The following is a 72,089-nucleotide window of genomic DNA, read 5'->3' as shown; positions in this document are numbered from 1 at the left end:
TTGTTTTTTTTGTTTTTTTTGTTCGTCATGGTTTATGTGAATATCCTGCATTTCCCAGAATGCATTTTGCCCAAATTTGCTCCATTCAGCTGTGGTGCCACAGGTGTTTTGGGAGGTTTTCTAATCAACTCACGCAGATGGAAACCTGAAACCCAACATTCCCTGTGGCTGCACGGCATCAAGGTGAACACTAAGTTCTCTACCATCACTTTCTCTTTGTGCAGTTGCTGAATGTTTTGTGGAAAATGTCTTTAAAGAAGCCCCAGATTTTTAATTTTGTGTGTAAAATGTAAAATGTCCCACTTCCTGTTTGACTTTTGAGAATGATGAAACACTTCACTCTCTCTACATTTGGCTGTTTGTGCAGAGATGTAAGATAAAAGCATCAGAGAACCACAAAACTGAGTCAGTGACATGTGGCAGTAACTAAATATTTGTGTCCACTGCTGTTTACATCGTATTTTTTAACACAATATAAATTGCTTGTGCTTTGACAAAACAATCTAAACTCAAGACCCACTTGCAAGCTTTTAAATCAATCAATCAATCAATCAATCAATCAATCAATCAATCAATCAATCAATCAATCAGAATACTTTATTGATGCCATGGTCGGAAGTTAAGTTACATTACAGTTGCTCCCTCAAGAATGGAAGTGTAACAGCAACAAATTATAATTATTGAAAACGCCAGAAAAAGCTAGTAAGTGGCCCTTGAGTTGAGCTAGTTTTGTCACCCTACTATTTCCAAGGTCAATGAATAATGAAAGTGTGATGTTTAATTGCCAGCGTCACTGGTCATGAACACCTTTCGTTCAGTTAGTTCTGAGTGTCCTTCAGCCCAATACCTGCCCAGTGCAGTGTAGAGAGGAACATCTGGGCTTGGTTGTGTAGCATCTGCCTGAAGACAGAGTTTTGTCAGGACAGTTCTCATTGCTCTCTGACACCGATCCAGATGTTGAACGTTTTGCAGCCAAAAAGATTGTTTCACAGCCTGGTTTTTAATGTAAACGTTTCACTGCATCGATGTTTTGTTTACCGAGATTAAGGTATTAGGTAATTGAAGCATTGCAGGCGTGGACTTGTTTCAAAGTTTGTGTGGTTGTGTTTGAACAAAGGCACTGAACTTTCCACCTGATATTTTTGACTTTGCAGCGTGAACTTGTTGGACAATTGGGATGTGCGTGAAAATGAGGCGTTAGACGCAGTTTTGCAGATGATGTTGAAACATGAAGCTGCAGCGATCAGTGTTTTCATATTAACATTCTGTCAAATGACTATGTGCAATGTGAAGTTGTTCATAGCAACAAATCCGCAGATATTCAGGTTCCCCTCTCAGCGGTTTTAGCGTCTTTCAGCTCATTGTTTCAGTTTTACAGCTCCACAGCACACAGCTGTTTTCAGCACAAAAAGAAACTGCTCTAAAAACCCACTGCACACTAGCTCCTCCACAACTTAGCGGAGCATTTAGCAGCTTTGTTGGGAGGCCAGAAACACAAATCCAACTGAATGCTATTGTTGTTTTGTGTTGACTGGATGTGAAAATCAGCAACTGTTTGCTCAAACATTCACCATATCAACTTTATGAGGTGATAATATGTCAGTGTTCAACTTACATCTTGTTATGCTGACTCCATGTGGCTGAAGAAACAAATTAGAGATTATCTATCTTCATGTTTGGCAAAATAATATGTGAAATTTTATTTGATGACCTTTAGGTTTGATTCTCCCACTGCAGTTTAATATCAGTAAAATGAAGTAGTTGTTCTGGTTAAAATTAAATTCTCCACTGACATTAGCTTGACAACAGCCTCATAAAATCTGACTTTTTGGAGGGAATATCAGCCTCCACAACCTCCAAATGACAGTCTATCTCTGCATGTGGCTTTGTCAACAAAATTTACCAGAGAGAGAGCGTCTTCGTCCAAACACTGAGGAGCAGTAATTTTAACAGTGTTTGGCTTACTGTTGGCTGCTTACTGCTCGGCGAGGCAGCCAGCAGAGCAGGACTCCAGCGGGTCAGAAGCCTCAGAGCTGTGGAACAGATGCACACGATTAACTCGGGCTACTTCAGATTAGTCGCCTTTTGAAGTTCAAGTTCCTTTTTTGTGACATTTTCTTTTGGAGACCAGCGATGCCTTGTAACCCGAGACAGAGGGGAGGGTTGGGTGAGCTGAGAGGGAGGGGGAGGGAGAGGTGGTGCGGGGGTCTTTTTGGGTGGTCCACCCATGAAAGAGGAATGCTGAGAGTTTGCCTTTGAGCTCGTACAGATTGCTCTGTCACTGTATCTGATTTGGCCCCCAAAACCTAAACCTCACCACCTGCAAACATAAATGTTGGACCTTCAAGCTGTATTAAAATGCATCTTTGTATTAACCCGTTAATAATTCATAATTTCATATTGAGAATGGACCCGAGTCGGTCCTTGCTTTACAATCTTCTAACTTGTTTTAGTATTGTTTGCAAAAGAAAAAAAAAGGTCAAGGTGAAGATTCTGGGAAAAAATGAAAAATTTAATAGATTTTTTTTCTTTTTCTTTTAGAAAACTGACACATTTTTTTATGAGTAACTATTAAACGTTGATAATTTTAAAAAACAAAAGTGAAAGAATACAGTTTTAGGCCTTGGACTTGCTGTGAGGCCGTAACTGGTGTTTTTTAATCTAAAATCAGAGCCATGGATCAAGTTCAACTTAACTTCAAATATCTCTTTATTTGCATATTCAGTAATGGCATTTCCATTTTTGTCGAATATTACAATGCCAGATCAGAGTAAAGTGTTTTCACTTTGTCACCCAACCTGTGACCTTTTGCTCACACAATATCAACGCTATTGCACGGAAAAGGTTTTAAAGATATTGATGCAAAAAACATGAAAAATTTGACTAAACCTATGAAATGTACGTCTTGGTGGGCCTGAAATTCTACACCACTACATGCCTTTTACCCCCAAATGAATCACTTCACCTGCCACTGCTGTTACTGTAGCAGAGAAATCCACACATGCTGATGACAATCGCCCCTGAAATAAAGCATGATGACAGGTTTGAAGCTGGTCCAGCTTTTGTTCAGTATGTGAACTCATGCAGCAGTTAGGGTGTGATCACTGGGCTGGGTGGCTAAAAGAGCAGCCTTTAGTAATCTGTGTCACACACACACACACACACACACACACACACACACACACACACACACACACACACACACACACACACACACACACACACACACACAAGCGCTTAAAGCGGAGCTCCTCCTGTTTTACACATCAAAGTTTATAATTGGACCCCAGGAAGAATTGCCTCTGTTCTGATGAAGAAGCTAATGGGGGTGAAAGGAAAATCTTAGCTGAGGGGAGACTGAGTGATCGATTCACACAGATTAAACATACCTCTCTTTGAGCTCTGACATCTTTTTAATGATAACATTTGAGATCCTGTTATGTGAACTTATGTATCTTTAGTTTTTTGTGATCCATTCATTTCTAATTTCTTGTAGAATGACAACAGTAGAACATACTGTATCTTGCTGAGCTGCAATTAGTCTTTCAAGTGAGGCTTCTTCTCCTCGAGCTTGTTACATTCACCTTGCGTCCCAGATGTCAAAATAAGAGCCGCTGATCAGATAAATAGAACATAAAACAGCATGGCCGTGGGTGAAAAATACTGAGGAGTTTACCTAAATCAAGCAACGGCTTTAGGAACCTCAGGGCCGTCATAAAATCTTTATAACTACTATAAAATCTGAACATACATATATGTTAATGAGGTTTTTTTACAACCTCAGAACATAAAACCCTACTTAAGCCGTCACATCCTGCCAGTTCCTCCTGCAGCATTTATTTACACAGGCGAAGGTAAGAGCAGAGCCTGACAACAGGTTAGTGGTGTAACGCCTTGCTCAGTGACACTGAGGGAGAGACGAGCATGTTGTCCTTGGTTGTGATCTCCCGCAAATGTTAAAAAGCTTTGATTTAAGGTGAGAGACGTTCACTCACCACAAAACTATAAAGCTGTACACACAGGACATTTATCTGATGTACAGCTCCTGACTTCTGAGCAAAAACTTTTCCTAATGGTTCTGCTTCTCTATTGCTGCAGAGCCAGCGTTAGCATTAGCACCTGTTTTCAAGCAACAATCACCACCAACTGCTGCAGGCAAGAAACCACGTTCAGCGGCGGAGAAAACCTACAAATAGCTATTTTAAAGTTTTTTATTTCTACAAACTCTTTGAAATGACTTCTCCAGTTCATGCTGTTGTTAAATAATGCAGCTTCATGTAATTCCCACCCCCAAAATAATGCACACATAATCTACATTTTAGGGTTTGCACTCATTACATTTTTTACAAGTTTTAAAATCTTTTTTTCAAGAATAATAATAATTTATACTCTACCTGAAGTTTTGCCAGTTTCCGATCTGTCCCGGGGATAAACTGAGCGTAGGACAGTTTAATGATCGTAGGTAAAGTTGTAAGAATACATGTCTGCAAATAAACATGAAGGAAAAAGTCTGATCAGGAACGCTGTTTGGAACCAAAATTGCTTTGTGTTCTTAATTCACAAAGCAATGCTCACAGAAAAACAAATGCTCCATTTGGAGAAAGTCCCTGTTGACAGAGGTTGGGGACTCATTTGTGCTTTACATCAATCTGATATGCATTTATCAAATGGAAACCAAATGTGTATAAATGATGAATTACTTGGCTTCAGCCGCTAACATATGTGTCGCTGAATTGGATAAATGCGTTACTTCTCCTGCACTGTGCAACAAACTGCATGCAAGTTAAAAAGAAACAGTATTTAACACTAAACAGTCGTGTCTTTATCTGCATGGCACTGGATAAGCTTTATAAATTAAAGGGCAAAAAAGTGAGGGATAATGATGGAAAGCCGCATGAAAATAATAACACCAGTTCTCCATAAAACTTGATGGAAACATGACTGTGTCCATTCAAAGCAGCCAGAAGGAATGTTCTGATGGTGCCCACTACTTCTGAGGAGCTCTCTTTCAATAGCAGCAAATAGAAAAATTGTGAGGGGATTGTTTTTGCTTTACAGTAATGATTATGTGGTTTAGATGAGCTGAAATGGTATTAATCTGAATCAGTTTACTTATTTTAAACCAAATACAAACAGTTTTCCTTCAAAACAGAGATTTCCTCACTTAGAGAAGTGAAGACAAACTGGAGAAGCTTTAAGAAGACGCAGAATATCAGGAGTATTTTGTGTTTACCTAAATCTGCAGCTGCACTTGTGAGATTTCTTTACAGATTGCAGATCGCAGGCACTCTGACAGATTATGAGGCAAGTGTTCAAGATAGTTTAGATATTGTATGACATTTTCCTCGGTCGCTCCTACATCTGTTTCCAACCTGCTGCGGGGACCAGACAAAAAAAAAAATGGCCCTGCCAAGAGATGGAGTCAGTGAAATGTTTGAAAATCCATTGCCTCGCAACTCATCAGTAATGAAGTGTTTGAAACAGTGCGGGTTGAAGAGGAGGAGGGGAGGAATGAAGCGGTTTCAGGCTCTGTGACAAATCCTCTGCAGGTTTCTAATGGCTGGAAGAGTTACACAACACTTTGGTCTGGCCATTAATAAAGTGAAGTCTGAGGCTCCGAGACACTTTTCTTAATCAGTATCTTCTAACGTGACAGTCAGACTTTAATCAGTATTTCACTTTAGACGGTGACAGTTAGGGGATCACATCTGGACTCTCTGATGGGTGGACAGTGTTGGGTCACTCAAGATATATTGTAGTTGAAATGAAATCAAACTCTATTGTCCCTGACATATTTTCATTTCCAAAGAAAGCAAATGGTAGGGTTGACCAGAAGTTGGACAATGAGTTTATCTCACAGTTATGATGAAGTGTGCATTCTTGTGAGTGGCTGCCACTTTCTATCAGGGCATACTTTATATGGCTTCATATTTCATATTCATAAAATGTGCAACTAGTTTTTATATCTAAATCACGTGATGATAGGTTCTGTAGTAAAATAATCTAAGCTCAAGGGTCCACTAACTAGCTTTCTGAGCTTTCAACAGCATCTCACAGTTTTCATTAGGGAATCAAACTGGCTAACTCAATAACAGATGGTTGCATATGGAGAAAGATTGTAAGCCCTGTCTGTTCAAGGACTGACTCCCAGCTGATAACTTTGACCACTTCCCAGTTCTTGATCTGGTGTTTACAGCTGATGTGGGTTGTTTCCTTCGATCATTCAGTCTTTTGTTCACTGTTCTTGCTACTTCATGTTCCAGTTTGCTTTTCTGAGTTGTTTGTGTGTTTGGTGTGTACGCATATCTTAACATGGTGAATGGCTTGTGGTCAGTGCTGCCTCCTTGGGACTTGGAAACTCTGGCTAGATGTTCTGTCAGTCCGGTAAAGTTAACTTACTCGGTTAAGGCTAGGGAAAGATTGTGGTCATGGCCACAAGACACCAACATTGAGAGTTGGTGGGAGACATGATGGAAACCATCTAGCATGTCAGTCAGTGTTGCCAGTTTGGATGGTTTTCTGCGCACTTTGGGCAGGTAAAGGTTTTTAAAAGTCAGGCTAAATAGTAGTAGTTTAATTGAGATTAACAGGGCACTTAGTTCAACATCAGTTCAACAACTGTCTTTGAGTGAAACCTTTCCATGTTTAATGTAACATTATCTAAAGATTTTATTTTTTGACTACTATTATACATTTTTCATTATTAAAAACCATTGTGGTTTTCTCTTAGATTTAGTCATTCAGGCATCATTTGAAGTGACTGGTGGCAATTTTTGGCAGTTCTTTTTGTGGTGCTAACAATGTCAACCTTGCCAGTTATATCTTTGCTTCAGCAGTGATTACTGAAGTCATTATTTGCACAAGCCCGAGATGTTGCTTGTTAGAAAAATGTTTTAAAAAACAGATTGTGTTTCAACATTCAACCATGCTGTCGTTTTTACTGCCCCTCTTGTATCTGCTTTAGCTAACAGTTAAGTCATTTTAGCTAAGTCTTTGGCTAATTTGTCACGGTGGCTTAATATTTATAAAGTAGCTAAGTCATTAATGAAAGGTCATGAGTCTCTCATGTTACAATAAGCAATTAAGTTTGTGGTTATAAATGTCAGTATAGGTCAATAATAAAGGACTGTGGTTTCTCACTTTCTTAATTGCCATCAGGATCAATTAAAGCACTAGCTAGCACTAATTATGCTAAAAGGGAGATGAACACCAGCTAAAAGGATTTTTTTTTTTTACAATCTGGACACCCAAATGTTGGCATTTGGTGATCTGTAAACCATTATTAACCATTCGAAAGCCATTACTACCAATAAACCTAAAAACATGGGACTAAATGTGGTGCTAAATGTTTATGTTCTCAAGGGCAAATCAAAGCCATGTTCCCACAAATGCTCAAAGAAGCATAAAAAGCTATTTGATCGCGCTCACAAACAAGGCTCATGTTTAATGTCCTCTATGGACACCAACTGTTTCTGCTTCACATTCAGTGTTCAGTGCACAAAGTACCACATCCCCTACAGTAACATAAAAGAATGGGTATTATCTTTTCAATTTACCCAGCTCTTGATGTTACGCAAACAAGACGGAGTGGAGAGGGAAGAAATCCGGTTAGTTGGACACGATGGAATCTATTTCTTCAACCGAGAAGAGCAAGATCTGTCAGGTTTTAAGTCCTAATGTGCTGCAGCTGATCCCCCCAGCTTTCACGGCCTCATTCCATCTTTCAATCATAAGATTATAACAGATTCTTAATAGGATACAGACTCCACATTCCCTGAGTCCGTAAAGGCCTACGGGCATCCAAATCATATTGTTCACATTCAGCTTGAAACTGAAATGAAGATGACAAGAAGTCTGTGACACACACACATATTCACATCCACACACTGTTCTCATCAGGCCATGGCCGGGAGGAGTGTGAGGTGATGATCTGCACATTGTGCTCACAAGCTCTACTGGTAACTGTGAACCTTTAGGAGCGCAGAAGAGTTGGACAGGGACATTAGGTTGTAATCTTTGGTCGGAAATGTACCCCGAGGAAATCAAGTTAGATCTCTGGAAACTTCAGATGAGATTACTCACGAGGCTTTCCATCCAGTTTAGTCTTGAATTCTTTTAACAGCTATTGGTTACCTGAGAGAGACATTGTATATTATAAAAACTTTGAGAGTATTTTTACAAATCTTCTCATACAAAATTCCCTAATTGTGTTTCCCCAGGCAGTGTCTCCTTGCCTTCTTTGACCCATGGCAAAAGCAAAAGTCCTGGTAGTTGTATGACCTACACACAACTGGGACAGAGATATCAAATTGATTAGACTAGCTCAGACTGCTGAAGACTCATGTTAGCTTTGGCTTTGGTTTTGCACAAACAGGGACTGTGGATTTTTTACAGTGTGGTCATGGCAGATGGCGTCTCTTTATGGCCAGCGTGAAGAAGATGAATGATTGCAGTGACTTGGAGCATATGGTATGTGAGCATTGCATTAAGATAGACTCTAGAAAAAATTTAACCCATCCTTTAAACTGTCACTATATTTCAAACGAATAGCTTGTTGGATCATCAAACAGCTTCTGACAACCCCACCACCACCCACCCACCCCACCCTGAGAGGATTGTGCCTGAAATTTTTTTGATGTATGGGTTTGAACTTTGAACTTTCATTTCTATTCTTTATATAACTACTTCCATCACTTTTCAGGCAACCTATTGAAACACCGTGAATACCTTCAAGGAGAGACTTTCTACAGTCAGGTTTCCATCCAAACATCGTGTAAATTTTAATTGGATTTCTGGATAATCTGCAAAAAGAAAAAAATCTAATTACTGTTGTGTTTCCATCTGATAGCGTTGTGAATATTAGGAGTTGGGTGCGTCGAGATAACCTTTGCAGAAGAATAGGGCAACATTCAAACCTAAACAATGTAAAAAAAACATGAAGGAAATATGACATTTGTGTTTGTTTCATGTATTCCTTTGAGAAATGTTACTGTCTCCACATCGGGTAACACTTAAGCTATCGAATGCTTTGTCTGCCACGATTTTTCGTCTCTCCAGTGGCTTGATGGACAAATATGTCACATGCTTCACACGTGTCATGATTTGTTCTCAAAGTCCTTCCATTGCACAATTTGTTGCATTATTTTTTATCAGTACGCAAATCTTCCACCTCAGCTAAGCATAACAAACCTTTTAGTTTGATGCTGTTTTTGTTTTCATAACTCAAAAGCTATAAACCTACTCAGAGTATGTATAAAAAATAGTTGGGAGAAAGGTTTATGCAAGAACACCATCAAAGATATAGCTTGAATTTTCCAGAAGAAGATATTGATGATGTGATAATGCTTCGTCCCATCTCTGAGCCAAAGGAAAAAAAGCCTAGTTTTAGTTTCTAATCCTGTGTTGGGCAAACATGGGGGGCTCCATAGTGACCTACGAACGCAGCATTTAAAGATGTTTTCTGGGTCACTGAAGCAGAACCTGACACTCTCACTTACATCACACACACACACACACACACACACACACACACACACACCACACACACACACACACACACCTGAGGATAAAAAGAAGGGCAGCACAGATTGTGTATCGCTCCGAAACGCGAAGATTCCTACAAATGTGGCCTCACGCACTAGCACAGCAGAAAAATGAGAAAGGTTTCATGTTTTGTGGAGTTGAATTACACACGAATCCAAACAGGCTTTCATGCACATACACAGTGACTTATGGGAGAGTCAGACACTGCTGAGTGGTTGCATTGTTGATGACAAGGGCCCGTGAAGGAAGGACAGGCTTCCTGTCTGTGATCTTGTTGTCGTGGAGACAGCAAGCCCCAGTCAAATAGATTACCCGAGATCCTTTGATCTTTAAGAGGGAAACCAAAGAGGATCCTTAAATTGGCACCACTTTTCCACATAAAACGGGCCACTGGCATAGTTTGGGAGCTTTTCTGTCAACGACTTTGATCTGACTTGATGCTCGCAGGAAAAATCTGTATTTTAAAACTCTTAAACCAGCACTTTGTAGGTTTAGAAACACAATGATTTGTTTGAGGCTTTGTCCGCATGTACACAGGTATTTATTAAAACTGGGGGATTTCCTCCTTAGTTCTTAAAAAAAAAAAAATCCCGTCCACACGAGCACTGTGTCCACATGCAAACAAGAGCTGTCAAGAGCAGGCATGCATCCCTGACAAACAAAAATCCTCTCTCCATTGTTGGAGTGTTGGACGTAGCTGTAAACTCTGTAGCACATTCTGACGCCTCTGTTCCTCGATATAGTGGAAGAGTAACTCTTTCATTTATGTGTAAACATGGACAAGTCCTGTCCATGCAGGTCCTGTAAGCAAGGTTAAAACCAGCACTACTTCGGCCTCGTCCGCCATCGCACAAACTCGCCCCATGTAAAGGAAGGAGATAGCAGCGCACACTCTGACATAACAAGCCAAAAACTACAATCAACACTGAAAATAGGGTCTCTGAGCATCTTCACTTTTGCAATGGATCCATTTTCAGATCCCTCAAATGCAGTTTGCATGTGGACGGACGGGCCAAAATGCATAATAAACGCTGTGTTATAATAAATATCCATGTACATGAGGCAGGGAACATTTCTCCTGAGGGAGACGTCAGTGGACAGAGTCAGAGACTCTACTTTGACATTTTACTTACCTGGCCAGGCTGAAGATGCAGCTTGCTTGATGTCCAGGTCCGCACAACATATTGTTAACATTTGAAAGGTGTGTGATTCAGCTCCTTGGTGATCTACAACATTCTTTTCTGCAGAGGTGCAGAGATGCAGAGGCCTAATTCCAGCTTTAGTAAGGCTGGACTGCATTTTTCTTTTTCGTATTCTCATTGTCTATCACTATTATAGCCACATAAAGCTTAGCACCATCCACATGCTTTTGTGTGCATGTTTCATTTCCACAACAAAACTTTTTTTTAGAAATGGTGAAAGAGCTTCAAAGGAACATTTTTAAGCTTCTCTTAGTGGTAAAGGAAAGAAAGTGCAATATGGGCTGGCAGAGACAGATTTTTGGATGCACCTTGATGTTGTGGTCCCTGCGTCTCTGCTCTGCTGCTGTAGACAAAGTAGTCATGTCACGCTGCCGCTCACCATCACCCCCGCACCCCACCAGGAAGACAGAACCAAATAAAGAGGCATGTGAGGGAGGATGTAACAAACCGCAGTCCAAACATGGGCTCATGTTACATATCATCACTATAGCTGCTGATGCGGCTTTGCTCAGCTTCAGCTCAACCCGTTCACATTACCTGTACCTGCAGAGCAGCGCTGCTCCCATATTGTACTGCACAGTGTCATTCGTTCGTCTTACACACTCCGGTTAGACGACATCACATTGTCCTTGTACAAGTGAGTCCGCCTCTATTGTAAGTTTCAAGGATGTGAATTCACCAACACCACAGAGACAAACTCTGCTGCGTTTGATAATCTTTACGATCAAAATGACTCTGATCCTGCAGCTCGGTGGAAACCTCTTGAAATTCCCCAGCAGCAGCAGCAGCAGACTCAAAAACACTGTCACTCACAGAGCTGCTCTCGCTATTTGTCTTCATCTTTAATAAACAAAATCAGCTCCGTGTTGTTTTTGTTTGCCAGCTCCGATTGCCTCCCAATCAAAACACTTGGATGGTTCTATTGTATTTCCTATCATCTCGCGTCCAGTCCCCAGCCATTGTACCTCCCTGCTTTGGTTTTCTGCATAAACAGTTATCTGACATGCAAGACAAACAATTCATGTCATGTTTGCCTCACGGAGAGATGGAGAAACACAGGAAGAGAGAGAGGAAGCAAAGGGAGAGTATGATGATGGAAAGTGTTTTTTCTCTGCTATAATCATTCCTTCCTCTCCGAGCAGACAGAGATCGGGAAACATCATTATAAAGAGGTCAGATTAATCCATCTGTCTGTAGCTTTCATTTCTTGTCCTCTCAGCTTCATTATTGTCCCCGGTGACCGGCGACCCAAGGGAAGGTCTTAAATGTAAGTCTTTATGTTTTTGTGGTGGAAGCCGAAGACGGAGCTCCGTGGGCTTCCTGCCGAACTCTACCGTGTCACATGGGGGTCATAAATCAAAACTATTATGAGGTTTGTCTAATGGTACAGTACGGGCAGTCATGGAGAGTCATGGAGGAGGCAGATTTGATTGAGCTTGTGCTTGTGATGATGCTGGTGTGGTGGGTTGGTGGCCCCGTGGTCAGACAGACGGTCCTTCAAACACGGGAGCAGCGTTGAAAACCCACTGCGTCAGCAAAATACTCAGACTGCTCAAGTGTACTTATGGAAATGTCAGCATGGGAAAACGCACACTGGTGACGTCAATTTAAATTGTTTTGTAGTGTGTTTGTCTTGCTCTGGTAACTGGATAAATGATGGAGTTTTGATACTAGAATTATTCTCAATTATCTTCAATGAAAATTTGTAAACTCATGGGCTGAAACATAACTTGATCTCTATAGAGTCTCAGTTAGTGGTTTAATGGTTTATACAGCTTTATACTTCACTTTACCACATTTGTCAGAGCAATATTCTACTCTATATTTTATGCCACAAAATGTATTTGTATGCTATAGTCAATCAATCAATCAATCAATCAGACTTTTTATACTAACAAAGTGCTTTACAGAATAAAATCACTAAATAAACCAGAAATAAAAAGTAGAAATAGAATAAATATCAGTAAAACAGCCTAAAGTGTATAAATAAATACACAAATAAATGAATAAATAAAATTCAATTAAAAGCAGGACTAAAAACGTAGATCTTGCGTTTGCTTTTAAAAAATACCAACACTCTCTTCTGCCCTAACAGACTAAGATTTTACATATGTAATAGATTAAACTACTAACAGAAGTATATCAAATTAAATTACACTAACATTGAAATGCTGTTTACACAATAAGGTGCCAAGAATAACAATAAATTCACATTAAAATGTATCATGTATTATGAAATGAGCCTTTCTACATACATGTGTAGTTTTACTTGTAATGAAAGTATAGACAGTGCAGGCTTCAGAAAGTATTCACACCCTTTCACTTCTTGCACACGTTGATTTGTAGATTTAATTTTGCCGTTTTTGCCCATCAATCTACACTCAATAATCCATACCGATGAAGTGAAAACTAAGTTATTCAAAATCAAACAATGAAATCTCACATTTAGCTACAAAAGTATTCAGACCCTTACTTCAGTACTTTGTGGAAGCCCCATTGGCAGCAACTACAGCCTCAAACTCTCTAAGGCTCTCCAAGCTTTGCACACCTGGATTTGGGCAGTTTATCCCATTCTTCCTGCCAAATCCTCTCCAGCTCAAGGAAGCGTCTGTGAACTGACTCTTCAGGTCTCTCCACAGATGTTCTATAGGGTTTAAATCTGGGCTTTGGCCGGGCCACTCAAGGACAGTGAGAGGCTTTTCCTGGAGCCACTCCAGCTTGGTCTTGGCTGTGTGCTTCGGGGTCATTGTCGTGCTGAAAGGTGAACCGTTGCCTCAGTCTCAGGTCTCTTGCACTCTGGAGCAGGTTTTCTTCAAGGACCTCTCTGTATTTCGCTACTTTCATCCTTTCCTTCAACCCCTCCCTGTCCCTGCCACTGAGAAGCCCTTTTACTCAAAGTGGCTTCTGTCTACCACAGAGGCCTGATTGATGGAGAGCTGCTGAGATGCTCGTCCTTCCGGCAGTTTCTCCCATCCCCACGGAGGACTTCTGATGATCGGTTGGAGGGACTGTTGGGTTCTTCAAGGCTCTTCTTGCCCAGTTACTTAGTTTAGCCAAACAACCAACTCTAGGAACAATCCTGGTTCTAAGCTTCCCCCTTTTCAAAAATGATTGAGGCCACTGTGCTACCAGAAGCAGCAAATGGTTTCATACCATTGCTGTAATCCGTACCGCACCACAATGTCATCATGAAGGTCTATTGGCTTGGTTTTTGTCCTGACATCTGCTGTGAATTGTGGGACCTTATATCTGCAGGTGTGTACTTCTGTAAAAACTCCATTAAAGTATAAAGTAAATGTACTTTTACTTTACTCTAGTTTTTAATGACAGACTTGCACTTATAACTTTAATTTTACACCGTGCTATTTCTACTTTTGCTTAAGTGAAACATCAGAGGACTTCTTCCACCACTGACCTCAATATACTTCAACAGGCTGTCTGTGCAGTAAAGCCGCAACAAACAACAAAACACGCTTTTGTGTAGCAGTCGCAACTCGGTTTTTTTTTCTTGCTCATTTTTGACCAGAATAACTCACTTACTGTCTGGCTTTTACTGCAGCCACCACTCCCTCCACCTACACAGAAAAAATCCACAGCCGAAAGGAGCGAGTTCAGGCATGTTCTCCAATGTGTCGTCACAAGTCATTCTGGGAAATGTAGGAAACCGCTAACTGGGGTAAAATGCTAATGGGATTAATAGGGGGGAAAGTAAGTAAAATGCAACAATCACACATGAACTTGTGTGTACATGTGTCAGTGACAGTGTAATTGTCACAGTCACAGTCTTGTGATTCAGAGCTGGATCTGGACGTTACCTTCCTCATTAAATCACAATCCTGGATATTAAACACAACAGTTTTCCTCAATAAAAATGTTCATGTGTCTATGAGTCTGACTGAATATGACTCATGACTCCATGAATCTGATTCATTTGTTTTTGTGGTGAGAGATACTATCTGCTTTTTATTGTCGACTGTTAAGTCATATCCAGGCATTTCATGAAAAAAAACATACATCAGCAAGTCATGTCATCTACTGTCAGTATTAGTCCTTTTTGTTCTGACCACAGCGACATTAAACAGCCAATAAATACTACAATCAAGTTACATTTTATTAGCAGTAGTCATGTGTCTTAATAAGAGTGAGCCAGCCAGCTGCTGAATTGTCTTGGTGGAGAGATTTTGTGAACAAAAAACTGAACAGCCAAAAACACATATTCACATCACATCTTAATTTCTGCGACTTTTCATGACAAACGCCCAAAGTTCAACACAAGAACATCTTCTCCTTCGGCCAAAAACACAGCCCGGCTCTCTTAAAGCGATAGCTCTTTCCTCTTAAAGGGTAAATACAACAAATATTCTTTCTCTACAAAACCTTGTAATGAGACAAAGTTGAATTTATACGGAAAACTTGAATTCAACTGAACCCACTGACATTATAAATCTACAAGAAATGTAAAATAATAGTTTCAGTGCGCTACATGATGGTCAAAATGTTGTTTTAGAGAACGCCGAGTGAAAACGAAGAGATCAGATTGATAAATTTCCCTCCTGAGAATCATTTAATCATCTTATCTCTTTTGTCTTACAGGCTTTTCTGTTGTAATTGCTGCGCATGGGTGAAAATGTCTGGGCCTAAGTGAATCATGTGACATTACGCTCACAGCCTGGTGCTGTTCTTGGGGGCTTGAGCCCAAAATACTCTGTGGATGACTTGGATGTTTTCCCGCTTCAAAACCCCGACATGAGAGTCACCATTTTGCCTCAACATTTTCAGTTTGTCTCTGCTGAATGTTACGCCACCAAGACAGCTCTCTCTGTCGCTTTGGTGCGGGAAACTTTACAGTAAACTCGGCTGGCATGGAGGCAGCCCCCCCTCCTCTTGCCCTGCACCCATCTTTTCTCTCTCTCTCTCTCTCTTTTATATATATATATATATTATATATATATATATATATATATATGTGCCTCTCCACCACAAGCCAGTCCAAAGAGCATCTGGTTCCTCTTGGGCCTGCGGTCACAACACTGAGAGAGTGCCACATCAAAGCTCCTTCCATCCAGCCCGCAGAGAAGAGAGGAGAGCAAAGAGGGAGGAAGAAGAAGAGGAAGAAGAAGAAGGAGAAGAAGAAGAAGAAGAAGAAGAAGAAGAAGAGAGGAAATCTGGGACAAATTCTGTTTCACACACACACCACAAATCTGTCTTTGCTCATGGAAAAATTGCAGCCCATCAGCGGTGTTGTGTTGAGGATCCATCAATCTCTGTGCCCTGACCACTTCTCCTCCAACTGTCTGACTTTGGCTCCCACGCTCATCTTTTTTTTTTTTTACTGCTTGAGAGGCTTAAAGAAGTTTGTAAGTTGTATTGTATTAGTGTTGCATCATTTTTAGACAAGTATGTCAATGAAAACTGCGATGGCGAGACTTGAGATCAACCTCTGTGTTCAGCGTATTTACTCAGAAGTCCCAGAACAAACAGCCAAACTGTGAGAAGGATCAGCGGTGATCAAAAATGCTCTTGATGCCTTTCCTTTCTTCAGGCTGGGACATGCACACACACACACACACACACACACATACACCCACAAAGGAAGATCAAATGGTGAGGGGTTGCCATGATACGTTTTGAAATGTGACCTTCCAGTGATTTGCCCCGTCACTTAAAGGCACCAAAACACAAACATGAGTGTACCTGCCGCTTCCTGCCGCTCTTTGTGTCTGACAGCTGAGACCTCAAAGAACAATTTTTCACTCTGCACAGACATGCTTTGACAAGTGATGTGAGCGGTAATGAATTGCCGTTAAATTACATTTAGTCTGTGCTCCGAGGCGGTTATATTAGTAACAGATGAAGGTGATGTGGGCCAGGAGGGTGGGGAGTTGGTTAGCGAGGCCAGGCTGGTGGTGAAAAAGTCATCAGATCAAACCCACCAGAGCTGCTGCGTCTGTTAGTGAGGACACCTACATCTTTTCCGATCACCAACGCAGATCAGTGCCTTAACAAGGACTCGCCTTGTTGTGCACACGGCCAGAAAAGACAAATGGTGCCTCATCTTGAGCCCTTTTGATTACAGAGGAGACCTTTGTCTCTTGTGATTGACTTGGAATTCAGTCTCAAGAAGTCAGAACGAGTCTGAGTGAAAGAGACAAACTTGGTCAAGTGTGACATTTTGTCTCAACTATTTCTATTTTACTGGTAGCAGTGACGTTGGTTTTTGATATCGAGGTTCATGATCATTTGTGCAGGTTGTTTGGGGATTCATTTTGGAATAATGTGACATTATCTGTTACAGATCGCTCAGACAAACAGCTGTATAACAACTCAAAAAATACATTTTTAATTAATTCTTTATCTAAAGCACTTGATCTTTATCATGTTGGCCCTCTCTGCTAATGTTGGACTTCCTCTAACAGGTGTTTGTTCTCCTCATAATCTCACCCAACTAAGTGCTCTCTGGTTGTTGTATTGAGATGAGGTGTTTACAGCCTTCCCTTAACTCGCCTCATCTTTTTCTACATCAGTAAGATATTTCCTCCCAGAATGCTTTTCGACACCCCCCATAGATGAGGCCTGAACTTTTGTGGGTTTTATGTCAGGGTTTAAAGCACAATGCCTCTGTAACATAACATGATAAAAAAAAAAAAAAAAAAACAATAAAAGAAAAGATTGTTTTTTCTTGCAGCAGCAGTGCTGTGGTGTGAAATTAGTATGCCGGCCACACAGCATCAGTAACACAGTGACCTCATCGCTCTTAAAAGCCAATGAAGGGTCAAAATCCCTCCTGCCCCGGGCGAGCCAGAAGAACTGTGAGTGCAGAGGTCAGATCCACCTGTCACTCCTCAGACCGAGGGGATAAAGCTTAGAGGAACCGGAGCCACAGAGTCATGGGAAAACCTCCTGTTAATACCAAAATAAAAGCTCATGTTGCCTCAGAAAATGTGATGTAGTCACCACTGTAGGTTTGCTCTTATAAATAACAATATAAGCAGGTAAATCCTGCATAATAATTGGATATATTTAGGTTGAGTGGACACTGGTTCAAAGCCTTTTGGGAAAACACAGGCAAGAGAAGAACATGAGACACTATCATGCAGCAGCTACTTGTTAGATTCCTTAGAGCATGACATACAACATTTCTGTGGTTGCACCATCATTAAACCTTCAGATCGCCATGAGGCAACAACACCTGATACAGACAGTTTATATTTTCAGTAACACACCAATAACCAATGTTTTATTTGTTCTCTTAAAGTCTTAAAGTTCAGATCTGTAGTTTAATCACAGCAGTCTAACTGCATTATTTGATTATTCACTCTTAAAAAGTAATAAACTCTATCATGACTTAAAAAAAACAACTCAGTTTCAGTGAGATTATCCTCTGAATTCAAACAGATAATTGGCCAGAGTTCGTTTTGAAAGTTTGGTGAATATAAAATTGAAAGTTCACTCTTGACAAAACTCTGGACTAAAAGGAGTTAAATTTCAGCCTCGGCTGTTAAACTAACGCCGCCAAGTATTTCTTCTAATTGTTTATCTGAATATCTACAATTCAGTGACAGCCAGGCAACTCCCTCTGATGAGAAAGATTGCGTGATTCAATCAAAAGCTACTAAACGTTGATGTATTGTTTTGATAATACTGTGACCTTGTGTGTTTCTTGCATTTTCTTGCATCTGTTGTGCGTGTTACAAACTGCTTCCACGATCACAACATGCATCACTGCAACGTGCAAATGCAAAACTTTTACAAATGGCACTAGCTGTCGAAATAAGCATTTATTCATATGAAAAGCTCTTTTCATGACTTTCAACTTCCATCTCCCTAAAGCCAGGCCATAAGTAATAATGTCATCGACTTGTCTGGTTAAAAGCAAAGTCTAAAAAAAAAAAAAACTTCTATTAACTTAAAAGCAATGGCATGACTTTAAAAGGCGATGACTGATAGATGTTTGGCTCGTCCCAGAGCGTCACCAGAATCCTCAGTGAGACGCCTGATCTGCGAGGCCGCTCTGCAGTCATCTTCCTGCCACCTGTGAGCAGAGGGTCAGGAAGCGTTTCACAGCTTTACGGTTCCTCCTCCTCAGTCTCATGCCAGATCCTTTGGTGCATGCAGCTGCCTGTCACACCCAGGGGAAAACCACTTGGACAGAAATAAAATTCAATCCCTATATCTGAGTTTGTGGCAAACCTTCAATAGAACTGTTCATTATTGTTGGTTCTTGTTGTTAATGTTTTATTTACAAGTTGCCAGCTGGTGCAGTTCTGGCCTGCAAACATTATTATTTTGAACAATTGCCATTAATGTATTATTAAGTAGAACCAAAATGAAGCTGGGACAACTACTATCAAAACAGATGTTTTCAACTGTAGTAACAATGTGAACATTTTGTCCCAGTCCATCAAACCCTTGGACACAAAACCTATATTAAATCAGTGTGCTGGGACTTGAAGTAATCCAACACAGTCTTCATGCAAATTCCACCCCACCCCCCCACCCTCCCACCCCCCAGCAAATTCTGTTGGGAATCAAAAGAAAAATGTCTGTTATATCAAATGCTACCAAAAATATTGGAGAAAAATGAAAGAACCCCAACTTGGACAGTAATGCTGTGAGCAGCTAAAGGTCAATATCCAACCTTCCATTCATTAGTAAGATTCATGAAAAGATACTTTCAGAGCAAATAAGCTTGTTTCTTACAGAAAACTATATCTGCATAGAATAATCAGTGACTTCAGACTAAACTCTGCAAAGATAACCTACTCAATCAGGAAAAGTCTTTCTGACTGTGTGTTAAACTGCTTCAAAATATATACATCAAAGAGAGAGAGGTTCACATCAGTCTTGGAGATGATGTGTCTGAGAAACATCATCAACATCTGCTGTGAGGTTTGTCTTCCGAAAACACATTTTTCATCTCAGATTCTCAATATTTCATCTGATATTCAATTAGTTTGACACACATCATATTTGGATTACCCCAAAGACAACTCATACATATGTTTTTAAGTATCACCCATAACTACTTACCAAAGCCTTGGAGGTGTAAACGGCCATAACTCTGCCAGGTCTGATAAGTTAATGATAATGAAGGTGAAGATGATGCGCATTTTCAATTTGTCCATGAAGTGGAAACACCGGAAATGGTGGAAAAAAGTCAAGATGTTACAAAAAAGTTTTTTTTACGCTCAGCTTGGTGGATTAATTACACATGAAGCATGTGACTTAAACATGAAAAGTAACAGCAGATGTAGACATAGGATCTGTGTGAAGCGATGAGGAGGCTCCAGCCTTCCTCAACTTTATAAATGAAACAAACACAGATGCAATATTTCCATCAATATATCCACTTCTCTTCTGTTTGTTCCAAGTTCGACTGTTTTAATTACCTCATCCCTGTTGCACCGTCGTCTGCTGCAACAGTTTAATGGCGCCGGACTGGAGAATTAGCGGCACCACTGTTTATCTTGATGCGGTAGTGGATGGAAATGCACATTAATTAGCGTTTTCATTAGCCAATTTTCAGGATATTTGTTTAGCAAATGGGGGAGAAAAAAAAGAGCTAGAGAGAGAATTTGTAAGTGGATGTGAGTGTCACATTGTTGGTTTCACAAACTTTGAAGCTGTTCAACCACCTGACAAGCACTTCTGATGAAGCACACTCACAGTTTTACTTACTTACTTTTTTTTTTTTTCTTGTAGTCCCTCTGTTCAAACACTTGATTCGTCATGTATATTTACGGTTATGGTCGTGCTTTTACCATAAATCACTGCAGCTTCAGTCGGCCGAGGACCTCCGCTTCCCCTGCCTGCTTCAGACAGAACAGGACGGTGCCGAGTCAGCCTGTGTGTTCACCGAGCAGCTGGCACCACTGAGGACAAACAGGGGCCTGTCAGAGGAGGCCAGGGGCCACGAAAACCACAAGAATCCTGCCTCTGGCATGGCAGCGCGGCAGCTCAGGCCTCTTTTAGGCTGGTTTAGACGGAGACAGGATCATGCTGCATCATGGATTTCTGTTCATTTTTAAAGATTTTAATCTCTTTTTCTGGTGTCGGCCAGTGATTAAGCTTCTCTCTTGCCTCTCATTGTCCACTCGTTTTTCTTCCCTCAGCGGGAGTCATTTGCCGCAGCTCATTCTCGTCCACTGTGAAAAACAACCTCAGCAGTCCTGAAAATCGCCCAAGGTAAACAATCCATCACAGAAAACATGACAGCTTATGGGTTCTGTCAGTGTTTCAGCTTTATCATTATTCCTCTGAGCCGAGCAGAGTGTTTTCCTATCAGCGCTGCATTACATTACGCTCTGCTTACTGTCAATCACCTCTCACCCACAGGAAGACCTGGAGGAAGTACTCGCTCAGAAGCTTGTTGCCTCACAAACGTTGCAGTAACATCTGGGTCTTTCTTTGGGATGATTTATTTAGAGCTACTGGAAGCTGGACATGAAGGTCTGGGTTTGTAAGTGATATAAAAGTTTTTGCTAAAAGACTGAGGGAAAAGAGAACAAGATGAAGACAACATCTTCAGCGTCCTCCCGTTATTACTGTCCCCTCTCTCCCTGTTGTTTTTTTCTTTTTTTTGCAGGGACAATTTCACCTTGACCCTGCGGGCCACTTTATTTCAAAGACCTCCTCCACAATGGGACCTCTCACTGCACATGGGAGTATTTACCAACGCAACACAGATGAAAAGACCTCCCTCCCCTCCTCTTCTCCTCTCTTTTTTTTTTTTTCCCTCTTTCTGTCTCTCTGTCTCCCGCTCTCTGTCTGGATTGATTTAACTGTACTGTTTCAACTGTCTGTGCAGCAGCAGATGTCGGCCATACTGAAACTGAACTTGGAGCAGGGCCTTCTCGGCTGGGCTCAGGGCTACTTCACATGTTTGACTCATTGTTTGGCTTGAGGGAGGGAAACAGCAGAGGTGGTGGAGGATCACCATTCTGCACTTAGAGCCAGTGTGGGCTGAGAAGTGTTTGAAAATGTATTTTATGCGTTTTATCGCACAAGATCGGTTTACTTGCGATGAAAAGCTGAACTCAGCCTGTGAAAACAGTTGTTTAACGTCTCCTCTGGAGGAGCTTTCTACAGTCTGAGAAAATCAAATGTCGTCAGAGGATGAGAGGAGTCATGAAGCATCTCTTTTTTTTTCTTTTTCTTTGTTTATTAATGTCATTATAGCTTTTTAAATCTATTTTTGCGTCTCATTATCAGCTTTCTTACTTGATTTGTCTTCTTCTTTTCAGCTCATCAGTCATCTGTGAGGCACTTTGAACTGCACTAGCCGGTACGAAAAGTGCTATACAAATAAAGTTTGCTCTGATTGATTGATTGATGAAGCATCTTGTGTCCCTTTTTCTGTTGATTTCAGCAAGAGACAGACCTGTGAGTTTGTACTGTGTTTCCATCACAGACAGTTATTCCAAAGCTGAGGATGCTCTCGATCCCAGCACAATAAAACTCTCATCACACCTTCCTGTTACATGGAAAACATTTTTTCAGCTGTGTTAAAAAGAGAAGTCGGTTGTACCAAAAAAAGAAAAACAAATTGCTGAAGAGCTCCTTTAACTGCATGCTGAATGGCATCTGGCTGAGATGCAAGAAGAACAAAATCCAGTGTTCCAGCTCTTCATTGAACCCACAGTATGAGATGTTCACACTGAATTAAATATTCAAACCCGACGCTTCATAGTTAATGTGGCTGAACAATTCCACATTTCCCCAGAAGTCAGCCTGATATATTTGGTATATTTAGAAGCTTTGGGATTTCTACCAGTGATTTAAAATAAAATCCTGCGTTGTTGAGTAAAGCTTGGCTGCACAGCACGGATTTGTACCGAGTGACCGGGGGAGAGGTTCAACTCAAGACGACAACATGTCACTGAAAAACATATTGCTGTTGCTGTCAGTAATCTAAGTCAGTAACTCCTCTGGCCTGATGTACAGTAACAAAACAATCAACAGTTGAACAATTAACATCCCATAACTCAGTATGAGGTTTATGTTTCATTGTGCGCCACTCCCTTCTCGTTCTGAGTTTTTACAGCACCCTGTAGAAATGACACAAACGTCTGCAGGGAGACACGGAGAGAGAGGCAAACAGAAAACAGCGCAGTCATCCAGATCTTCAGAACACGGCTTTAATCAGCACCAGGCAGACGGCCACTTTGAAATGTCCCCACTCACATTCATCTGCTCTGACATGTTTAGGGACACAGACGATAAAGGCCTAATGCAAAAAACATGTGAGAAAGATCCTTCACTGTTTAAAGAGAGAACAAGAAGTTTCAACGTTTACAGGAATAATCATAATCATGTCACACAATGACAGTTTTTTATAGGATAATATCACAACTACTTTTAGGAAATGTGATACCAAAATAACTTAGATGCACATTTTCTCTGGTTTTACTGTCTCACTGAGCCTTTTGACAATCAAAGCAGCCTTATTTCCACCTCACATAGATCACATTCCTGCGGAGACACAAAGAGAGTGCAGTGATGCTTTGATTAGCCACACAGGACAACACAGGGGTCAACACACCAGAACAAGCCTCCCAGTTTCACCTCCTTGCCTCCAGCCTCTCCCTCTATACAGCCGCCTTAATAATACGCCTTCCGGGGCTTCTTCTTCCAAATCCCATCAGTCTGTTTGTCCGGATCTCGCTTCTGCGGCTTTTCCGGATCCTGAGAAAAGAAGGAATTGAGCTGAGAGAGACAGAGGAGGGCTGGAGTCACTCTCGCAGAGCGGTGGATCCAGGATTAGGCGGAAAAGAGCAAATACCATGGAGGAGTACTGAGGGAAGCAGCCGCGAGGGTTAAGACTCCAAACAATAGAAATTAATTAGAGCTCCCTCAGTGGAGAATTGCTCTGCTGATTAAGGATTGGAGGATTATTGGATAAGAAGATGAAATGCTGTTTTTTTGTGTGTGGTGGGGCCTCAGTCACTATCACCTCTCTCCATGTGTGAAAGCATGGAACTGTAAAAAGTATTATAGGATTTCAAAACACATGTTCACTTGACACTTTGCCATTTTTTAAGTTGGCTGTGTAACAGAACTGAACACTTAAGTTTAAGTCTGTAATCCTGTTTCCAACCATGTTTCCCTCCTTTTTTTTCTTCTCTTAAGCAGGTTTAAGGTCTTTCTTCCACTCTGTGTGATAGTATCATACAAATTCAAAGCACAAGTGGTTGATAGACAGAAAAATAATCAACCAACCATCAAGGAAAACGTCCAAATATGAATTGGTTCCAGCTTTTTAATTGTAAGAATCTGCTGCATTTCAATGTTTTACATCCCTTCAGATCAAATATCACGGCGTCACTTTGTACTCTGGGAGCTTGTGATTTTCCAACATTTTATAAACTTAATGATCATTAGATTATTTGAAGTCAATAATCAATGTAATCAATGAAAATGTTCTGAACGTCTCGTGCATCGTTTTATACACATTCCACTGCAAACGCTCCCTGTGATGATTCAGACGTTGGGTTCTGCACTAGAATCTTAAATAAAGTTGTCTGAATTCAAACGGCATGGGTTTTTACCGACTGAGCTACCTACACGTCAAAGTCTGTTAGCGAGTCACACCACTGCATATGTGACAACAGTTGTGTAGATGATGTCACTAGAGTGCGTTGGGGTTGGTTACTGCGAGTTTAAAAATGAAACAAGTCTGAGGGTGTGGCGTTAGAAAGAAGAAGAAGAGGAAGCAGAAGAAGAAGAAGTTTGCCAGACCTCTGTGGCCTGCTCCTCATCTCTGCCGCAGGCCAGCAGCCTGACACTACAATGGCCTCGATTAACATAACACACCCAAATCTGCAAAACCAAACTGTCAGTGGTCAAGTTGCATTGAAGCTCAAACACGATCTTTTCCTCTGTTCTCCGAATTCACTGAAACAAGAAGAGTAGTAGATTTCTGCTGCGGCAACTCACAATGCAAACACTGTGTTGTGTGTTTTTTCTTTTCTTTTCTCTTTTCAATTTCAAGTTAGACTTGATTAACTAATAAAAGTCATAAGTTGTGAAGCTCAGTATTAGTAAATGTATGTTTAAACTGATTATATATATATATCACGATGAAAGAAAAAAGTAGTTTAGGGGCTGTTGTGCAGAATCATTGTTCAAAGGCTTCGTCTCTGACTGGAAAGAAGAGGAGCTGGAGAGTCGCCTGCGGGTCAAAAGATCAGAGAGAGAACAGCAAAGAAACAGAAGTTGAAAAGAGACAGAAACTCAAGGCCAAGGTCTCTCTCTCTCTCACACACACACACACACACACACACACTCACTCACTCACACACACAACAGGTGCTGCTGAAGCTCTGTTGTTGTTCTTCCCTCCAGGCAGACAGACAATGATGAGAAGGTGGATAATTTGAGAGCCACAACCAAGAAAAATGTGTAGCATCCATCATCAATGATAACAAGGAGGATGTTGGAAGCCAATGAAATGAAAGAAAACTCGACAGTGAAGACTCCGTTTGGTCTCAGTACAATTTAACCATCAGTTGATTCCAAATAAAACAAGTTTAATCTTAATCTGACGACTGGACTCCTTCTGGAAACCATTCTAACTGCTTCAACAGCAGCTGCTTATCTTTCAAAACAAAAGCCCTCTCATCTACCTGGTTTGTGTCTCTGTACAGTTTGGCTCTATATTAATGAGTTTCATCAGATTTTTTCTTTTAAATACAAATAAACCCCACAATTGCACCTTTCAGAAGAGACCAGGATCAGGAATGTGAACCAAAGAGTTTAAAAACAAAAAGCATTTTATTCTGGGATTGTCAGTTTGGGTTTGTGCAAAAAAAAGGATGATGTTTAGGTTTGTTTGTTTTTTTGTTGTGTTTTGTTTGTTTTTTTTTTACCTTACCTTATTTTGAGAGGTTATTGTATAAGACATACATGAATAAATGTGCAGAGAGAGATTTGGCACCATGATCTTGATGCAGCTTTGTGAGTTTGCATGACGTGGTGGTGAAATGACTGAAGTTATTTGAATTTATTTCAAGATATTCAAGGACTCAGAGCATCTCCAGATTCAGCAGTTGACTAACACACCTTGTGCACATGGGCGTTTATGCAGTTCGCACCTAACGGGAGAAAACTTCAACACACACTCCACGCCTACAAAATCCCTCCAGAGGCGAGGCGCAGGAGGAGGAGGAGGAGGAAGAGGAGGAGGAGGGGGGTTCAATCCAGTCTGGTCTCTGAACACACGTACAAACACTCCTCCGAGGCGCAGGACGCACGGAGGATCGCGCTGCCTCACTCTCACGTTGAATTATCTCAGTGATACAAAGTTTAATCCCCGTAGAAAAAAAAACAAAAACTTTGGACTTTCCTTGGTGGGATTCTTTGTTTTGAAGCTCAGGTACCGCGGGATTTTTTTTCTCTCTCTCTCTCTCTCTAACCAACCGGAGGTGTGTTTCCTATGATGCGCAGACATCACAGGAGTGTGTGCTCCACGCTTTGGATCCATAATGTGAGGATTTGTGTCGGAATAAACAAGGACGCTGCGTAAAGGAAAACCTCAGCTCCCCAGTGTGACCAGTGAAGCTCGTTTCAATCCCCCATCTCCCCCCCCAAAAAAAATGGGGCCGTCATCTGCACTGCTGCTCATTGCTGTTCTGGGTAAGAAACTTTTCCATGTTTTGTGGGATTTATTATTCTGCATGTGATGTTCAGTGCGGTGCAACAAGTGTGGAGGATTGTGGGAGTTCATGGCTCCAAAAGACGCATGTTTTACTCCACGTGTGCATGGAAAACAAAATGCTCATACAGCCTAAGAAAGAACTTTTGTTTCACAAAGTTTTACCCCCAAAGATCTTTCAAATTATATATAAAAAACTTTAGAAACTCAAGTGGATTTTTAAATGTTTTCCACTTCCTCTGTGCAGCATATATTTGTCAGGTAAGAACCTGTTCACCTCAGCACACCTGTTTACCATCATGGCTGTGTGTTTGCCTCTGTGTGGACTCTTGGATCATAATCATATTTTCTTATGCCACTGTGATGTAAATGTTTGAAGGCTATAGATAGCAGGCAATAAAAAAGCTTCCCTGGGGCAACTGGGCAGATGAAAGCACTGGGAGAGTTAAGAGCCACTTAAAACACCCATTCTTGATGAAAACCCTGTCTGAGCAGCAGAGGATTATGGGACTGCAGTTGACCCAATCCATCTGCTGCCAGTGACAGTGGAAGGCAACATTTGGCTGCAACTTCAAATGACGGGGTTGAGATAAAACGATAGGCTACAGTATTTGGACTTTCCACTTATCCTTAAGTGTGTTTAAGTGAATGTAACGTTCAATTAAGTGGTGTGTGTATTGCAGCCTTTCATAGTGGCAATGGAAACGCACTGTCAGCTGAGATTAGTGTGTGCTGTAAATTTACTGGGGGGGGTTCACCGAGCTTTCGGAGAGTGAAACAGCAAAGTTTGAAAAAGAAAACACCCAGGAGGAAATTGACTCACGTGGAGAAGAGGCTTCTTGTTCTTCACCTTCTCACTGCTGTGAATCCTCTGCTGACTCTCAACAGGCCCTTCAAGTTTTAATACAGCTGTATATATTCAGAGATTTAAAAATGTAAGCAAATGATCAAACTGTTTGCTCAAGTAATAGATTATCCTGGAACTTTTCTATGTTCATCTTGGTGATGGATTTTTTTTCTTTTTCCTTTGGTGGCAGAGTTGGAATTGAAGACATGTTAGAGTTTCTGTCAAAGTTTGGTCATTTCCAGCACAGAAAATAGACAAACCACCAGACTATGGCAACAGAGAGGGGAAAAACAGTTCATAGAAAATATTTTAACCATTTTAATCACAATTACAAGCAAGAACTCGACCGATATCTCTGAGGCTGATACTGATGGTGATATTTGAGAGCTAAAAACTCAAACAGCTTACATAAACAGACATTTTTGGCATTGTACATGCAAATTTGGATATGGGGGAGCCTTGACATGTAGTGAGGCAGGATATTCAACAGTTAAATAACAAAACTTTACTATCAAAGGTGACAGTAACAAGGAAAATCTTAAGCAGACTCCTACTGGTAACACAGATACAGGAAAATGTTTAATTTGAGAAAAATATGTGTCACAAATACATACAAATGCACCACATACATTTATATACTCATTTGCAACCAACCTTATGGTGATTGTGCAAGTGAATTTAAAGACATTGGCTCATAGAGGCATCTCAACCAAAAGAGATATAAAGAAACATGCTGCAATGTTAATATAAGATAATACTGGCCGATGATATCAGCCGCCGATGTGATTTTTCGGGGCTCTATTACAAACAATGCTACAAGTTTTGGTCATTTTCCGTGTTGAATACCAGACACCAGCATTATATCAGCTGTTCGAGTTGACTGGAAATCAAACACTTGGTGTGACTTTTCAAAGTAACATGAGACAACTAACAGAGCTTCAACCAGGCCAAATAATCAGTGCTGTGATTGCGTCATCAGGCGACAGTCAGAAAACTGGCAAAATAATTTCATATCAGGGGGAACAGTCTATAAAAAAAAAAAAAAAAATCAAACTGATGTCAGTGTAAGTTGGATGAATGCAGTCAAACTGTAGCCGCAAGTTCAGACATACCAACAGAGGGAAGGAGATGGAGCTAACTGCTGTGCAGCATGTCCCTGTGTTTCAGTTGTGTTTCACTGGTGATTCATTCAGAGCTGAAGGAAGAACTCTAATAAAAACTGAAAATATGTATTCTTTATTCTTACAGTGCTGATAAGGACTCTTAAACAAAAATCACACCTCAAGGTCAATTTAGTAACTGGTCTCTATCAGTAGACTGAGTTTGTCAGTTGTCGTGGAAATGCAGATGTTGGTGTTTCCTCTTATTTCCTGACCGACTTTACTATTTTTGTCCACGTTGGCTTCAAAGTTGAATTTCAAACATCATTGATCTTAGTGACAAAAAGCCCCAGAAAAGCTCGAAAGCTCCAGAACCTCCACTAAATGGAGTTTAAGGTGATACTAAATGGGCCCTGCTTGTGTGAAACCGTTGCTCCATGAACATGTAGTACATGTAAGTGTGTTATGACTCTGAAGATGATGTCTGAAACACACTGTGACATGAAGCTCAAACTAGAGTTATTTCCAGGCTTCCTGGGAAGCTGAGCCGCGCTACAAGGGCAGTGTCGGCTGGTCGGTCCGCCACTTTGGTCCAGACTCAAATATTACAGATGGACTGCCGTGAAACTTTACCTCTGTGAAGGAGACATTTTTTTGGCCTTTAGTGGAACATCTCAACAACTATTGGATGTAGATATCCACAGTGCCCTAGAGGATGAAGTTTAATTAAGTTTTGAAGACTAGCGTTGCTATTGTTATGTTAGCGCACTGATGTTAGCATTCAGCCTCAGAACTATAGCATGGCTGCAAACTCCCCAAAAAACAAAGGCAGTATTTTATGACCTTACATGATGAATGTAAAATCCTAATCTGGGCAAAGTGACTCAGCTGCAGCTGTCAGATACATGTGGACTGGAGTAGAAAAAGTACAATATTTCCCTCTGAAATCCAGTGAAGCAGAGATAGAAAGAATAAAAATACTCAAGCACCAGCTCCAACTTTAAAACTGTACTGTACTTAGTTATTTCCCACCTCTGGATTTAGTTACTTTAATGTATTGCGTTATTTTCTCTACCCCCTTCAAGTCCTGCGTGGTCACTGCCAAACTCTGAGATAACACAAAGAACAGTCCTTTGTCTGGTCTCTGCTCTGGCGCTTCTGGATTTTTTTTTTTTTTTTTCTCTTCCCATAAACGATGTGGAGTCTCTCTGCTTGTCAGGGGTCCCAGCGCTGTTACCTCACCAGTGGGATCAGGCCAACTGGAAATGTTCTCTGTGGTTTAGGGCTCTGGGAGTTTTGTGGGCGCTTTGATTCAGATAGAGAGCAGCAGTTTGGAAAAGCAGCGGCAGCGAGGGACCAGAAGGTTTGAGTCGAGCCAGTCTGATGATTGCCCTAATGAGGGAGGAGTTTTGTTTGTTTGTGTGTGTGTGTGTGTGTGTGTGTGTGTGTGTGTGTGTGTGTGTGTGTGTGAGAAGTGTGTGTGAGAAGAAAGCTAATGGAAGAAACTCCCCCTACTCACACATTCAACACTCGTTAAAGTGTCTACACAAAGAGATGTATGACGCTTCCTCTTAAAAAGTAATTTTACAAACAGGCTACACACAACCTCCTTTTAATCATTTTCCCATTTATTTCCCTGTAAGCCTGTTTTCCATTTTGAGCTGGTTCACTTTTGGCTTTGATCTGATATAGCTCTTTGTAAAAAGATTTGTAACTGTGTTTAAAACTGTTCTAAATAAAGCTCATGTTTCATTATGATCCTGATATTTTCACCAAGCCACAAGTGATTCTTAAACAAGTGTTGGTCTGACGCTGCTGACTCTGGATCAGCTCTGTCGCTGACGCACACAGTTTAATATCAAATCAAACAGGCATCAGACACAGCGTTTACTCATATGTGCCATTAAAAACAGATCAATCCGATGCTTGCTAACCTTTCTACTTTTTCAACATCTATTTAAGTGAGAGGAAAGAGTCTGCAGCGTGAATGGCGGGAAGGAAACTATTGAAATATTGGAAATACAAGAGGAGAAGGTTTTGGATTTTAGGGTTTTTGGACCTTTTCAGGCTGCTTCATTCAGCTTTTTCAAAATGCTTTATATGCATCCAAAATACTCAACAGTATCTCTGTTGACTACATTACTCTACGGCTTTTTCTGAAGCTTTCAGTCACATCTCACCTTCAGAGACGTCCCCCATAGATACAGCATGTCCGCCTCTCGTCACGTGACTGAAGCGCCACACTTGGATCATGTGATGGTATCTCCATCTGCTGAGGAAGACTGTGAGATGCACTTGATAGGTGTTGGTCAAACTTCAGGTCAGATGTCACTGGTTGTCGTAGCTGTTGTCGGTTAATAGACAGCTGTTGAAACTGGATGAGCTGTTTTCATTTATAAATGAAACCAGTTATTGTTTTGATCGATCAATTATTATTAAAATTGATCCAAATCCCAAGGCAACATCTTCAAATGTTTTATTGAGAGTCCAAAGGATCCAAAGAAATTTAGAAAAGCAGCAAATATTCATATTTGAGAAGCAGGAAGCTGTGAGAGTTGAGAGTTTTTGCTTAAAGAAGTGACTCAATTGATGGCTCTATTATCAAAGATGCTGCCATGAAATCCTCAGTCAATTGACTGAGTAATTAAATAATCATTTCAGCTCTAGGAAATTGTAATATGAACAAATATAAATTTGTTATAATATAAATAAATTTCTGGTTGATTACCTTTCTTTGAATCCATTGAATGAGGGAATCTGTTCCATGCATACAGTCACCTATTTTTGTTCTTGGTATGTAGTTCTAGTGTTTGTGTGTTTGTGTGTGTGTGTGCGTGTGTGTTTGTCCTGCCCTGAGATTCACCTGCCATTAAAGCTGCGGTGGCATTTGACCAGCGGAAACGTCAGCGAGGTTAAAAGCGTGTTTGTATTGTACATCTCACCAGGTTTCCTTTTTAAATTCACACACACGCTGATAGTTTCTGCTCTCCTCATTGTGAAAACAAGCTGTTGGCAGCCGCTCAGGCTCTTTCCCCCTGGTCCAAGCCGACTGCAGGTGCAAAAAAAAAAAAAAAACGCCACACACACACACACACACACACACACACACACACACACACACACACACACACACACACACATAACATTCAGCAAACTATGAAGCCTTTTCTTTGATTTTTAACACAGCTCCAGCCAGCAGAGCAGCGTTACTAATGCCACCAGCTGAGTCAGGGGATCAACTGTCCAGTGTTTCCACTGAGCAGCGCTGTGATGTGGTGATTTACACACAAGCCTCGGCTAACACACGTAGGAGCTGCCTCACTGGGTGTAAAACAGCTGGATATATCTTTGTTCTTCATGGAGCTTTTGGCTTCTTTTAATCAGATGTTTGTGTTCCTCTCTTGGACGTTATTAGTCTCAAATTAAAAGCACACGGGCGACCGCAGCAGCATTCCTTTGGTGTTAAATGATATTGCCAGGCAAGTCGGGTCTGATAGGAGGAATTTAATGCAAAGTCTTCATATTTCAAGGTAGATTTTGATGATATTAGAGTATTACATGGAATAAATCCTCCCTGGAATGTGAGCTTCAAGGCTTTTCTTTGGCTCCAGGCTTTGAAAATGCTTTCATTTCCGATATTTTATCCCCCTAAGCTCGGCTCATTGTTGAAGGTATTGTTATTTCATGTGGCGCATCGAGGGTATGCGCAGATAGGAATGGGAGCTGAGAGTTTCAATGCCGCTCATGTACTTTTAACTTTGTTTACAGCTTGATATCAGAGTTTGTTTTAGTGTTTTTTCAAGTCTGATGCGAGAGCAGAAACTCGCCCGTTAGTTCTTCAACTTTGGCATCTTCGTCACATGATCAGAGAATATTAACCCATGACCCAATCATACCAGGTGCTGGAGGTCACTGATAGAGCCCTGTAATCCCCGGGTGACGATTTAAAATGATTGAATTAAACCCTCTAAACATGTGGCATATTGAAAACATGAGAGCTAACTTCAAACTAAAAAGGCCTCTGCTTTTTCTACTTGATCTGAATGTAATTAACTTTCTTATTAGCTGCCTTGAAAATAATTGCGCTCCATTTATTAGGATGTTAAGATCTAAGAGAAAAAGTTCTGCCAAACTAAACCGATTCATTAGTTGTTTATTCAACATTACAACCTTAATTTCAGCCTGGCGAACAGCTTAGGTTGAAACAGTCCTGAATGGCAGCTCGCCATGTTTGTGGTTTCGCCGTCTCTGCTTTCTCATCATGAAAGTCTCTCACCTTCTTTGAAATGAAATGTCCCCATGTTACACAAAAGTCTCATGGATGGAATCTCCTTATGTTTTTATGCTGTTGTTGTTTTTTTTTTGTTTTTGTTTTTTTTTCAGACAATCATCCCTTTATTCATTTACTTGCTTTTTAATCTTCATTGTGGTTGTTGTTCCCACAGGCTGGGCTGAAGGTTCCCATCTCCACTACTCAGACGGCCGCTCCAGCCGCCTCTCCCTGGAGAAAACCTTCGGCCGCTCGGTCAAAGACTCCCAGTGCCAACACATGCTGAAGCACCTCCACAATGGAGCCAGGATCACTGTGCAGATGCCTCCCAATGTGGAGGGTCACTGGGTGTCCACCAGGTAAACAACTATGGACTGATGGATGCTGCCTTGTGTTTTCTGTGCATCCTTTTCATAGGGAAGCAGGAAGTTTTGCCATTATACATAATCTAATGCAACTGTGCCTATATGTTTAAACAATATCTAAAAGACCACACTGGTGTTTGTACATGTTATGGCTCATCATACCAAACAAGAGCTTATAGAGTGATTTCTTACTTTTCAAGTACAATTTGGTGGTCAGAGGTCAAAGGTCAAGGTCAGTGTAACGGCACAAAACGGCACACTTTTTAGCCACAACTCAGGACTTCAATTACACAGAATTTCACGCAAATGGTTAATATTTTATGTGACTCTTGATGAACAGGGATGTAACCTGAAACTAGTCTGAGTGGCGGAGGGATACAACCGCGAGACGGTAATTCTAGTTTGCATTTGGTTTGTCTTCTTTCCCTAAAAGCCACTGCTTTTAAATGCAACGCTTTGCATCAGCTAACTATTAAATTTTGAATTTCTGAGGTTCTTTGAATACACCACAGAGCAGCACTCTTCAAAGTTGTCCCTGCTGGCAACTGAAAAGACGAATGCAACTTAGACCCCAGTTGGACTACAAGTTTTCTGTAATAGATTACACTGATCTCCAAGAAGGTTTTGACTCTGCAAATCGATTTTCCTACAGCAGTGGCTGCCTGGTGGCTACAAACAAAATCATTCATTCATAAATCTAATGATTTGCTCCGGCCAATGACACTGTAAAGTGTGTGCAATATGTAGTCAACAGGCTAAAAACATGCAAACTGCCGGAATATCCCATTAGCTCATTGAGATAAAAGACTCTGTAAACACATGCATGTTGTAAGATAAACAATAGTTAATGTGCGAACTAAACTGTTTCTGTTTTTGGTTGCAGCTGTGAGGTGAGACCAGGACCGGAGTTCTTGACGCGTTCCTACAGTTTCTACCCCAACAACACCTTCCAGGCTCACCAGTTCTACTACGAGGACAACCACTGCACCAAACCCACCTACACTCTGGTGATCCGGGGTCGTCTGCGCTTACGTCAGGCCTCCTGGATCATCCGTGGCGGCACTGAGGCAGAGTACCACCTCCACCGCGTCCAGATGGTGTGTCACACAGCCTCCGTGGCCAAAGAGTTCAGCCAGAGGCTCAACCAGAGCTGCCGAGGGGCAGTGAAGGGCCCCTGGGAGCCCAGTGTGATCTATGAGCTGTGGAGCGAGGAGGGCGGCTATGACTGCTCCAGGGAGCTTAACTTTGCCATGCATGAGCTGCAGCTGCTGAGGGTGGAGAAGCAGTACCTGCATCACAACCTGGACCACCTGGTGGAGGAGCTGTTCCTAGGAGATATCCACACCGAGCCGTCACAGAGGCTGTACTACAAGCCGTCCAGCTACCAGACCGCCCTGCAAAACGCCAAGGTCAGTCCCTTATGTCACCTCTGTTTTAGAGTTTATGGCAGTTTGGGGGGAAGTGTGCCTCTGGGCCCTCCAGAACAAAAATTACATCACACTATTGGTTTCCCTCCTGCAAGAGGCTGCGAGATGAAGAGGTATAAAGGTCGTGAGATGATTACTGGGGTAGGAAACAAGGAAAAATGAAATTCTGCAACAGAATATTATGCTTTTTTTTTTTTAAAACCTTTCTCTAATCTTAACTTTTTTGTCAAATGCTGGATAGTTCCACCTGTTCAAGCCTCTGAAAAGTATCCAAATAAAACATCTGAGAGGGAATGTTTGGTTGAACTACTCACAGATCCTGCGTAGACATTTCTTTGTATTAAGAGATCACAAGCTAAAATGGTTAGGAAACAGTGCTGTAGGTATTGACTTAAGCTTGAAGGTTATATATATATATATATATATAATATATATATATATATATATATATATATATATATATATATATATATATATATATATATATATATATATATATATATATATATATATATATATATATATATATATATATATATATATATATATATATATATATTTAGATCTTACACATGAATTTCCTTATTCATAAAACGTTTGCAAAGCTTATTATCTCAATCTGTTTTTACTTGGAGTCTTTTTCTTCACCATCTTTGAGTTTTATTTGCTCCATTTGGGGCGTTATAATGCCACCAACTATCAGCAAAATACCATGAAATCTTTGACATCCCTTTAGGCTCATGCATGTTGCAATCAATCAGAGACCCACTCCTAAAAACTTTGCTCCACAGCGCTCCAAGTGGTCAAAAACTCAACTCCTTTAAGTTTTAGTGACTGTGCAGTGTTTGTGACCGTTTGTGAGGGTGAGGACGACACTTTACCTCCTAGGACCTGGCGTCCACATATGTGGACCTCACATTTTGGGTTCTCTAGACCACAATACTAACTTTTTCTCAACAAGGGCCTGGTGACCACATATGAGGATATTATACTGCCACTCAGTAATCGAAATTTAAAACTAATGTCCTCATATGTGGACATCATTTTTCTCAGGTCCCAATCAGCCTATATAGCAAAGAGAAATTAAAAATGCACGCCATGCAAGAGTTCGGGTCTTAGGAGGTTAAAGTAAATGTTTCTTTTTTTTTGCCAATTAAAACCGCTGCTAATGACAATCAAGCCAACCATTAACCAATCAGAGTAAATGCTTGAGCTGGAGGTCAAGTTTGTTCTGGCCCTGAGGAGGGTTGCAAACAGTTTGGTTGCAGATAAACTTACCAGTACTATTCACTAGTGCAGTGAGCAGGATGACGATCCATCGTACCCCGCAAACTGTCCTTTGTGTTTGTTGGAACACATGACCAGGCCTGAGTGTGTGGCTCAGTGAATAACCTGCTCAACTCCTCTCCCACTGTGCCGAACCTCCACACCAAAAAGACCACACACACCAAAAAGAGCTCAAACTGACCCTAAAAACATTTTATTTTTATTTGATTTGATTTGAGCATAGCACCTTAAGCATAGTCTCCTTGAGGCAGTGAGGAGACCTAGATAAAACAGCATGTGAAAGTTGGTCTTTACCGTTTAGTTTCAGAGTGGTGGACTGATCAGAAGAAGCAATTCACTTTTAACGAGTTTAGAGTGAGAGCTTGTGATCTGTAATCTCCACCCACCTGTTGCCCCAAATAGATTAAGACACATAAAACTTTAAATACTCTTTGATCAACATCTGAGTAAGGATCAGTGTGTCAAGAATTATGCTCTTAAACCCTTATACACTAAACATTTTCAGTGGTAGAAACCAGAAACTATGTACACGCTCATTTCATCTCCCATATCTAGTCTTAAGAAAGAGCCCTTTCTTCCCTCCACTGCGCTTATGGGATGTAATTTCTCTATTTACACTGCTGAACAGCAGTTTCCCCACTGGCTGAAACCCTAGAGTGATGTTTTCACTGTCACCCTCCACAGAGATTACAATGAAATCCTGTTCGGGTCTGCTGTCTAAATAAACATCCATTTGTACGGGGATGATGGGGCTTGGTGTTGCTGATCAGAATGTAAACAGAGTGTGGAGTGAGGAGCTGTGATCAGACAAGCTCCCCCGTGGTGCTGTAATGACCAGAGCTTCTCTCTTTAAGCCCCTCTGGCCCACAGAGGCGCAATGTGAACCCCGGCCTATCTCTGGGAGCGATCAACATGTGGTATTCCTAGAATTTGGAATCATGCGGCCATATGAATTATTCCAGTGAGCGCATACCAGGTCTGATTTCATGCATGCCTGAGGCTCAAAGCAAAGTGTTGCATGTGCTCTTTTCCTCGTCCGTCTTTTCTGAATAAAAAGGAAGAAGAGGTGTTGGTAGAGCTAAAGTCTAACATAATTACAGCGTTGCCTGGGGTCAATTCGCCTAAATTACACATAATCTCTTCTCTGGTCTCTTGTTCTAGCCATGCGCTGTGGTGGAAAGTAACTACAAGTACATTTACTGAAGTAAAGGCTTGACGTACTTGTACAGTATTTCCATTTTATGTTTCTTCACAATTTTACTCTGCTGTATTTCAGAGAGAAATATTGTACTTTTTACGTGACTGCTTTATTTAATAGCACTAGATGCTCATTACATTTCGGATCACAGGTTTAAAAATGGGTTCGTATTTGTTATAAACTACTATAACATTAATTCAGCATTGCAAAATCTGACCAACTTAAACATGAAAATGCTACTTGGCACATAAAAGCATCATTAATGATCCAATGTTATAATTTTTTATAATATAACACTTACAGAGGCCATTTTTCTCTATGATGAGTACATTTATTTTTGATCCTCTTAGTAAATTTTTCTTCCAACTCTTCTGTACTTTTACTGAAGTGAAATTATGAGTAAAGGAAACTTTTTACTTATTTACTACTTAAGATTTTGAGATACATGGGTATGATTTCTGCTGTCACCCTCACTTCAGTGGAGGTGAATGAAATTCCACTTGTGGTGTCACAGCATTTAAAAGCTACTTTTTATTAACAATAGCAACATCTCTTTCCCGGAATATTATTGTCGATAATCAAAAGAACATGCTGTTAACACTTTTCATTTGGACAATTACTTTGGCAGAAAGTAGTCGTAATAGATCCAGTATAAATCAGTGTGGGTTTTTTTTTTGATTATCCACAGTAACTTGGACATTGTTTCTGGAAAGAGATACAGCTTTTTTTTAATTTTTTTTTTTTAAAGCTGCAGTAATCAATATTTTTATATAAACAAAGGTTCAAATAACTGCCTGATTGACGACTTGCAGCTTTTAATGTTTTGGTTCAGTCTCATCAACCTCGCTATAAGCAGGAGGCAGCTGTTTTGCCACGTAAACGCTCTCATATTCTGACTCTATGCTACTTACCCAGTCAAAAGTGTGGAGCATCATGTAGCAGCTGAAGAGCCAGATGTTTCCCTCAGGTGTCTGCAGAGACCAAAAACCTAGCGAAAAGAGTGAACATTGTTTTTACATTCATCAGATGGCCTGAAACACAATGAATGTATGAATGGTAATTTTGCTTTGTGCCTCTTGGACATGTAAATAAGCTAACGTGATTGCCATATCAACTTTATTAGGTGTTAAATCAATGTTGCTTACAGTTCATTGCCCTGCCCCAAAGTGGTGAAAATAATGATAATAATAATAATAATAATAATAATAATAATAATCGAGTTTCGAATGTAATTTAATTAGTGCCGTGAGCAGCTAAAATGAAATTATATTGGCCTTTATATTGGCCTCCATTGTATTCTGACACAGATAACTCAAAAGCTCAGCACATGGACCCAGAACTGTTTCTATGGTTAGATCACAGTAGAGATAGGTGAGGAAATGTGCTATACTGTGGTTAAATTGACCCGTTAAGCTTGGTAAAATGCTTCTATAAAGATCCAAACTTGAATTATAGACATTTTGTAACATCCTAAATGTTGAGTAGTTTTATAGCTTTGGTCAGTTTGGGCTCAGTCGGTCATCAACTCAACACATACTGTAAATTAGGTTTTAAAAATCTATATTTTTCTGGTGAACATCTGTAGAAAATACCTCACTCCCTTCTACACAGAGTACTATCAACTTTAACCGTTGCTTGAGGTTGTAATGGTTTCTTTTCAGGGATTTTTTTATTGCCATGGTGACTATCCCAATCCATTAATCTTAAAATGTGTACCCGGAGCTGGTCCCAGTCCAGAACTTTTGCTGGTGCCAGCAATTTGTGGTTATTGGGCGGACCTCAGCGGTGATGCAAGAGCAAGGCAGCAGACTTTGTTTTTAAGTTTTTCTGGGTTTTTTTGTCGCCTGGTTCGCTGCTGCATCACTGAGGCAGAGTAATCATCTCTTGATAATGACCCTTGTTAGGAAAGGATTTGTGTTTTTATATTGTTGTTTCAACGCTTATCATGTTCTTATACGTATCCCTTGTGTAGAAAATCATTTGTGATGATGCATTATGCTTCCCTGAGTCCTGTTATGTTATGTTATGTTGTCTTTTGCTACTCCTTTCTGATCCTATAAACCATTGAAATACATGTAAAACTTAAGCAATGAAGCCAGTCAGTCTGTGATAAGACTCTTATTATGAATTCCTGGGGAAGGTCATCTTACAGGAAATATGCTTGTCCAACTCTAAGGATACCCACCTAGAAAAACATGGGTTTAGTGTTTATGCTATCACCAGCAGTCTTCTAAAGAAGAATTTTAGAACCTGACGTGGTTTGTACTCCTCGTAAAATGTTGGCTTTGGGACTATAGGCCGTAATCCCCGAAATGTCCGAATAAAAGATGGCTGCCGGGGCGTCGTGTAGCGTGGTGGTCTGGGCGGGCGCCCCATGTGTGGGGGCTGCAGTCCTCGCTGCAGTTGGCCCCGGTTCGGGTCCCGCATCGGACGGCCTTTCGCTGCATGTCATTCCCCCTCTCTGCCTCCCTGTTTCCTGTCTCTCTCCACTATACTGTCGGGTAAAGGCATAAAAAGCCCCAAAAAAAAAAAAAAAAAAAAAAAAAAAGATGGCTGCCAAACAAAGTGAAATTAACTTCTAATTCTCCTTGATGTACTGTGGCTTGGATTGTGCCTCATTTGTGTTGCTTCACACAGAAGCCTCTGCCCAATGCAGTAAAAAATGAAATGAATGTAATTTATATGAAGCAAAGGGAGAAATATCCTCTCTCATATCCTCATTTTTTTCTTCACTTCCAGTAAGTGTATAAAAGGCTTTGCTTCCAGCAAAAAAACTGTGTCCAACAATTCATAGCAATGCAAGCTCGTACAAGTCAGACACTGTAGGTGCTCTACTAGTGATTTCCTGTTCAGTTACCCTCTGGTTTCATTGTTTATGCATTTACAATACTGCACTGTAAATATCCAGTTCATGTTTAAATCCACTCAAATGTAGGGAAAGTTTTTTATAGCAGCTCTGCTGTGGTTCAGTCGTGAAGGAGATTATCCATTGGTCAAAACGATAACACAATCGATTCAGTCGGTTCACAGAGTAATAACTGGCAACTATTTTGATAATCAGTCAGTTATGTGATTGTTCGAGCAGAAACATCCTCCGGTTCCAGCTCAATTCTTTGTCTTATTATATAGTAAACTGAATATTTTTAGGTTTTGAGGACTTGTTTGGGGAATCAAACAGGGGCTTTTTCGCTAATTTCTAAAATTCAATAGACCAAACAATTAATTACTCAATTGAATAATCAGCAGATTAATCAATAATAAAAAATATAATTAGATGTTTTAGGGAAATATGCTTATAGGCTTCCCTGCTAAGAGTTAGATTTGAAGATGAAATCACACTCATGTTTGTTTGTAAAATACGAAGGAAAAAATAAAGTGAAAAAATATCAATTGGCGTTTTTACGGTAGAGTTATGTGACAGGCTTTTCTGTGCCTGGCAGCTTCACAAAGATGATGAAACTACAGGAAATATTACCACATATAACCATAAAACTAGAAAATGTCATTATTTTAATTTATTTTTTGCACAGGTTAAAAACACACTCTACAAGTTAATCAGTGAGCTCTACAGGTGCTGGCAGGCAGAATTTGTTTACAATTTGATTGTCTTTTATGCTAAGCTAACATGCTTCTAATTCTAGTTTCATTTTTAAACAGATAAACATGAGTGGTATCGATCTCCTCATTTAACCTCATCTATCCCAAAATGTTCAACTGTTCTTTCAATATATTCTTAGTTTAATCACTTCTGTTCACACTTAATTACTTAAATTTGCATTTTTTAAGCAGGAGAGAGGGAGGGAGAAAAAGAAATCATCTGTAACGACATGTGTCAGGACGTGTCCCAGTAGTTCACCTGGTAGGGCATGTGCTCTGGGCTTATTCTTTGCCTCGGTGGCACAGGTTTGAGTCCGGCCTGTGGCCTTTTTGCTGCGTGTCATCCTCTTTCTCTCTCTTTGTCCAATTTTCCTGTCTCTCTCTTACTGTGGCTGTAATTTAGACAAAATCCTGAAAAAATATCTGAAAAAAAATTAAGATAGTCTGTCTCTCTTTATCTCTGAGTGTTTATAAGTAAATAAACAGCTCAGTCTTTGTCTTTCATTTATGCGTGTTTTTCAGACGACAGTTATGATATCAGGATTTGATCATAGGTAGTCCAGACATATACTGGGTTTTGACCTGGTCTTATTGATGACATTTTTTATGACGTTTTTATGACATATTATGACATTTTTATGTCTTACTATAGTATGACACTTTTATGAATTACTATACTGTTGTTTTTTATAACGTGCTATAGTATGTCGTTTTTGTCTTACAATTCTATGACATTTCTACATCTTACTATACTATGTCCTTTTTCTGAAATACTATGACATTTTTATGACTTACTATACTATGTCGTTTTTTCTGAAATACTATACTATGACATTTATATTACATACCATACTATGATATTTTTATTACATACTATACTATGACGGTTTTGGACATTTTTATACCTTACTACACTGTGACGTTTTTCGCCATTTTTATGCCTTACTATACTATGACGTTTTTGACGTTGTTATGCCTTACTATATTATGACGTTTTTATGATATTTTATGCCTTACTATACTATGACGATTTTATGATATTTTATGCCTTACTATACTATGACGATTTTGTGACATTTTATGCCTTACTATACTATTACGATTTTGGACATTTTTATGCCTTACTATACTATGACGTTTTTATGACATTTTATGTCTGACTATACTATGACGTTTTTTGACGTTTTTATGCCTTACTATACTATGACGTTTTCATGACATTTTATGCCTCACTATACTATGATGATTTTATGACATTTTATGCCTTACTATACTATGACGTTTTTGACGTTTTTATGCCCTACTATACTTAGACGTTTTTATGCCTTACTATACTATGATGTTTTTTGACGTTTTTATGCCTTACTATACTATGACGTTTTTTGACATTTTATGTCTTACTATACTATGACGATTTTATGATATTTTATGCCTTACTATACTATGACGATTTTATGACATTTTATGCCTTACTATACTATTACGATTTTGGACATTTTTATGCCTTACTATACTATGACGTTTTTATGACGTTTTTATGCCTTACTAGACTATGATGATTTTATGATATTTTATGCCTTACTATACTATGACGATTTTGTGACATTTTATGCCTTACTATACTATTACGATTTTGGACATTTTTATGCCTTACTATACTATGACGTTTTTATGACATTTTAGGTCTGACTATACTATGACGTTTTTTGACGTTTTTATGCCTTACTATACTATGACGTTTTATGACATTTTATGCCTTACTATACTATGATGATTTTATGATATTTTATGCCTTACTATACTATGACGATTTTGTGACATTTTATGCCTTACTATACTATTACGATTTTGGACATTTTTATGCCTTACTATACTATGACGTTTTTATGACATTTTAGGTCTGACTATACTATGACGTTTTTTGACGTTTTTATGCCTTACTATACTATGACGTTTTCATGACATTTTATGCCTCACTATACTATGATGATTTTATGACATTTTATGCCTTACTATACTATGACGTTTTTGACGTTTTTATGCCCTACTATACTTAGACGTTTTTATGCCTTACTATACTATGATGTTTTTTGACGTTTTTATGCCTTACTATACTATGACGTTTTTTGACATTTTATGTCTTACTATACTATGACGATTTTATGATATTTTATGCCTTACTATACTATGACGATTTTAAAACATTTTATGCCTTACTATACTATTACGATTTTGGACATTTTTATGCCTTACTATACTATGACGTTTTTATGACGTTTTTATGCCTTACTATACTATGATGATTTTATGACATTTTATGCCTTACTATACTATTACGATTTTGGACATTTTTATGCCTTACTATACTATGACGTTTTCATGACATTTTATGCCTCACTATACTATGATGATTTTATGACATTTTATGCCTTACTATACTATGACATGTTCATGATATTTTATGCCTTGCTATACTATGACGTTTTTATGCCTTACTATACTATGACGTTTTTCAACATCTTTATGCCATACTAAACTATGACGTTTTTATGACATTTTATGTCTGACTATACTATGACGTTTTTTGACGTTTTTATGCCTTACTATACTATGACATTTTATGCCTTACTATACTATGACGTTTTTGACGTTTTTATGCCTTACTATACTTAGACGTTTTTATGCCTTACTATACTATGACGTTTTTATGCCTTACTATACTATGACGTTTTTTGATGTTTTATGCCTTACTATACTATGACGTTTTCATGACATTTTATGCCTCACTATACTGTGATGATTTTATGACATTTTATGCCTTACTATACTATGACGTTTTCATGACATTTTATGCCTCACTATACTATGATGATTTTGACATTTTATGCCTTACTATACTATGACGTTTTTTGACGTTTTTATGCCTTACTATACTATGACGTTTTTCAACATCTTTATGCCATACTAAACTATGACGTTTTTGACGTTGTTATGCCTTACTATACTATGACGTTTTTTGACGTTTTTATGCCTTACTATACAATGACGTTTTTGACGTTTTTATGCCTCACTATACTATGACGTTTTTTGACATTTTTATGCCTTACTATACTATGACGTTTTTATGCCTTACTATACTATGACGTTTTTTGACGTTTTATGCCTTACTATACTATGACGTTTTCATGACATTTTATGCCTCACTATACTATGATGATTTTATGACATTTTATGCCTTACTATACTATGACGTTTTTGACGTTTTTATGTCTTACTGTACTATGACGTTTTTATGCCTTACTATACTATGAAGTTTTTTGACATTTTATGCCTTACTATACTGTGACATTTTTATGCCTTACTATACTATGACGTTTTTATGACATTTCATGTCTTACTATACTATGACGTTTTTTGACGTTTTTATGCCTTACTATACTATGACGTTTTTTGACGTTCTTATGCTTTACTATACTATGACGTTTTTATGCCTTACTATACTATGACGTTTTTTGACGTTTTTATGCCTTACTATACTATGACGTTTTCATGACATTTTATGCCTCACTATACTATGATGATTTTATGACATTTTATGCCTTACTATACTATGACGTTTTTTGACGTTTTTATGCCTTACTATACTATGACGTTTTTTGACATTTTTATGCCTTACTATACTATGACGCATTTATGCCTTACTATACTATGACGTTTTTTGACGTTTTTATGCCTTACTATCCTATGACGTTTTTATGCCTTACTATACTATGACGTTTTTTGACGTTTTTATGCCTTACTATACTATGACGTTTTTATGCCTTACTATACTATGACGTTTTCATGACATTTTATGCCTCACTATACTATGATAATTTTATGACATTTTATGCCTTACTATACTATGACGTTTTTTGACGTTTTTATGCCTTACTATACTATTACGTTTTTTGACGTTTTTATGCCTTACTATACTATGACGTTTTTATGCCTTACTATACTATGACGTTTTCATGACATTTTATGCCTTACTATACTATTACGTTTTTTGACGTTTTTATGCCTTACTATACTATGACGTTTTTTGACGTTTTTATGCTTTACTATACTATGACGTTTTTATTACATTTTATGCCTCACTATACTAGGATGATTTTATGACATTTTATGCCTTACTATACTATGTCGTTTTTTGACGTTTTTATGCCTTACTATACTATGACGTTTTTTGATGTTTTTATGCCTTACTATACTATGACGTTTTCATGACATTTTATGCCTCACTATACTGTGATGATTTTATGACATTTTATGCCTTACTATACTATGACGTTTTCATGACATTTTATGCCTCACTATACTATGATGATTTTGACATTTTATGCCTTACTATACTATGACGTTTTTTGACGTTTTTATGCCTTACTATACTATGACGTTTTTCAACATCTTTATGCCATACTAAACTATGACGTTTTTGACGTTGTTATGCCTTACTATACTATGACGTTTTTTGATGTTTTTATTCCTTACTATACAATGACGTTTTTTGACGTTTTTATGCCTTACTATACTATGACGTTTTTTGACTTTTTATGCCTTACTATACTATGACGTTTTTATGCCTTACTATACTATGACGTTTTTTGACGTTTTTATGCCTTACTATACTATGACATTTTCATGATATTTTATGCCTTACTATACTATGATGATTTTATGACATTTTATGCCTTAATATACTATGACGTTTTTGACGTTTTTATGTCTTACTGTACTATGACGTTTTTATGCCTTACTATACTATGAAGTTTTTTGACATTTTATGCCTTACTATACTGTGACATTTTTATGCCTTACTATACTATGACGTTTTTATGACATTTCATGTCTTACTATACTATGACGTTTTTTGACGTTTTTATGCCTTACTATACTATGACGTTTTTTGACGTTCTTATGCTTTACTATACTATGACGTTTTTATGCCTTACTATACTATGACGTTTTTTGACGTTTTTATGCCTTACTATACTATGACGTTTTTATGCCTTACTATACTATGACGTTTTCATGACATTTTTATGCCTCACTATACTATGATAATTTTATGACATTTTTATGCCTTACTATACTATTACGTTTTTTGACGTTTTTATGCCTTACTATACTATGACGTTTTTATTCCTTACTATACTATGACGTTTTCATGACATTTTTATGCCTTACTATACTATGACGTATTTATGCCTTACTATACTATTACGTTTTTTGACGTTTTTATGCCTTACTATACTATGATGTTTTTATGCCTTACTATACTATGACGTTTTCATGACATTTTTATGCCTTACTATACTATGACGTTTTTTGACGTTTTTATGCCTTACGATACTATGACGTTTTTTGACGTTTTTATGCCTTACTTTACTATGACGTTTTAATGACATTTTATGCCTCACTATACTATGACCTTTTCATGACATTTTATGCCTCACTATACTATGATGATTTTATGACATTTCATGCCTTACTATACTATGACGTTTTTATGCCTTACTATACTATGACGTTTTCATGACATTTTATGCCTCACTATACTATGATAATTTTATGACATTTTATGCCTTACTATACTATTACGTTTTTTGACGTTTTTATGCCTTACTATACTATGACGTTTTTTGACGTTTTTATGCCTTACTATACTATTACGTTTTTTGACGTTTTTATGCCTTACTATACTATGACGTTTTTATGCCTTACTATACTATGACGTTTTCATGACATTTTTATGCCTTACTATACTATTACGTTTTTTGACGTTTTTATGCCTTACTATACTATGACGTTTTTTGACGTTTTTATGCTTTACTATACTATGACGTTTTTATTACATTTTATGCCTCACTATACTATGATGATTTTATGACATTTTTATGCCTTACTATACTTGACGTTTTTTGACATTTTTATGCCTTACTATACTATGACGTTTTTTGCATTTTTATGCCTTACTATACTATGACGTATTTATGCCTTACTATACTATTACGTTTTTTGACGTTTTTATGCCTTACTATACTATGACGTTTTTTGACGTTTTTATGCCTTACTATACTATGACGATTTTATGCCTTACTATACTATGACGTTTTTTGACGTTTTTATGCCTTACTATACTATGACGTTTTTTGCATTTTTATGCCTTACTATACTATGACGCATTTATGCCTTACTATACTATGACGTTTTTTGACGTTTTTATGCCTTACTATCCTATGACGTTTTTATGCTTTACTATACTATGACGTTTTTTGACGTTTTTATGCCTTACTATACTATGACGTTTTTATGACATTTTATGCCTCACTATACTATGATAATTTTATGACATTTTATGCCTTACTATACTATGACGTATTTATGCCTTACTATACTATGACGTTTTTTGACGTTTTTATGCCTTACTATACTATGATGTTTTTATGACATTTTATGCCTTACTATACTATGACGTTTTTTGACATTTTATGCCTTACTATACTATGATGTTTTTATGACATTTTATGTCTTACTATACTATGACGTTTTTTGACGTTTTTATGCCTTACTATACTATGACGATTTTGGACATTTTATGCCTTACTATACTATGACGTTTTTATGCCTTACTATACTATGACGTTTTTATAATATTTTATGCCTTACTATACTATGACGTTTTTATGATATTTTATGTCTTACTATACTATGAAGTTTTTTGACGTTTTTATGCCTTACTATACTATGACGATTTTGGACATTTTATGCCTTACTATACTATGACGTTTTTATGCCTTACTATACTATGACGTTTTTATAATATTTTATGCCTTACTATACTGTGACGTTTTTCAACATCTTTATGCCATACTAAACTATGACGTTTTTGACGTTGTTATGCCTTACTATACTATGACATTTTTATGATATTTTATGCCTTACTATACTATGACGTTTTTATGCCTTACTATACTTTGACGTTTTTTGACGTTTTTATGCCTTACTATACTATGACGTTTTCATGACATTTTATGCCTCACTATACTATGATGATTTTATGACATTTTATGCCTTACTATACTATGACATGTTCATGATATTTTATGCCTTACTATACTATGACGTTTTTATGACATTTTATGCCTTACTATACTATGACGTTTTTATGATATTTTATGTCTTACTATACTATGAAGTTTTTTGACGTTTTTATGCCTTACTATACTATGACGTTTTTGGACGTTTTTATGCCTTACTATACTATGACGTTTTTATGCCTTACTATACTATGACGTTTTTATAATATTTTATGCCTTACTATACTATGACGTTTTTATGATATTTTATGTCTTACTATACTATGATGTTTTTATGACATTTTATGCCTTACTATACTATGACGATTTTGGACATTTTATGCCTTACTATACTATGACGTTTTTATGCCTTACTATACTATGACGTTTTTATAATATTTTATGCCTTACTATACTGTGACGTTTTTCAACATCTTTATGCCATACTAAACTATGACGTTTTTGAAGTTGTTATGCCTTACTATACTATGACGTTTTTATGACATTTTATGTCTTACTATACTATGACGTTTTTCAACATCTTTATGCCATACTAAACTATGACGTTTTTTGACGTTGTTATGCCTTACTATACTATGACGTTTTTTGACATTTTATGCCTTACTATACTATGACGTTTTTATGCCTTACTATACTTTGACGTTTTTTGACGTTTTATGCCTTACTATACTATGACGTTTTCATGACATTTTATGCCTCACTATACTTTGATGATTTTATGACATTTTATGCCTTACTATACTATGACATGTTCATGATATTTTATGCCTTGCTATACTATGACGTTTTTATGCCTTACTATACTATGACGTTTTTCAACATCTTTATGCCATACTAAACTATGACGTTTTTATGACATTTTATGTCTGACTATACTATGACGTTTTTTGACGTTTTTATGCCTTGCTATACTATGACATTTTATGCCTTACTATACTATGACGTTTTTTGACGTTTTTATGCCTTACTATACTTAGACGTTTTTATGCCTTACTATACTATGACGTTTTTATGCCTTACTATACTATGACGTTTTTTGACGTTTTATGCCTTACTATACTATGACGTTTTCATGACATTTTATGCCTCACTATACTGTGATGATTTTATGACATTTTATGCCTTACTATACTATGACGTTTTCATGACATTTTATGCCTCACTATACTATGATGATTTTATGACATTTTATGCCTTACTATACTATGACGTTTTTTGACGTTTTTATGCCTTACTATACTATGACGTTTTTCAACATCTTTATGCCATACTAAACTATGACGTTTTTGACGTTGTTATGCCTTACTATACTATGACGTTTTTTTACGTTTTTATGCCTTACTATACTATGACGTTTTTATGCCTTACTATACTATGACATTTTCATGATATTTTATGCCTTACTATACTATGACGTTTTTATGATATTTTATGCCTTACTATACTATGACGTTTTTTGACGTTTTTGTGCCTAACTATACTATGACGTTTTTTGACGTTGTTATGCCTTACTATACTATGACGTTTTTATGACATTTTATGCCTTACTATACTATGACGTTTTTATGACATTTTATGCCTTACTATACTATGACGTTTTTTGACGTTTTTGTGCCTAACTATACTATGACGTTTTTTGACGTTGTTATGCCTTACTATACTATGACGTTTTTATGATATCTTATGCCTCACTATACTATGATGATTTTATGACATTTTATGCCTTACTATACTATGACGTTTTTTGACGTTTTTATGCCTTACTATACTATGACGTTTTTATGCCTTACTATACTATGACGTTTTCATGACATTTTATGCCTTACTATACTATGACGTATTTATGCCTTACTATACTATTACGTTTTTTGACATTTTTATGCCTTACTATACTATGACGTTTTTATGCCTTACTATACTATGACGTTTTCATGACATTTTATGCCTCACTATACTATGATGATTTTATGACATTTCATGCCTTGCTATACTATGACGTTTTTTGACGTTTTTATGCCTTACTATACTATGACGTTTTTTGACGTTTTTATGCCTTACGATACTATGACGTCTTTTGACGTTTTTATGCCTTACTTTACTATGACGTTTTGATGACATTTTATGCCTCACTATACTATGATGATTTTAGGACATTTTATGCCTTACTATACTATGACGTTTTTTGACGTTTTTATGCCTTACTATACAATGACGTTTTTATGACATTTTATGTCTTACTATACTATGACGTTTTTTTACATTTTTATGCCTTACTATACTGTGACGTTTTTTGACGTTTTTATGCCTTACTATACTATGACGTTTTTATGATATTTTATGCCTTACTATACTATGACGTTTTTTGACGTTTTTATGCTTTACTATACTATGACGTTTTTATTACATTTTATGCCTCACTATACTAGGATGATTTTATGACATTTTATGCCTTACTATACTATGTCGTTTTTTGACGTTTTTATGCCTTACTATACTATGACGTTTTTTGCATTTTTATGCCTTACTATACTATGACGTATTTATGCCTTACTATACTATTACGTTTTTTGACGTTTTTATGCCTTACTATACTATGACGTTTTTGACGTTTTTATGCCTTACTATACTATGACGATTTTATGCCTTACTATACTATGACGTTTTTTGACGTTTTTATGCCTTACTATACTATAACGTTTTTTGCATTTTTATGCCTTACTATACTATGACGCATTTATGCCTTACTATACTATGACGTTTTTTGACGTTTTTATGCCTTACTATCCTATGACGTTTTTATGCTTTACTATACTATGACGTTTTTTGACGTTTTTATGCCTTACTATACTATGACGTTTTTATGCCTTACTATACTATGACGTTTTCATGACATTTTATGCCTCACTATACTATGATAATTTTATGACATTTTATGCCTTACTATACTATGACGTATTTATGCCTTACTATACTATGACGTTTTTGACGTTTTTATGCCTTACTATACTATGACGATTTTGGACATTTTTATGCCTTACTATACTATGACGTTTTTATGCCTTACTATACTATGACGTTTTTATAATATTTTATGCCTTACTATACTATGACGTTTTTATGATATTTTATGTCTTACTATACTATGACGTTTTTTGACGTTTTTATGCCTTACTATACTATGACGATTTTGGACATTTTTATGCCTTACTATATTATGACGTTTTTATGCCTTATTATACTATGACGTTTTTATAATATTTTATGCCTTACTATACTGTGACGTTTTTCAACATCTTTATGCCATACTAAACTATGACGTTTTTGAAGTTGTTATGCCTTACTATACTATGACGTTTTTATGACATTTTATGTCTTACTATACTATGACGTTTTTTGACGTTTTTATGCCTTACTATACAATGACGTTTTTATCCCTTACTATACTATGACGTTTTTTGACGTTTTTATGCCTTACTATCCTATGACGTTTTTATGCCTTACTATACTATGACGTTTTTTGACGTTTTTATGCCTTACTATACTATGACGTTTTCATGACATTTTATGCCTCACTATACTATGATAATTTTATGACATTTTATGCCTTACTATACTATTACGTTTTTTGACGTTTTTATGCCTTACTATACTATGACGTTTTTATTCCTTACTATACTATGACGTTTTCATGACATTTTATGCCTTACTATACTATGACGTATTTATGCCTTACTATACTATTACGTTTTTTGACGTTTTTATGCCTTACTATACTATGACGTTTTATGCCTTACTATACTATGACGTTTTCATGACATTTTATGCCTCACTATACTATGATGATTTTATGACATTTCATGCCTTGCTATACTATGACGTTTTTTGACGTTTTTATGCCTTACTATACTATGACGTTTTTTGACGTTTTTATGCCTTACGATACTATGACGTTTTTTGACGTTTTTATGCCTTACTTTACTATGACGTTTTAATGACTATTTATGCCTCACTATACTATGATGATTTTAGGACATTTTATGCCTTACTATACTATGACGTTTTTTGACGTTTTTATGCCTTACTATACTATGACGTTTTTATGACATTTTATGCCTTACTATACTATGACGTTTTTATGACATTTTATGCCTTACTATACTGTGACGTTTTTTGACGTTTTTATGCCTTACTATACTATGACGTTTTTATGATATTTTATGCCTTACTATACTATGACGTTTTTTGACGTTTTTATGCCTTACTATACTATGACGTATTTATGCCTTACTATACTATTACGTTTTTTGACGTTTTTATGCCTTACTATACTATGACGTTTTTGACGTTTTTATGCCTTACTATACTATGACGATTTTATGCCTTACTATACTATGACGTTTTTTGACGTTTTTATGCCTTACTATACTATGACGTTTTTATGCTTTACTATACTATGACGTTTTTTGACGTTTTTATGCCTTACTATACTATGACGTTTTTATGCCTTACTATACTATGACGTTTTCATGACATTTTATGCCTCACTATACTATGATAATTTTATGACATTTTATGCCTTACTATACTATGACGTATTTATGCCTTACTATACTATGACGTTTTTGACGTTTTTATGCCTTACTATACTATGATGATTTTTGATGTTTTTATGCTTTACTATACTATGACGTTTTTTGACATTTTTATGCCTTACTATACTATGATGTTTTTATGACATTTTATGTCTTACTATACTATGACGTTTTTTGACGTTTTTATGCCTTACTATACTATGACGATTTTGGACATTTTATGCCTTACTATACTATGACGTTTTTATGCCTTACTATACTATGACGTTTTTATAATATTTTATGCCTTACTATACTATGACGTTTTTATGATATTTTATGTCTTACTATACTATGACGTTTTTTGACGTTTTTATGCCTTACTATACAATGACGTTTTTATCCCTTACTATACTATGACGTTTTTTGACGTTTTTATGCCTTACTATCCTATGACGTTTTTATGCCTTACTATACTATGACGTTTTTTGACGTTTTTATGCCTTACTATACTATGACGTTTTTATGCCTTACTATACTATGACGTTTTCATGACATTTTATGCCTCACTATACTATGATAATTTTATGACATTTTATGCCTTACTATACTATTACGTTTTTTGACGTTTTTATGCCTTACTATACTATGACGTTTTTATTCCTTACTATACTATGACGTTTTCATGACATTTTATGCCTTACTATACTATGACGTATTTATGCCTTACTATACTATTACGTTTTTTGACGTTTTTATGCCTTACTATACTATGACGTTTTATGCCTCACTATACTATGATAATTTTATGACATTTTATGCCTTACTATACTATGACGTTTTTTGACGTTTTTATGCCTTACTATACTATGACGTTTTTTGACGTTTTTATGCCTTACTTTACTATGACGTTTTAATGACATTTTATGCCTCACTATACTATGACCTTTTCATGACATTTTATGCCTCACTATACTATGATGATTTTATGACATTTCATGCCTAACTATACTATGACGTTTTTATGCCTTACTATACTATGTCGTTTTTTTACGTTTTTATGCCTTACTATAATATGACGTTTTTATGCCTTACTATACTATGACATTTTCATGATATTTTATGCCTTACTATACTATGACGTTTTTATGATATTTTATGCCTTACTATACTGTGACGTTTTTCAACATCTTTATGCCATACTAAACTATGACGTTTTTGACGTTGTTATGCCTTACTATACTATGACGTTTTCATGACATTTTATGCCTCACTATACTTCGATGATTTCATGACATTTCATGCCTTACTATACTATGACGTTTTTATGCCTTACTATACTATGACGTTTTTATGCCTCACTATACTATGTCGTTTTTTTACGTTTTTATGCCTTACTATACTATGACGTTTTTTGACATTTTTATGCCTTACTATACTATGACGTTTTTATGCCTTACTATGCCATGACGTTTTTATGATATTTTATGCCTTACTATACTATGACGTTTTTATGATATTTTATGCCTTACTATACTATGACGTTTTTTGACGTTTTTGTGCCTAACTATACTATGACGTTTTTTGACGTTGTTATGCCTTACTATACTATGACGTTTTTATGATATTTTATGCCTCACTATACTATGATGATTTTATGACATTTTATGCCTTACTATACAATGACGTTTTTGACGTTTTTATGCCTTACTATACTATGATGATTTTATGCCTTACTATACTATGACGTTTTTTGACTTTTTTTATGCCTTACTATACTATGACGTCTTTTGCATTTTTATGCCTTACTATACTATGACGCATTTATGCCTTACTATACTATGACGTTTTTTGACGTTTTTATGCCTTACTATACTATGACGTTTTTTGCATTTTTATGCCTTACTATACTATGACGCATTTATGCCTTACTATACTATGACGTTTTTTGACGTTTTTATGCCTTACTATCCTATGACGTTTTTATGCCTCACTATACTATGACGTTTTTTGACGTTTTTATGCCTTACTATACTATGACGTTTTTATGCCTTACTATACTATGACGTTTTTTGCATTTTTATGCCTTACTATACTATGACGTTTTTATGCCTTACTATACTATGACGTTTTCATGACATTTTATGCCTTACTATACTATGACGTATTTATGCCTTACTATACTATTACGTTTTTTGACGTTTTTATGCCTTACTATACTATGACGTTTTATGCCTTACTATACTATGACGTTTTCATGACATTTTATGCCTCACTATACTAGGATGATTTTATGACATTTTATGCCTTACTATACTATGTCGTTTTTTGACGTTTTTATGCCTTACTATACTATGACGTTTTTTGCATTTTTATGCCTTACTATACTATGACGTATTTATGCCTTACTATACTATTACGTTTTTTGACGTTTTTATGCCTTACTATACTATGACGTTTTTTGACGTTTTTATGCCTTACTATACTATGACGTTTTTATGCCTTACTATACTATGACGTTTTTTGACGTTTTTATGCCTTACTATACTATGACGTTTTTTGCATTTTTATGCCTTACTATACTATGACGCATTTATGCCTTACTATACTATGATGTTTTTTGACGTTTTTATGCCTTACTATACTATGACGTTTTTTGACGTTTTTATGCCTTACTATACTATGACGTTTTTATGCCTTACTATACTATGACGTTTTCATGACATTTTATGCCTCACTATACTATGATAATTTTATGACATTTTATGCCTTACTATACTATGACGTATTTATGCCTTACTATACTATGACGTTTTTTGACGTTTTTATGCCTTACTATACTATAATGATTTTTGATGTTTTTATGCTTTACTATACTATGACGTTTTTTGACATTTTATGCCTTACTATACTATGATGTTTTTATGACATTTTATGTCTTACTATACTATGACGTTTTTTGACGTTTTTATGCCTTACTATACTTTGACGATTTTGGACATTTTATGCCTTACTATACTATGACGTTTTTATGCCTTACTATACTATGACGTTTTTATAATATTTTATGCCTTACTATACTATGACGTTTTTATGATATTTTATGCCTTAGTATACTGTGACGTTTTTATGACATTTTATGCCTTACTATACTGTGACGTTTTTCAACATCTTTATCCCATACTAAACTATGACGTTTTTGAAGTTGTTATGCCTTACTATACTATGACGTTTTTATGACATTTTATGTCTTACTATACTATGACGTTTTTTGACGTTTCTATGCCTTACTATACAATGACGTTTTTATGACATTTTATGTCTTACTATACTATGACGTTTTTTGACATTTTATGCCTTACTATACTATGACGTATTTATGCCTTACTATACTATGACGTTTTTATGATATTTTATGCCTTACTATACTATGACGTTTTTTGACGTTTTTATGCTTTACTATACTATGACGTTTTTATTACATTTTATGCCTTACTATACTGTGACGTTTTTATGCCTTACTATACTATGACGTTTTTATGATATTTTATGTCTTACTATACTTTGACGTTTTTATGCCTTACTATACTATGACGTTTTTTGCATTTTTATGCCTTACTATACTATGACGTTTTCATGACATTTTATGCCTCACTATACTATGATGATTTTATGACATTTTATGCCTTACTATACTATGTTTTTTGACGTTTTTATGCCTTACTATACTATGACGTTTTTTGCATTTTTATGCCTTACTATACTATGACGTATTTATGCCTTACTATATTATGACGTTTTTTGACGTTTTTATGCCTTACTATACAATGACGTTTTTTGACATTTTATGTCTTACTATACTATAACGTTTTTTGACATTTTATGCCTTACTATACAATGACGTTTTTATGATATTTTATGTCTTACTATACTATGACGTTTTTTGACATTTTATGCCTTACTATACTGTGACATTTTATGCCTTACTATACTGTGACGTTTTTATGCCTTACTATACTATGACGTTTTTTGACGTTTTTATGCCTTACTATACTATGACGTTTTTTGACGTTTTTGTGCCTTACTATACTATGACGTTTTTATGACATTCTATGTCTCACTATACTATGACGTTTTTATGCCTTATTATACTATGACGTTTTTTAACGTTTTTATGCCTTACTATACTGTGACGTTTTTCGCCATTTTATGCCTTACTATACTATGACGTTTTTTGACGTTTTTATGCCTTACTATACTATGACGTATTTATGCCTTACTATACTCTTACGGTTTTTGACGTTTTTATGCCTTACTATACTATGACATTTTTATGCCTTACTATACTATGACGTTTTTATGATATTTTATGCCTTACTATACTATGACGTTTTTCAACATATTTATGCCATACTAAACTATGACGTTTTTTGACATTGTTATGCCTTACTATACTATGACGTTTTTTGACATTTTATGCCTTACTATACTATGACGTTTTTATGCCTCACTATACTATGACGTTTTTATGCCTCACTATACTATGACGTTTTTATGATATTTTATGCCTTACTATACTATGACGTTTTTTGACGTTGTTATGCCTTACTATACTATGACGTTTTTATGATATTTTATGCCTTACTATACTATGATGATTTTATGACATTTCATGCCTTACTATACTATGATGTTTTTTGACATTTTTATGCCATACTATACTATGACGTTTTTATGCCTTACTATACTATGACATTTTTATGACATTTTATGTCTTACTATACTATGACGTTTTCATGACATTTTATGCCTCACTATACTATGATGATTTTATGACATTTTATGCCTTACTAAACTTTGATGTTTTTATGCCTTACTATACTATTACGTTTTTATGATATTTTATGCCTTACTATACTATGACGTTTTCATGACATTTTATGCCTCACTATACTATGATGATTTTATGACATTTTATGCCTTACTATACTATGACGTTTTTTGACGTTTTTATGCCTTACTATACTATGACGTTTTTTGCATTTTTATGCCTTACTATACTATGACGTATTTATGCCTTACTATACTATGACGTTTTTGACGTATTTATGCCTTACTATACTATGACGTTTTTTGACGTTTTTATGCCTTACTATACAATGACGTTTTTCGCCATTTTTATGACTTACTATACTATGACATTTTTATGCCTTACTATACTATGACGTTTTTATGCCTTACTATACTATGACGTTTTTTGCATTTTTATGCCTTACTATACTATGACGTATTTATGCCTTACTATATTATGACGTTTTTGACGTTTTTATGCCTTACTATACAATGACGTTTTTTGACATTTTATGTCTTACTATACTATAACGTTTTTTGACATTTTTATGCCTTACTATACAATGACGTTTTTATGATATTTTATGTCTTACTATACTATGACGTTTTTTGACATTTTTATGCCTTACTATACTGTGACATTTTTATGCCTTACTATACTGTGACGTTTTTATGCCTTACTATACTATGACGTTTTTTGACGTTTTTATGCCTTACTATACTATGACGTTTTTTGACGTTTTTGTGCCTTACTATACTATGACGTTTTTATGACATTCTATGTCTCACTATACTATGACGTTTTTATGCCTTATTATACTATGACGTTTTTTAACGTTTTTATGCCTTACTATACTGTGACGTTTTTCGCCATTTTATGCCTTACTATACTGTGACGTTTTTCGCCATTTTATGCCTTACTATACTATGACGTTTTTTGACGTTTTTATGCCTTACTATACTATGACGTATTTATGCCTTACTATACTCTTACGGTTTTTGACGTTTTTATGCCTTACTATACTATGACATTTTTATGCCTTACTATACTATGACGTTTTTATGATATTTTATGCCTTACTATACTATGACGTTTTTCAACATATTTATGCCATACTAAACTATGACGTTTTTGACATTGTTATGCCTTACTATACTATGACGTTTTTTGACATTTTTATGCCTTACTATACTATGACGTTTTTATGCCTCACTATACTATGACGTTTTTATGCCTCACTATACTATGACGTTTTTATGATATTTTATGCCTTACTATACTATGACGTTTTTTGACGTTGTTATGCCTTACTATACTATGACGTTTTTATGATATTTTATGCCTTACTATACTATGATGATTTTATGACATTTCATGCCTTACTATACTATGATGTTTTTTGACATTTTTATGCCATACTATACTATGACGTTTTTATGCCTTACTATACTATGACATTTTTATGACATTTTATGTCTTACTATACTATGACGTTTTTTGACATTTTTATGCCTTACTGTACTATGATGATTTTATGACATTTTATGCCTTACTAAACTTTGATGTTTTTATGCCTTACTAAACTTTGATGTTTTTATGCCTTACTATACTATTACGTTTTTATGATATTTTATGCCTTACTATACTATGACGTTTTCATGACATTTTATGCCTCACTATACTATGATGATTTTATGACATTTTATGCCTTACTATACTATGACGTTTTTTGACGTTTTTATGCCTTACTATACTATGACGTTTTTTGCATTTTTATGCCTTACTATACTATGACGTATTTATGCCTTACTATACTATGACGTTTTTTGACGTATTTATGCCTTACTATACTATGACGATTTTTGATGTTTTTATGCTTTACTATACTATGACGTTTTTTGACATTTTTATGCCTTACTATACAATGACGTTTTTATGACATTTTATGTCTAACTATAATATGACGTTTTTTGACGTTTTTATGCCTTACTATACAATGACGTTTTTCGCCATTTTTATGACTTACTATACTATGACATTTTTATGCCTTACTATACTATGACGTTTTTATGCCTTACTATACTATGACGTTTTTTGACGTTTTTATGCCTTACTATACTATGACATTTTCATGATATTTTATGCCTTACTATACTATGACGTTTTTATGATATTTTATGCCTTACTATACTGTGACGTTTTTCAACATCTTTATGCCATACTAAACTATGACGTTTTTGACGTTGTTATGCCTTACTATACTATGACGTTTTCATGACATTTTATGCCTTACTATACTATGATGATTTTATGACATTTTATGCCTTACTATACTATGACGTTTTTGACGTTTTTATGCCTTACTATACTATGTCGTTTTTTTACGTTTTTATGCCTTACTATAATATGACGTTTTTATGCTTTACTATACGATGACGTTTTTATTACATTTTATGCCTTACTATACTGTGACGTTTTTATGCCTTACTGTACTCTGACGTTTTTATGATATTTTATGTCTTACTATACTGTGACGTTTTTATGATATTTTATGCCTTACTATACTGTGACGTTTTTATGCCTTACTATACAATGACGTTTTTATGACATTTTATGTCTTACTATACTATGACGTTTTTTGACATTTTATGTCTTACTATACTATAACGTTTTTTGACGTTTTTATGCCATACTATACAATGACGTTTTTATGATATTTTATGTCTTACTATACTATGACGTTTTTTGACATTTTTATGCCTTACTATACTGTGACATTTTTATGCCTTACTATACTGTGACGTTTTTATGCCTTACTATACTATGACGTTTTTTGACGTTTTTGTGCCTTAATATACTGTGACGTTTCTATGACATTCTATGTCTCACTATACTATGACGTTTTTATGCCTTATTATACTATGGGGTTTTTTAACGTTTTTATGCCTTACTATACTGTGACGTTTTTCGCCATTTTATGCCTTACTATACTATTACGGTTTTTGACGTTTTTATGCCTTACTATACTGTGACGTTTTTATACCTTACTATACTATGACGTTTTTTGACGTTTTTATGCCTTTCTATACTATGACATTTTCATGATATTTTATGCCTCACTATACTATGATGATTTACGACATTTCATGCCTTACTATACTATGACGTTTTTATGCCTTACTATACTATGACGTTTTTTGACGTTTTTATGCCTCACTATACTATGACATTTTCATGATATTTTATGCCTTACTATACTATGACGTTTTTATGATATTTTATGCCTTACTATACTATGACGTTTTTCAACATATTTATGCCATACTAAACTATGACGTTTTTGACATTGTTATGCCTTACTATACTATGACGTTTTTTGACATTTTTATGCCTTACTATACTTTGATGATCTTATGACATTTCATGCCTTACTATACTATGACGTTTTTATGCCTTACTATACTATCACGTTTTTATGCCTCACTATACTATGTCGTTTTTTTACGTTTTTATGCCTTACTATACTATCACGTTTTTATGATATTTTATGCCTTACTATACTATGACGTTTTTATGATATTTTATGCCTTACTATACTATGACGTTTTTTGACGTTTTTATGTCTTACTATACTATGACGTTTTTTGACGTTTTTATGCCTTACTATACAATGACGATTTTATGACATTTTATGTCTTACTATACTATGACGTTTTTCGCCATTTTTATGCCTTACTATACTTTGACGTTTTTATGCCTTACTATACTATGACGTTTTTTGACGTTTTTGTGCCTTACTATACTATGACTTTTTTTGACATTTTTATGCCTTACTATACTATGACGTATTTATTCCTTACTGTACTATGATTTGTTTAAGCCTTACTATACAATGACGTCTTTATGACGTTTTTATGTCTTACTATACTATGATGTTTTTATGACTTCCTATATTATGAAGTTTTTATAACGTACTATACTATGACATTTTGATGATTTATTACACAATGACATTTTAATGATATTGTTACGTTCCCTGTTAAAGCTCAGGGATGTGGGGAATTAACATGGAATAAAATAAGTGAAACAGTCAAACCAAAAAGACTTGGGGAAACAGATTTAGGAAGAACAAGGGATTTTATTATAAGTAAAAACAACAACGAAAAGCTGACAGTGGGAAACTAAAACTGCAGCAAAACTAAGATAACACAAATTAACAACATTCACAAGTTAAGAATGTCGCTAGGCTTCAACACTAAATCTCTGAGCAGCTGTCTTTGGGAGAACAGTCACACAGCTTGTCAACAGCCGAATGGAACACTGACTCTGACCAGGCCTCCTCACTCCGCCTTTATGCTCCAGCTCCTGATTGAGAAACCAGGCCAAGTCACCTGCTAGAGAAAAGGGGAGGGCAGAGGGACACGCTCCTACAACACGTAACAGAAATACTATACTATGACATTTTTATCGCATACTATACTATGATGTCTTTATGTCTTATTATACTGTAACATTTGCATGACATACTATAGAATTACTTTTTTATGACATTATTATGTTCCCTACTAAAGTTCAGGGATTTTGGGAATTATCATTGAATAAAATAAGTAAACCAGGCAAAATAAAAATATTCAAGGAAACAGATTCAGCAAAAACAATGGATTTCATTCACAAATAAGTAAAAACTACAACGAAAAGCCGACAGTGTGAAACTGAAACGGTACCAAAACCAAGATAACCCAAGTTAATAACAACCACGGATCAAGATGATCACTAGGCTTCAACACTAAAGCTCTGAGCAGCTGTCTTTGGGAGAACAGTCACAAAAACAAAACAAAACACAACACTTCGGCACGTAACAGACATACTATACTATAACTTTATGTCTTACTATACTATGTCATTTTTTATGTCATATTATCCTATGACATTTTTATGACTTAGTATACCATGTCTTATTTATAACATACTGTACAATGACGTTTTTGTCTTATTACACTATGACATTTTCATGACATACTATACTATGATATTTTTCGGACTTTTTATGATTTATTTTACTGTGACATCTTTGTCTTACTATACTGACATATTTATGACTTACTATACTATGATGTTTTCTATGACATTTTTAAGTCCCACTATACTATATTGTTTTTATTTCTTACTATACTATGTCAGTTTTATGACATAATATACTATGGCTGGACTGTAATATTGGGGCTAGCCCTATCAATGCGAATTTCCCTGATCAGCCTGTGGCCCTTTTGCTGCCTGTCATCCTTTCTCTCTCTCCAATCTTCCTGTCTCTTTCTTACTATAGTTGTAATTTAGACAAAAGCCTGAAAAAATATCTGAAAAAATTTTTTAAGATAGTCTGTCTCTCTTTATCTCTGAGTGTTTATGAGTAAACAAACAGCTCAGTCTTTGTCTTTCATTTATGTGTTTGGTGATGACATTTTGGTCAGATGATGTCGCAGTTATTACATCAGGATTTGACCATAGGCGGTCCAGCAACATAGTAGGTTTTAACCTAGTCTTGTTTAATTACGAAAAGCTCAACATTTGTTTGTTCAGAGAATATGTGTTTGCTCCGAGGAAAGCCTAGTGGGCTGAGGATGTACAAGACTGAACCAAATACTGTGTACATTTAGGATTACAAAAAATGAATATGGTACTAAGAATTATGTTAATTTATCTGAAAAGCAAAGATCTTTGTGTTCAGTCCAGATTAGGTATTTTAGCACTTGCTGTTGAAACTGGACAGAAGAAAAGCAGATTTGTTCCGCCTGAATGATAAAGTTTCCTATTGTCCTTGTTATTGGGAACGATGCAACACTTTGTTGATAAGTAAGGATAAAAACAGATATTGATGTTGTAAATATAGATGACAGTACTGAAACAAACACAATAGTTACTCTGAACACAAGGTAATGTCTCCTAGTAAAGACTAGGAGACATTACCTTGTGTTCAGAAACAGTGAGACAGTGAATTAAGTCAATTTAAACAACTGGAAAAATGGAGGCATTCTAAAACATCTGACCCATAGTGTCTATATAATGTGTATGTATGCAAAAATATACAGACATACTTTTCTTGCTGCATTCTCTCCCATCTACATATCTTGCTCATATGCATAAGTGCTGAGATATACACCAGTGTATAAAAATACTCAACTCTCTCATACACTGGATTCACAGGAGGCCTCTCCTCCAGACGTCCCATTAACCTCTCACTCTTGAGGGTTTATAGAGCTGCACTGGGATTATCTCATCTGTAGGATGTAGTGATACTCCTGTTTTTGGGGGGGTTTTTTTCTCCGTTCTTCTTTTTTAAACTCTCCATAAATCTCCTGCAGGCATAATGTTGTCTGGGAAAAGAGTGATTGGGTCAGGGAGGTTAGGTCTTAAATTTTGACCACCCTCAAATAACAAAAACTCCACCGCCTCCCTGGAGTTTGGTCTTTTGGAAAAAGTTTTGTGGATTACAGGATGAAGGCTTCCAGCTCCGAATCCACCAGGACCTCATGCCTTTTTCTGCAGCCAGAGACACCACAGCTGTCCTAGTCTGTGGATACTGTGATCACATGCTGCTCCGGGGCTCCACTAAACCAGAAATGATGTGAACTTGATATGATTAATAGACATCAATGGATTTGCAAACCCTTGCTTGTCTGTAACAGGGTGAATAAAGGATTCCTAGTGTTGTTTGTAAGGAGCATGAAAGCTCGACTCGCTGTTTCCTGTGTCACGGCTTTTGTTCGAGCAGACATCTGTCTTTTACTGTAAAATGATGTGATCATTCCAAGAAAATGCTGGAACCTTGTCTGGCTTCCAACACTCAAGAGGTTCAGACTGGAGGAAATAGTTTTTCCTCCTTCACCTCTGAACAGACGCCAGCCGTCCTTTATGTGAATTTCATGACACAATATACTGATGATGGATTAAAAAACCATTCAGCACTGACAGATTTCACTGAACATGCTGGATTTTCATACAGTGATGTTGTGTCTTTAATTCAGGTTTATCTCTAAACTTCAGGTCCCTCAGGTTTTGTGACCTGACTTTCCTTGTCCATTCAAGCCAAACAGATATTATATATATCGCATTGTATTATTGCAGATACAATAATAAGTGCATGGTTATGATTGATATAACAAGAAATTGCAGTACAGAAATACTGAAGAATTGTTTTGTAAGTAATTCAGGAAGTGTTGTCTTTACATTTTTTTGTCCACCAGAGAGAAATTACAAGTTTATTTTTCACTGTAAAATGTGCCTCTTAATTTATCTAGTTTAGTCCAAACTTAAGGGTTTTTATATGATGCATGTTAATGTGAAAACACTCTCTGCATGTGTGTTGTTATATCAGATTTTAAAAAAAGAAAAAATATCAAAATTGGTGAGGCTTAGTGCTCTACATTTGGGAAAATCACCCCCAAAATAATGCCGAAAACTTCAAGTCACTATATACAATTTTCAAATTGGTGGCTTTAATCACATTGTTTCAACAATTGAAGTAATCTGCTTCCTTTTTTAACTTAATTCTGTTTGTTTATATACATTTTTCATAGTAGTGGTTTGTTTTTTATTGTATGATGTATTTATATTATTGATACTACCACAAGGGGGTACCAAAGCTGGAAATTCTCAAATCCTACACATGGTGGCTTTAATGTTCTGCATTCAGTTCTGAGTTAGTCTAATTGTAGTTTAGTTTTTAAAATATGACAAAACCTGGTCATTGTAATATCTCCCTCAACAAAATCAATTTCCTAATGAAGTGTCCTTAAATTTAGTCTGTAACTCAACACTCAAAGAGCTACTTTCATTGCTTGTCATAGTAGTAAGTGTTTTTTATTCTTAGGTTTTAATATAATTTTGTAAGTACTTTTTTCCCATTAAAGAGTATGATAGAGCACTTATTAAATAGTATATATTATACTGCTTATATATTCTAAATTATGGGACTTAAAGTTATCAAAAAAGTGTAAGTGGAGCTTTTTTGTTGTTTTTGTACATTTTGTTCAAGGCATGTCACCTGACATTTTCATCTCATTTTGATAAGTAACTGCTTTAAATTCCTAAAACTGCTTGTTTTTCATTGTAACACCTTCCCCCCTCTTTATTTTTCCAGAACCATGACCACGGCTGCATCGCCTGTCGTATCATCTACCGCTCTGACGAGTTCCACCCTCCCATCCTGCCGCCGCGGGCCGACCTGACTGTGGGGTTGTACGGTCAGTGGGTGAGCCAGCGCTGCGAAGTCCGCCCTGAGGTCCTCTTCCTCACCCGCCACTTCATCTTCCATGACAACAACCACACCTGGGAGGGCCACTACTACCACTACTCTGACCCCGTCTGTAGACACCCCACTTTCACCATCTACGCCCGTGGACGCTACAGCCGAGGGCTTCACTCCACTCGAGTAATGGGCGGGACAGACTTTGTCTTCAAAGGTAACTGAGTGATATTCTCTCATCCTACAACTCTCATCTTTTAAGTTAAATACAAACAACTCTCAGAAGAGACCACATTTATAGTGACTGTAACATTTAATTTTTCATGTTTCACTCCACTCCCTAAATTATTTTCTCCAATTATCCTCATTTTATGGATACAAATACTTGTATCCTTAACATCAGCTTATGACTTTCACTTTTGTTGCAGTTTAAAAACAACTTTGGTCTTAATACTGTTCTGTTAGAGCCATAAAACAAACTGAAAGCTGAAACACAAATGCACCAGTCTGCGCTCCAGCTAAACATCATCCATTACCCCCATTATAATGCAGCTATATTGTTCCCTCAATTATTTGATCAGCGCTCATAACAAGCCATTTCTGCTCATACTGTTCTGCTCTGTTCAGTAAATATGAGGCCACAGCCAGGAAATGGTTAATACCCATAAAGACTGGAAGCAGGGGGAAACAGCTAGCCTGGCTCAGCCCACAGACAACTAAATCTGCACGATTTCATCTGAATTAAGCAAACAAGATATAATCAGTTAAATAGTGAGCTCTAGAGCTGCTGGTAGGTGGATGTTGTCACCTTCAGACAGATCCAGTCTAGCTGTTTCCCCTGTTTCTATTCTTTGTGATAAGATTAGTTAACCATCACCTGGCTATAGCTTCATATTCACTGTACAAACATGAGAGAAAATGTCAAAATAGATGGTTACAAAAACTGTCACCTTAACGAGTTCATTGTCGGTTCAGGTGACTTATTTTACAAGGCTTAGTTACAGAGAACCTTAACCTATAGCCTAAAACTAAAAGACAAAAACTACCAACTCACAGCCTTATTCTACTGTTAGACTAATTTAAATTTATTAGCTGAAGCCTGACTGGAATATTCCAGTAAATTTGGTCATTGTGTATATTTATTTTGATAGTACTGTACTCACTAATTAATTGTTGAGATGTGGGACCTTGTCAACATCACTAGGAAGAAGTGCAATAGGAGCAGTCAGACGATCATACGGGTTTTATTCAAACTTCTAGTGAAAACAAAGGTTGTAATGTCCACCATAGTAACAGACAGATGTCCTGGTTCAACTTTTGACCTACTCTTCTTACTGTAGTTTGCATTTGATTTGAGGGATCATTGAAGTTTAAATAAAGATATTAGCTGAAACTGTTCGTCTGACCGCTTGTATTTCTTCAGCAATGTTGTGTTCCCAAATCTCTGGATTTAACTCAGTGAATATGATGTTTCATAATCAATAGAAAAAGGCCAAAACTCAAGTTGTAACAACAAGCAGAGAAAGAATGGGCCTCATGCAAGAACATCTTCAGATTCTTACACTGAACTTCTCTCACTGTCAAAGTCTCCAACTCACCAAATACCACCTGTTCATGAGCAAGTGTCCACCTGTGATGTTACATCATTAGCATAAGCACCGCCCCTAACATGGCCTTCTGTTGGTAAGTTTGATTCACAAAAGTCATACAGGGGGTAAAAGAAAATTTCCTACCACAGAGCTTCAAGTCCTGTTGTCAGCAGAAACAAAAACAGCAGGTTTGACACAGTCAGTGGCTGTTTTACTAAAACAATGGACCACTTCAGGACATCTGCTCATACGAGTGGTTTGCATGAGGCCCATTGACTCGTCCAGTTTAAAGTTTAGAGTCTCAGGGTGTCTGCACCTGTGAGTGTTTCTCTGAGCACAACATCACCAACAGGTCTTCTTCTGTCCTCCTTCCTCTAGTGAACCACATGAGGGTGACGCCCATGGACTTGGCCACCACCTCCCTCCTCAATGTCTTCAACGGTAACGAGTGTGGAGCGCAGGGGTCCTGGCAGGTCGGGGTGGAGCAGGATGTCACCATAACAAACGGCTGCGTGGCGCTGGGCATCCGGCTCCCCCACACAGAGTACGAGCTCTTCCGCATGGAGCAGGACGCCCACGGCCGCTACCTGCTCTACAATGGCCAGCGTCCCAGCGACGGTTCCAGCCCGGACCGGCCAGAGAAGCGGGCCACTTCTTACCAGATGCCGCTGGTCCAGTGCTCGGCAAGCAGCCAGTCGTCCGACTACAGCCAGGGGGACGACAGCTACAGGCCTCTGCTGCACCACAATGACTGCACAGGGTGGCACAGAGGCAGCGAGAAACACGTCACTGTGGCTTTGGTTGCGTTCGTCATGTCTGCGCTCCTTTTCTGGCAAAGCTAGAGAGCTGTTTGAGCTTTTTCTACATAAAGACACAAAACAAGAGTGTGGATTACAAGAGCAGACTGGGAGACTGCTTTTTTTTTTTTTTAAAACATATGTAAACTTAACTTTTCCTTCTTTGATGAGAATGAGGATGAAAACTGGTGCCCCTGATCCTCTGAACTCCTCCCCAGCTACCAAAGACTCAACACTGCTGCACCACAGAAACTGCACTTTACAGTGGAACCAAAGACCGACTAGTCTGTGTTTCCACAAATATAAAAAGATGTCTATATATCCACACAGACCTATGTTTTTATACAGTGTATTTACCAACAACTGTCATGTTGTTTCTTGGTTTGGTATTACAAAAAAGAAAACTATTTGATGCGTGGGAAGGTTTTCTACATTGAACTCTCTGACAATGAGCTCCTTGTCTCGAGGACATATGCTTGTGAGTCACTGTTTACAGTAAAAAAAAAAAAAAAAAAAAAGGAACCACCGTACTTATATTAAAGCAATTTGTTTAAATATAGCCTGAACTCAGCAGCAGTTTTCTGTCATCTATTCCACATCAAGGTCATACTGTTACTTTGGACACAATAAAATTCTTTCATCTCCTTCTCATAGCTGAATCTTCACTTGCCGAAACACTCATTTCCACTGGGGCTATTTTAAAATTATATTCTACTTCTGGGAAACTGTACCTGGAAAAGTTGCATATGAACTAGAGTTCCTCAACAACTGAAGAATTGACTGTAAAATTTAAGTAACATTTCACCTTCAATTAGGACTGGGGAACAAAATATTAATGAGAATAATTATCTGATATCACTGTAGTAAATGCACCACATGAAATAATCAAATATAACAAATTATGCTCTACCTTAACATGTGGAATTTGTTTGGAATCACTGGCGTAACAGCAGAATTTTGCAATACAGTACTACAATATGATTCCACTACATTACATCGCTGGAAACTATTGAATGATCTAGTCTTACGAGCAATCAATAGCTGTTACACGGTTTAAATATATCAAAGTGACTCTGTTTTCATAAATCTTGAAAAGATTTTATGAAAATGCAGCACTTTGTGCGCATTAACTGTTTGGTTAGTTTGGCCTAACTCCATGATTAAAATTGACATGCTATCATCATAAACAAAACTGACATTACATGCACATTACAGAAAAAAACAAACAAATGCAGGAATACAACTGTGCTAACAGGAAATTACGCAAAGGTTGAATGATTGAGTGACATATCAGAACTCAACCTGCTGCCACTTTCATAAGTAAAATCATAAACTTGTCATTTCATTTTTCTTGTTCCCTTGATAATTTGAGCAGAACTATTCATCAACCGCTGACTTTACATCACTCTTTTCTTTAAATACTGTAGGTCCTCCACTTACGTTACGATTTACAGTGTAGGATAGTCGTGTCTGTGTCGTGTTTTTTAAAGCGGCAATCTTGAAGATTTTTACTTTAAGTCACTGTTGCCGAATAAGGTCACACAATGGTGACAGAGCCTTTGATCCACTGATGAAGTCATATGAAGTCCCTGCACTTTACAGCTTTATGAACTGGGTGTCTGGTGTGACTCACGTGCAAAATCACAAGGAACATGAGTCACTGACACAAAGTTGGTGATTTGTGTGGTTCAAGAACAAACCTGCGATTACCATGTATCGCCATAGGTGCCGCCAAAGATAACAAAACAGAGATCTTTGAGATTGCCACTTTGCGCAGAAGGTCATTAAGACACAGACAACTGAAGTTACGATTTGTCGAACTTCAATAATTTCTCAAAACTGAACAATTCCTTCAATAGATTCACCACAGGGAACTTGTTTGATCAAGTGGATTGAATTTGTGTAATCAGTATGAAATTGGCACAACAGGTGGATTCTGGTAATTAAGAATAGAAGCCACATATTACCTGTCCAGATGTTCAGATGTTCAGATGTCCAGCTCCCTGAATCCCTGAGTCTTACAGTGAGGAATCTGACAGGAAATAAGAATAGATTTAATGCTCTTTGCTCCTCCAGGTGGTTTCTGAATTTGAGAGCAGAAATAAATTCATAATACCTCCACTGGGAATAAGGTCATCGGTTTGTGGTACAGGATCAGCACCCATCGGTTCCCCAGTGGGATCACAGAGGTCGCAGGGATGTCCTCAGTCTGAAGATGTCGTCACCAGCACCTGTTTGGGAACTTCTAGCTCACAAAAACTTTCACAGCTGTGTTCAACAGAGAGCGGACAAACAGGCCACCACATCATATTCTATTCCTGCAATGGAAAAACACTAAGTGACGGTACTTACTTAGGGCCAGTTTGTTCACTGTACCCAGACTTAACCCCCATCAGCTCCAAGAAATGTCTTTGTAACTGGATACATGTAGAAGATTAAAAATGTGCTTTTCATTGTTGATCTGTTATTACATTCCTGTTCTTATAGACATAGATTTTGTATACTGTACAAACTGAACATTCAACAGAGAACATGTTTTTATTAATCCCTTTATAAGATTTTATGATGCCCGATAGAGCATTAAAAACGCCTCGTTTTTTAAGCATTTGGGGAGTAGATAGTAGTAGTACGAGGGAGTTACACATGAAGCTGCCAAGAACAACCATCCCTGTGCTGGAGGCCACTGTGTAGCTCTACAGGAGCAGCTGAAGGCGAAGCCTGCCTTTATACTGCCAACACCTTTAGATATCATCATTTTGTTGTGTTCAGTGCAATTCAGGAGTTCCAAATGACGTTCCTTCAAGCAGCTGCATCTACTTAATTTACTGATTCATCACTTTTATTTCCTCTGACATCCTGCTGAGGTTACTATTGGTGGATAAATTTAGATGTGCCTGTTGCAATTATTAGCACACAAACTATAAAATAAAAAGACAATTGGATAAAAAATATTGGGCAAACAAAGAGCTGCGCGGGAGAAAACAGAAACCCAGGTGGGTTTATATGCATCCTAGTAAGGCTACTGAAAATCCAATCAACAAACAGAAAAGTGAGCGAAAATAAATCCGTTTGGAGGCAACAAAAGCGCGAGCGGAGGCAGTTAGCAGAGTGGGATTGAGGATTTCTGATGCACAACGGTGTCACATGGCATCAGAAATCTCTGTTAATGGAAGACTGATACCAAAACATAATATTTTTCTTATATTTACCACCTAAATCTACTGCAGCTGTGAGCCGTTTACCTTAAAATGACAAAACAACATGAAATAGTGTCCCATATCCATATTAAGACATACATACATACTCTAAGCAGGTTTTCAGCATGTGGCATGGTCACACTGCGAAACACTGTATACTCATAACAGAGAGAACGCTTACTGAAATTGTTGTGGTTTCCAGCTAATTCCAACTCAAAATCTCAAAAATGTTGGCGGCTCACATCCGACCCCGTAACAATAAGGAGGCTGAACGATACGTTCTCAGAGGACTTTTTGTTTTTATGATAACAATCGAACATTCAGGATTAAACTGTAAGCAGGGGAAGGGAAGCTCAATTTTTCTTTTTTGTTTGAAGGGGGAGAGATCACCTGTCGATTCACCATCTGTCTGTCTCTTTTTTTCTAATTATCTTTTCACCAAAATTGTACTGTTCTGCAAATCGGCCCACTTTCAATACTTTACTTACACCAACCTCAGAAGCAGAATACTAAGACAGTATAGTATGGACTTTGGGTGTGCCAAAAGTCTGGCCAGTTATTCACAAATATAAAACAACAAAAAAAAGTATATAAATGAAGCAACTTCCACCAATAACAGCACCAAGAAAAGGATTTTTCTCCCCCTTTCAAAATGCTCCACACTCAAAGTTTTGGCGCTCAGCTCATATTTAACGTGTCTGTTCAGTAAATGATTACTACTAGAACTGACCAATATTAGAGTTGATGAGGTCAAAATTACAAAAGTATAAAAATCTAATAGAAATATATGAACCATCATTGGAGATAATCTAGTATACTGAGTTAAATATATATGTATATATATGTATTTGCCTGACAGCAATAACAAAGTCGCAGGAAGGCATATAACATGTAATTCTCGTGCTCTTTACTGCCAAGTCGAAAAAACATTGAAAAAAAAATTTTTCCCATGCAACCCTGTTCTCCAGGAGTCAGTATGAATCATATAACTTTATGCTTTAATAAAATGATTGTAGGCTTCGCTTTTGGGGAAAATCAAGCATGTTGTAAAGAAGGTTCTGTATTTTACCCATCAGGCAGTAATGAGTTAATTTTAGGGCCAAACGACCACAGCAGATTTCGTCGTCCACAATGCCATAATGTACCAAAACCGTATTAAATTACCTCGGAGGAACAAGCTAAGAAATTCAAAGTTACAGCTCCTGTGCAAG

The 72,089-nt window shown here is 37.1% G+C and overlaps 1 protein-coding gene across 1 annotated transcript; it reads left to right on the top strand.

Moving 5' to 3' along the window:
* The first annotated feature begins 25,930 nt into the window (after positions 1-25,930).
* LOC130178794 (protein APCDD1-like) lies at positions 25,931-68,332 on the top strand. Its single transcript, XM_056391282.1, has 5 exons — positions 25,931-26,378; positions 32,790-32,973; positions 33,863-34,388; positions 65,191-65,512; positions 67,263-68,332. The coding sequence occupies exons 1-5, from the start codon at positions 26,339-26,341 to the stop codon at positions 67,724-67,726; spliced, it is 1,536 nt and encodes a 511-aa protein (XP_056247257.1). The 5' UTR covers positions 25,931-26,338; the 3' UTR covers positions 67,727-68,332.
* The last annotated feature ends 3,757 nt before the right edge of the window (positions 68,333-72,089 follow it).

The sequence above is a fragment of the Seriola aureovittata genome, chromosome 12 (assembly GCF_021018895.1).
Source record: "Seriola aureovittata isolate HTS-2021-v1 ecotype China chromosome 12, ASM2101889v1, whole genome shotgun sequence".
NCBI lineage: Eukaryota > Metazoa > Chordata > Actinopteri > Carangiformes > Carangidae > Seriola > Seriola aureovittata.
Note: the sequence above shows the minus strand (reverse complement) of the source record. Positions and strands in the feature narration are given on the sequence as shown.

Excerpts from the sequence above, each read along its gene's own strand:
- LOC130178794 (XM_056391282.1), top strand. The coding sequence starts at position 26,339 with ATGGGGCCGTCATCTGCACTGCTGCTCATTGCTGTTCTGG. Across the intron at positions 32,974-33,862 it reads GGTCACTGGGTGTCCACCAG|CTGTGAGGTGAGACCAGGAC; the intron begins GTAAACAACTAT and ends TTTTGGTTGCAG. Across the intron at positions 34,389-65,190 it reads CCGCCCTGCAAAACGCCAAG|AACCATGACCACGGCTGCAT; the intron begins GTCAGTCCCTTA and ends TTATTTTTCCAG.